The 69,038-nt window shown below is 51.5% G+C and overlaps 4 protein-coding genes and 1 long non-coding RNA gene across 14 annotated transcripts in view; 1 reads left to right on the top strand and 4 right to left on the bottom strand.

Moving 5' to 3' along the window:
• The window catches only part of CSF3 (colony stimulating factor 3), a 6,950-nt gene extending 6,017 nt beyond the window's left edge, over positions 1-933 (bottom strand). The window contains exons 1-2 of one of the 2 annotated variants that reach the window (XM_039516658.1): positions 856-933; positions 1-165 (exon numbers count right to left, since the gene is read on the bottom strand). The exon at positions 1-165 is cut by the window's left edge and continues 5 nt beyond it. In XM_039516658.1, coding sequence (XP_039372592.1) covers positions 1-165; positions 856-871 — 181 coding nt within the window. In that variant the 5' untranslated portion in view covers positions 872-933. Of the gene's footprint in view, positions 166-784 lie in introns of both variants that reach the window. The other variant, XM_039516659.1, reaches the window with a different exon arrangement.
• Positions 934-10,331: 9,398 nt separating this feature from the next.
• Positions 10,332-19,356, bottom strand: PSMD3 (proteasome 26S subunit, non-ATPase 3). The gene is given in 13 exon segments (XM_039516652.1): positions 10,332-10,681; positions 11,081-11,131; positions 11,928-12,083; positions 12,632-12,735; positions 12,993-13,112; positions 14,228-14,342; positions 14,804-14,907; positions 16,126-16,316; positions 16,531-16,667; positions 17,194-17,331; positions 17,821-18,011; positions 19,165-19,222; positions 19,225-19,356. Coding segments are annotated over 13 exon segments (1,560 nt in total). The 5' UTR covers positions 19,342-19,356; the 3' UTR covers positions 10,332-10,603.
• Positions 19,357-19,828: 472 nt separating this feature from the next.
• Positions 19,829-27,775, top strand: LOC120392130. Its single transcript, XR_005591603.1, has 3 exons — positions 19,829-19,911; positions 20,346-20,580; positions 27,546-27,775. It is a non-coding gene; the product is annotated as an uncharacterized LOC120392130 (long non-coding RNA).
• GSDMA (gasdermin A) lies at positions 22,074-32,587 on the bottom strand. Of its 5 annotated transcripts, none has more exons than XM_039516653.1 (11): positions 32,397-32,586; positions 32,035-32,081; positions 30,505-30,748; positions 30,079-30,268; positions 28,697-28,862; positions 28,497-28,590; positions 28,223-28,264; positions 26,212-26,357; positions 25,556-25,706; positions 24,794-24,867; positions 22,074-23,311 (listed from the first exon to the last, which is right to left on the bottom strand). In XM_039516653.1, exons 2-11 carry the CDS (start codon positions 32,053-32,055, stop codon positions 23,069-23,071), a joined length of 1,371 nt encoding a protein of 456 aa, XP_039372587.1. In that variant the 5' UTR covers positions 32,056-32,081; positions 32,397-32,586; the 3' UTR covers positions 22,074-23,068. The 5 variants fall into 5 exon arrangements, with proteins under 5 accessions (XP_039372587.1, XP_039372589.1, XP_039372588.1 ...); XM_039516655.1 differs by having other exon boundaries at positions 32,012-32,081; positions 32,397-32,585; XM_039516654.1 differs by lacking the exon at positions 28,223-28,264 and having other exon boundaries at positions 32,397-32,587.
• A 5,392-nt stretch (positions 32,588-37,979) lies between these two features.
• ORMDL3 (ORMDL sphingolipid biosynthesis regulator 3) lies at positions 37,980-56,097 on the bottom strand. Of its 5 annotated transcripts, none has more exons than XM_039516643.1 (4): positions 55,968-56,097; positions 45,030-45,235; positions 42,258-42,409; positions 37,980-40,673 (listed from the first exon to the last, which is right to left on the bottom strand). In XM_039516643.1, exons 2-4 carry the CDS (start codon positions 45,201-45,203, stop codon positions 40,538-40,540), a joined length of 462 nt encoding a protein of 153 aa, XP_039372577.1. In that variant the 5' UTR covers positions 45,204-45,235; positions 55,968-56,097; the 3' UTR covers positions 37,980-40,537. The 5 variants fall into 5 exon arrangements, with proteins under 5 accessions (XP_039372577.1, XP_039372580.1, XP_039372581.1 ...); XM_039516646.1 differs by lacking the exon at positions 55,968-56,097 and adding an exon at positions 46,567-46,622; XM_039516647.1 differs by lacking the exon at positions 55,968-56,097 and adding an exon at positions 46,477-46,595.
• Positions 56,098-69,038: the final 12,941 nt, after the last annotated feature.

Raw genomic sequence — 69,038 nt, 5'->3', positions numbered from 1 at the left:
GCTCCTGCACCTGGGCGACGTCCCCTTTGATTTTGCGGATGTATTCCAGGTCCTTCTGCAGGAATTGCTGGAAATCCTGATCCCCGGAGAACTCCGGCAGGGGAGCTGCGTGCAGCATGGTGCATCCCAGACACAGCACAGTGCTGACTAGCAATGGCAGAACAGCTGGGGACGAAGGAAGGAGAGAGAGGAGCAGAGTTAGTCAGGTAAGTGCAGAGAAATCCAGATGTGGCCCGAGACAGAGAGCAGGAGAAGCACTCTGTGCGTTCAGAGGAGATAAGAAGGTTAGTGCAGAAGCTCCAGCTAAGGTTGGGGGCTCCGTATGCTGGACACTGCACATACACATAGTGAGAGAGAGGCCGTGCCCAGGAGAACTTCCAGTGGAAACTCTTCTCATGTAAGCATCACCCCAAAGTGTGTTGGTTCTCTGTCCAAGGAGCTTAGTCTAAATAAACACAATCTATACATTTAAAGCTTTTATAGTTAAAATTAGAACGAGCCTTTGATTTAAATCCCTCTATCAGATGCTCATAATTTTTTGTAGCGAGGCAAACTCACCCATAACATGCACTAAGTAAACCCCACCTGTTTAAAACATAATCCAGCCTGTATAAAACACATGCCTCTTAAATGTTGTGTATTTGTCCTCACAGCTATTCTTTTCCTGGTTATACTATCAATAGACAAATATACCAGGAAGAAGGAAGAAAAAAAAAGATTTTTTTTTAAATCAAACCACCCAACCAGTAACTGTAGAAGGTGCTGCTCCCCAAATCACACTTACCAGCCCCCTCACCTAGAATAAATCCAAGCACTTAGGAAATCAGTGGCTGTCGAGTGAAGGTTCATACTTACTTTGGCAAGATCTCATTCTAAATGCGTGGAATCTTCTGAGTATCTCCTCCCCTTTTGAGTTTATGACGGTTACCGGGAATGTGAATAAGACAGACGCAAAAGCTGCACTAGTCCCTTTCAGTTCACGAATGTTGAGCCTCTCATCAATACAGGGCATTTATAGTCCTTGTCAGGGAAAATTCACTCTGATGAAATAATGAAGTGTGACAAATCGCTGGGCACATCAACAAATTCCTAGAATGTTCATTTTCACAGATTTGTATTTTCAGATTTTGCAAAATGTGGGGTTTTTAGTGGTCCCAATTGGTTCTACTTGGGACCCCAATCTTAGACTGCTGGACTTGTTCTCCAGCCCACTGGGGCATGATCAATAGAAACTCATTAATTCTCATTGCTCTTTAAACCCCAGAATGCCCCCAAAGTTAGCCACTCCACAAAAGATCAGCTGTTTTTTATTCCCCATCAGAGATTTAATTGTGAGCTAACAAGACATCTCAGTCCTGATCAAACTTTTTGTTATCCTTACAATATAAGCAGCTGCTTTGTTCTTGAGCAACTTGGGTAGAGTGTTTGTTAATTTAACCAAGTAATTAAGTCATTATGAAGAGAGAGAAATCACCTTGACATTCCTTTTACCTTGTAGCTGTGTTCACTTGCCCTCAAGTAGAACCACTAACGTTCCCTCATATGATATGTGCTTTGCCTAGAATTAACACAGCATGTGTCTGCTTGCTGAGAGATCCTGTGCCTTAGGTCGGCGGGGTCCACACCAGGGTATCTGGGCCCCAGACAGTCATGAATGATTGTGATCCTCACAGCACCACCTAGGGAGATAGGGAAGGATCATTAGTCACAAATGGGGAAACTGAGGCACAGCAAGGCTTTAGGCCACTTTGGAAAAGTGGCTAGTGATGGTAGATACCCAACTCAAGACCCTAAAATTCAGGAATTGTCCTATGAAGATCTTCATAGAATCTCAGGGTTGGAAGGGACCTCAGGAGGTATCTAGTCCAACCCTCTGCTCAAAGCAGGACCAATTCCCAACTAAATCATCCCAGCCAGGGCTTTGTCAAGCCAGGCCTTGAAAAACTCCTAAGGAAGGAGATTCCACCACCTCCCTAGGTAACCCATTCCAGTGCTTCACCACCCTCCTAGTGAAACAGTGTTTGCTAATATCCAACCTAAACCTCCCTCACTGCAACTTGAGACCATTGCTCCTTGTTCTGTCCTCTGCCACCACTGAGAACAGTCTACATCCATCCTCTTTGGAACCCCCCTTCAGGGAGTTGAAGGCTGCTATCTTGGTGTAAGGGATGTGACCGGGGTCACATGGAAAACACGTGGCTGGCTCAGGCCTGCCTTGTCTATCTAGATAGCAAGCTTGTTGGGGGCAGGGACTTGCTGTGGGTGAAAGTCAAGTCACTGGGAGTCTCCGCGGGCCAGGATTTCACTGTGTGTGTGCAGCACCTTGCTCTCAGCGCCGCTGGGATACAGACACCATGAGGAATCTGAACCAGGGTCCCACCCCTCTTCCCATTAGCGTTAGCTGGCTCAGGGTGGGGAATGGCCCGGGAGGAAAGATGTGGGTGCCCCACAGCCGTAGGAGCTCCAGCACCCTTGGCAAGGCCCTGACGGGAGCGATCCTGTGCCAGTCTCTGGGAGATGGCGATTGTTTCCTAGACTCAGGGGCTCTGACGCGGGTGCTGCTTCCTAACTCCTCAGGGTTCTTTTGTTGGCAGGCTGGTGGGGAAAACGCGATGCACGTTTCCAGCTTGGGCTGCCTGGCCCAGTGCCAGCTGAACCAACTCCCAGCGCAGGATAGGGGGATGATTGCTCAAAAATGGAACTGGAGAGGTGAATCCAAGCTGGGCAGGGGGCCCGGCTTTGACCCCAGGCCCTTGGCAAAGCAGCCGCAGCACTTAGTGGGATGGCCTGGAATATATTGTCCTGGCTCCTTGTAACCGCAAGCTCCATGTTCTACCTGCCTGGGAATGAGGAAATGGGATTCTGGGCAGGTGCCAAAGAAATAAAAAGTCCAACCCGCCTCACCAAATCCCAGCATGGGGATTTAAACCACCTGTCCCAGCATGACGTCTTGGAGAGGCAAAAGCTGGGGTGGGAGGGGGAACCAGATCCTCCTCATGCTGACCCTCCCCCCCCCACACACACACACTTCCCCTCTGGGGTCTTGGTCAAATCACTTCGCCTCGGGATAATCAGCTGGGCTTGGGGTGTTCCACGGTGCCTCAGATGCCGCCCTCACTGCCCCCACCTGGGCTCTCCGTAGAGCTCTGATCCCGGCGGGCGTCGGTCAGACAAAGGCAACGGCCTGTGCTGATTTACACCAGCTCATGGTTGCGAATGTAACTGTTACACCAGCTGAGTGTAAGCTGAGCCAGCCAGCCCCAGGCACGAATCAAGCCATCCACCTCAATGGGGTGTTAACTGAACCCGAAGGGCCACTGTGACACTTTCAGTAGCAGTCACTATTTCGCTGATGATTAATTTTTGCAACATTGTCTAACTCCTGCTTGTTGTGCTCTGAGCTGGAATTGCTGCTTTGGAAAAGGGCAAACTTAGGAACAGAGTGGGTCACACAGTGGGTCAGTATACGGGGGGTCAGTATACTCCTGGCTCTGTCAGCTCTTAACCACCAGAGCTGTCCTGAGATGGCCCCTTTAAGGGAACTGGCTGGAGCCCCACCTGCTTCCCAGATGGTGAGATGAAAGACCAACAAGCAGCTAACTTGGGGGAGAGCGTAAGGAGGTGGGAGGCATGGGGCTTGCTGCGCTGCCGGGGGAAGGAGTTGGCTGGGGTTCCCCCATGGCAGGCAGCGCAGGCCTGGGGAGGCGCAAGGCCACTGTTTGGATTTGTGGGTCTGGTGACAAATATATTTGTGGGTCCCCCTGGGGGCAATGGAGCATGGCGCGGGGGGGTCGGTCCCTGGAGCGAGGGGCCAGCCAAGGTTAATCCGGCCCTGGTGAGGAAGAAAGGAGAGAGGTAGTGACGTTTCCCAGGGAGTGTTGGTCACTGAAGGCCTGGGGCAGGGAGGGATCCCATGGACTGGTGTCACCTCCTTGGAAGTGGTGAAGATGGAAAGTGCTGTCTCAGGGGTGAACAGCTGGGCGTGGCCAGGAGTCAGCAGGCTTTTGTTTTCAAGAATTAGGGCTATTAAAAAGAAAAGAGTGAGTCACAAATAGGAAGTCACCGCAGTTTTCCATGGCCGGAACTGGGTGTAAGCCCCGAAACCCTGGGGATGGGTGCAAGAGGGCCCAGGAAGCGCTGTCATGGTTACCAAGAGTGGTGGAGTTTCCACCAGGCTTGGCCAATGTGCGTGGGAAACCGTGGCCTTTCGCAGCGCAGCTGCCACCTGTGAGCTCCATTTTAGCTGCTCCTGTCCTCACCCCGGCAGGAGGCGCTCCTGGATCTTGGCCCAAGGCTGAGTTGAGGTGGGACTTGCCCAGCACCATGGAGCGAGAGGAGCACTCTGCCCCCCCCCACCCGCGTGTGTGGGACTCTGTTTGAAAATGGACTCCCGTCCTGCCCCCGATGCCCACACGCCGGCTCTGCTGTGCCCGCTGTGCATAGACAGGGGAGACCCCGTCCTGTCCTCAGAGCAGCGACTCAGCCTCCTGAACGCGGCCCCACAGGGTCCTCTCTGCGGAAGTGGCTGGGTGCATCCTTTTCAGCCCATTCTCCATGGGCGTCACTCAGCCCAGTTTGAGCTGACCCCAGTGCCGGGGTGGCTGCGTCTCCTGGAGCGATCGGTCTCTGGCTGGAGAGCTCACTGCTCGGAGAGGCCCCTCCTGAGACCAGGCCAGGGTGGGCCTTTGGCCTTGAGACAGTCTCTGCTGTGAGGCACTGAGCGCCCCCCCCCCCCCAAGGGCCAGGGTCCAGCCAACGAGTAGGATTCCCAAGGGAGAAAACGTTTGTGTGTGTCCTGGAGGTGCAATTACCTAGAAACCCGCAGGCCAAGGTCTTCCTGGTTCCACTGCCTGGGCCTTCCTCTTGACGTGCCCTGGGGGGACCGAGGGCAGGATGTGACCCAGCCCGGTTTGGAAATTCTGGATGCTCTTAGATTTCCCAAGCGGGAGGAGCTGGGATGAGCTTGATGTGAAGAAACCACAGACATGTCCCGCGCGCTCGGACGGGTTGGTTCATTCTCCCAGCTCGTCACTGCAAACAAATCCAGATGTGCTAGCCCTGGGCTCTACCTCGACTCCTCTGGAAAGGGAGGAAGGCTGGTGCAGTGGTTAGGGCCCTGGGACACAGGAGACCTGGGTTGAGTTCACAGCTGCTTGTGCCCCCTGGGAGGAGCCACTTAGCCTCACTGTGCCTCAGTTCCCATCCATGCAATGGGGACATTAGCCCCACTCTGCCCCACGGAGGGTGTGAGGTTACAGCTGGTAAAGACTGACAGGCTGGGGCCCAGATAAATCCCATAGCGAGCTAGAAAGTGCTGCTTTAATAGCATGGCCAGGGCAGAGTCAACCCAGACCTCTGCCCCCGGCAGACAGGCACATACCAAACTGTCTGGCTTTACAGGAACTGTGTGAGAGCCCCGGTGCACTGCACAGGACCAAATCTCCCCTTCTGGTTACAGTATTTCACCTTCCCTCAGAAACTACCCAGCGTTGCTGTGTGCTGTTCAGCTGCAGTGCTCCACCCCAGAGCTGGCTGCATTTTAGTGGTGGGTGAGGTGAATCCTCTGAGTGTGTGTGACTTGTAAAGCATCTGAGGTCCCTTCAGGATGAAAGTCCCTGTTATCTGGCCAGCTAGGCTATACTGGTGCCCATCACCAGCGTATTTGGGCTCCTCATGTCAGATGCTGTGAGGCCCCTGGGATGTTTTTTCTGAGAGGACCCCTCCTGGGTGAAGCAACCTGCATTAAACCAGAATGGGAGGGATCCCTTCAGCACCCTGGGGGAAGATTCGGCCAGTTCAGAGAATCATAGACTGTCAGGGTTGGAAGGGACCTCAGGAGGTGTCCAGTCCAATCCCTGCTCAAAGCAGGGCCAGTCCCCCAAAAGCAGTTCCTCCCAGAGCCTGAGCGGGCGGGTCAGACCCAATCCTGGAGCCCCGCCGGGCCCGAGGGGCAGCTCTGGCTGGTCCCTGGGGCCTGGCTGCAGCGCTTGCCCCCTGGAGGCTGGAGCCAGCACCTGGATCTCGCTTTTCAGACTCGTCTCGGTTGGGGGGTGTCACCGATACTGAGGCCAGGAGCAGCCGTCTAGTCTGAGCTGCAGCAGAGCCCAGGCAGGAGCCCCCCCGTGGCCATTCCTGGGGCTCCGTGCATCTGTCCCCCGCCCCGGCAGGTGCGTCTTTTCTGGCCTCTCACCCAGGCAGTGGCCCTGGACACCCCCCCCCCCCCAGCACACACCCAACAGCTGGACTAAGAGCAGTGGGGCACAGCCCGGCACTGCCCTCCTGTGGCCATGGCCGGGATGACACCCACCAGGTCTTGCCCAACACACCTTCAGGCCTTTGCTGGGGCGAGGCTTTCAGCACCACCCTGGCCTGAGGCCACCTGAGGCACAGGCGGGACGAGGCCGAGTGGGTTTTGCAGCAGCCTCAGCAAAGCCGAGCGTCCTTCCAGGGGTGGGTTAGGAGGGTGCGGGGCTCATGCCCTGACCCAGGGGGAGAACAGCAGCATTGGCTGAGCATTCCTCCGGGATACCTGAGCCAGAGCTGCAGGGCTGGGGTGGCTGGGGGCTGCGGGGGCGGGAGTGAGGGGCTCGGCTAGCAGGCGGCTGCAGGGTGAAACTGAGCAGCACCAGGAGCGCGGCCGGTGGTGGCAGCTCAGGACTGGATGCTCAGGAGGGATTGTGTGTCAGGCGCAGGGGACACTGGCAGAGCTGGGGGAGCCCAGGGCTGGGCTAGCAGGGGGCTGCAGGCCACGAGCTGGGGGCACTGGCAGAGCTGGGGGAGCCCAGAGCTGGGCTAGCAGGGGGCTGCAGGCCAGGAGCAGGGGGCACTGGCAGAGCTGGGGGAGCCCAGGGCTGGGTCATTGGGCTGCAGGCCGGGGGCACTGGCAGAGATGCACCCGGGGGCGGGGGTGGCTTTGCAGGATGCGCCCTCCCACTTGCCCTGGGCCAGGCTCCAGCCAGCGCTGTCCCTCCCACCATTGTGGGACACCAATGCCTGGCCTGGCGCCTGGGGCTGCAGCGCCGGTAGCTTTACTGCTGGCTACGGCGGGTTGTGCCTGCTGCCTTCCTGGGCGGCCAACGGCCCCTCAGGCTCAGGCCCAGCGGGCAATGGCTGGGGGCTAATGGGGCTGATGAAGAGCCCAGCGTCTGTGCCCAGCGGGACTCTAAGGATCGTGCCTCTGGCTTGAACCCATTGCCCAGCTCGCCAGCGGCTGCAGTGGCGATCCGTCAGTGACGTGGCGCCCTCTGGTGGTGCAGTGTTGTCAAGGCACATGACCCACATCAGAGAGGGGCCCAGAGTGCCCCAGCAGCTAGCTGCCCTCCTCTCTCCTAGGCTCGAGGAATGGCTGTGCACACTAAGTGCATTAATGGCTGTGCACGCTAAGTGTGCACTAAGTGCATTAATGGCTGTGCACGCTAAGAGTGCACTGTGCATTATTTGCTGTGCACACTAAGAGTGCACTAAGTGCATTAATGGCTGTGCACACTAAGCGTGCACTAAGTGCATTATTGGCTGTGCACTAAGTGCATTATTGGCACAGTGGCATTGGCAGAGCGTTCCCTTGGCAGTTTCTGACGGAGGGGGCAGGACTGGAATAGCAGGGGGCTGTGGGTGGGGATTGGGCAGAGCCCCCATGTTGTGTATAAAGGGGACTCACTCCCAGACTGTCTATGGCTCCGAAACCAAACACGAATCATCCACGGAGCCACAACACAAGCCCCAGAGCGACTCCAGCTGCCCCGAGCCAGCACTGGTGGCTTCTGGGAGGAACTGGGATTAGTTCACTGAGCTGGGCTTCACTGACAGGTAGGCGCAGCGTCTTTCCTCGCAGCCCAGTCATTTCTTCCAGCCTTTCCCTGCGTCCCACCCCTGTGGCGACCTTCCTCTGTCTCTCCCAACTCAGTAGGGGGAAGTGGCGGCCTGTGGTTAGAGCAGCTTAGCCCCAAAGTTGGGGACCTGTGCTGCACGTGCACCAGGGGAACTGGACTCCAGTCTGGGACGATCCCTGGGCACTACCTCGATTGCCATGTTTAATAAAGGCCAGGGGTTCGTTCCTGTGCTCATCATCTCCCATTAGCTTCCATGGTTCAGGATCAGGGTTTGAGTGACTAGCACATCCCTTCCGGGTTTCGTTCTCCACTTAGGGGCCGTCACCCCTGGCTCCCTGCACATTGGTCCTGCCAGAGCAGTGATCCCCATGGATCATTTATGTGCGCCCACCTAGTGCCCAGCAGGGGAGAGAAGACGCGGCCCCACACCTGACGGGGACAGAGAACTCTGGGGCTGCAGGATGCAGGCATCGGTGTTCTCGGTCCCTGGCAGGTGCGGGGCCATGGCTTAAGCCAGAGAGAAGCCGCATCCCCGCGCCTGCCGGGGACAGAGAACTCTGGGGCTGCAGGCGCCGGTGTTCTCTGTCCTCGCGGCTTCTCTCTGGATTCATATGTTACAAAAACATCAGATTTAATATATTATTTAATGTACAAATACAAAATGAGCCTTGAAAAATTGTTGGCGCCCGCCACACTCTTCTGAAAACATGAATGTGCTACTGGCCACAAGAAGGTTAGGCACCACTGCGCCAGAGGGTAAATCACGAGAAGTGGTGCCAGGGGAACACAGGGGTGAGGTGGGTTATAGGAGCCCCTCGGGACCTGGTTTAGACTGGTGCAAACCGAGCTGTGGCTTGAAGTTAGTCCCGGGCTGTTGTGTGTATCCTGGCCCTGTTTCCGGCCAGGCCTTTAACGAAGTCCTGTCATCCCTCCAGCTGCACTGGCCTGGTGTTGCAGCACCCCCTGCTGGATACAGGCAGCAGCACCATTACTCTGGGCTAGCATGGAAGATTCCCAAGTTATTGGTATTGAAGTAATGACTACCGGCCTCAGTCTAACAGAGCCTAAAGCTGTGGGATAAAGAACCCTGATCACCAACTTCCCTCCTCTGGCCCAAGGAACTCGGCACAATAAGGCTAAAGCTCGTCTGTGCTGATACCAGAACTGTCACAGGGCTGGCCTGAGAGCGGAGCGAACTCCTCCACGTGTTAAGAACCATCACAAACCGCCCACCTCCTGCTCCGAGCACCTGGTGTGTTTGTCTTCTCCCACAACTCCAGGGCATCGATACGAAAACCCTGCCAAACCGAGCCATTCTCCGGCACGTGCTTCTCCTGGGGAGCGGAAGGGAGAACCACCGTGACAGATGTTAAGCAACGTGACTAATGCACAGCTGCAAGGCACTCATACCCTAGAGTGGGGAGCAGGTTAGAAGAACCGCCATGGAACAGCCCAACTCTGTGCAGCACAACACTAGTTTTGAAGGTTGCCTGCTGCTGCCTTGCAATATTTTCTTCTAGCAGAGACACGGCAGAGGGAGAGGATGTCTGAGAGCATCAGACCACAGCCATGTACGTGGAAAACAAGGGAAAAAGCAGGACCTCAGAGCACTTGCTGCTTTTAGAGGCACTGCATTCATACACAACAGAGGCCAGTGTATTACCTACAAATGGGGCAGAGGGCAGATGGCAAGGAGCAGTTTCAGGGAGACTTAGCAGGTTCATCTAGCTATGTAGGGCCTCGTACCCCCGGCTCTTGTCCCGCAGCACAAAGGTTGGCACTGCTTCACACACATGAGGAAAGCCCTAGCCCCCTTAGAGGCGGGAGAATTGCGGAAGGATCAGTGCTGCACGACATGGTGTGTGATGTGATATCTGTACGCCTGATGCCTAATTAGTGGTTGAGGTTCTCAGCCCTGTGCCATGCAGGTCAGATTAGATGGTCCTTGTGATCCCTTCTGGCCTCAAACTCTCTGAAGAAACCTGAGGGTTACACTCAATGGAGCTGACCAGAGTCCGTTTTTTTTTTTTACAAAAAGCCTGTTTCTCCACCACCACCCAAGCCCTGCAGGGAGCTGGTTACAGTAACGAGAGCAAGGGAGACCAGGAATCCCGACTGCCGCTCTCGGGGGGAAGGTCTGACCTTGTGAAAGATACCTCCCTTCTCACTGCATCTGCATCTGAAAGCTTCGGGATTTCTAAGCCGTTCCACCTCCCCCACCGTGAAACTTAAAGCCGCAAAACCACACACATGCGAGGTTTTTTTCCAACTTTTATTTTAAAAGTCATAATTGAAGCTTAACAAAGTCTTAACCCATTATTACTGTGAGAGCTGCGGCTCAGACATGGTCTGTGTAGCAGTAACCACCACCCACCCAGCAGCAGGTCACACACGACGCACCCAGAAGCGGCTAAGAGGTCTGGTGACAGAGCTCAGTAGGTTTAATTCATTAACCCCTTGTGTGCTTCCCACGCCAGGTGCGGCAATGACATCCACCACAAGCAGCCTTAAAAGAAGTTTTATTGGGAATTGGGAGGGTGGGTTTCCCTTAATATGCTGATCTCTTGGGTGATGGTTGTAGGGGAGCACTACCCTCTGCAATAGGCAGAGGGCGATATAGAACCTGGGCGTGTCTCCCCTCCCCACCCCAATACGTACATGCAGATAGTTTATAAAAGAAAGGCAGATTCTGGATTGTAGCCACCAGAGGATGGTTTCTATCAGACAGGATATTCCCTGTGGGAAAATAAAAATAGACTGCAGTCCCCAGAGGATCATGGGAAACCGTCATCGTCATCCTCTGCCATTTCCTTCGCGAATTCCAGGTCCTGCTGCTCACGCTCCCGGCGCTCCTGGAAGGCAAAGGCAGGGCACGTTCCTAACAGGCCGACTGCAGCAGTGGGACTGGGATGGCTCAGGGCACTGAGCTGCCCGGAGATGCTGCCAGTGTTCTCCGAGAGAGCGAGAGTGGGAAGTGACCGAGAGAGCGAGAGTGGGAAGTGATGGCCATTCATGTGAAATGAGTGATGAGGAGGCTCTGTCCAAACCACAGCTGGCGCCAAGGACTGACCAGGGCCCTAGCTAGAACTCCTGGCTCCCACCAGGGCAGGGATGGGGGTCTCAGCCCAGGCTAGACAAGGGTACACAGCACTGGTTGGGAGGCAAGTGTCACTCCCAGGGAGGGTTGCTAATGGGGTGCTCAACCCCCTCTCCCCACAGGCAGGAAGCCCAGAACCCAGGTGGGATCTCACCTCTGCTGACTCCAAGTCCTTGTTGTAAGACTTAGGTGGGAACCTCATGGCCTGGAAACACAAACAAAAGGGGATCAATGAGGGACCGCCAGGGCCACAGGGCCGAGGCAAAGAACCCACAGGCACCTCCCACGCTGGAGCAGACATTGCCAAGCATGCACGGCAGCCAGGGGTCATCAGCTCCAGCGAGTTCCAGCATGGCCAGGCAGGTTGCCTGACTGACATGCTGACAGGACAGCAACCTTCAGATGCACCTCCCAGGGCAGTGGAGCTCAGGACGTGCATCACAAAGGTAGCGCATGTTTCGAGGCCTTGGGAGCCTACCCAGGGAATCCGCTCTCGCTCCCAGCAGCTGGAGCTAGAGTGCTGAGAAATTTGCCAGAGATCAGGCCCCTTCAGCAGAGGCTTTCACAGCATTTTGGCATGAATGAGGCCTCCCAGCGCCCACGTGGGGAGCTTGCTCTTCTCCCATTTTACAGAGGCAGTTCAGTAGAGTGGCAAACAGAACCCAGGAGTCCTGTCTCCCAACCCCCAATGCAGTGCACTGTATTAGCAGGCAGAGCACAGAACGGGGTGTGTTTAGATGAGAGGAGAACATGGGGAGCTCATGGAGGGCAGGGGGACCATGCTTTGAACTGGTGCCCCAACAGGATTTGGGGGTGCAAAGGAGAGGAAGGAGAAGAGCCAACCCATCACCCCAGAGGGGCCTGGAACCTGGTGGGGGAGCTTCTGAAGGCCCGAGGCTTCTAAATCACCCCGCTGCACTCACACATCTCAGGAGAGTGGCCCCGGGACACCTGACCCAGCTCCCGCACAATGGGCAGAGCCTGCGCCGCAGCCCAGCTACCTTGACAGACATGTTGTGGATGTCGAGGCAGAAGGAGATCCTTTGATGGAAGGCCAGCTGGGGCTCCCGTGTGGAGTAGATGTCAATCATCTCTTTGGACTGCACGTAGCCTTTCTCGTGGTTAATGCTGGCTTCAATCACGCCGTCCCGGATAGCCTACAGCCCAGAGGCAACAGTCACGGCAAAGGGCCAACCTGGAAGGCCGGTGTTCGCGTGCGCAGAGTGCCCGTGGGTCAACAGCCAGGGATGGCAGTGTGAGCACCTTGCACTCGCCCCCACAGGACAGCGCATTGGTCTGTCTGTTCTCTCAAGCCCTGAGCCCACATCCCTTTTCCACTCACTGGGAACACCTCAAGTTTTAATTGGTGCAACATCCCTTGGTAACAATTGCTCAAGGAAATGACAGATGTAGCAAGATGGGTAGGGATAAGGCTACGCTTTGGGTCAGAGCATCCTGGCATGAAGGGGTTAATTGGGATGCAGGCACTTGGAGCTGCTGATGGCCCAGATCCCAGTAGTAAGAGGCTGGTGTCAGATCCTTCTGGAGGAGCAGAGAGCTGGTCCAGAAGGGCCTGAAAGCTACAGGACCAAGCACTCAGGAACCCGACGGTTAGCGCTGCGGTCCCTGAGCACCACAGGGAGAAGGGGCCAAGGGCTACATTTCCTACACTGATCCCTGAACCGTACTTCAGCCAATGACCCACCTTGGCAACAATGAACTCAGCATCCTCCGGGCTGTCCAGCTGCAGTTTCTGAGCAATGTCGGCCAGTGCGATGCGTGAATAGGACAAACTGATCATGCGAACACCTGGAGGTGAGAGAAGGAACAGGAGCTGGAGCGTGTCTTGGGGCCACAGATACACTGAGCGAGGCGGGTGTGATAGCGAGAGGCACAAGGAGACTCAAATGCACACTGCTCTCCTTGGCTGCATTAAACGATAGGAGCAAGCCACAGGGGCTAGTTAGCCCAAGACGTCTAATGCTGGAGCGTCAGCCACGACAACACCACACTGCATCGGGACAGGATGCCCAGGCCCCAACGACATGGCACTGGCAGCGTCTTACCTGTTTTAATCACATTGTGTCTCAGCCGGATGATCAGGGTGTAGGTCCCATCTGCCTGAAATTTGTCCGCAAACTGATCCAGGACCTGGTTGAACTTGGCTAGGTTACCCGTCCGAACAGCTGTGGGAACATATAGGAGACGGTTGAGAGAAAACAGAGAGAGAGAAAAAGAAGATCTGCTGAGGTCACACAGTGAGAGCAGGAACAGAACCCAGGAATCCTGTACACCAACCACTTAACAAACTCCTTCATGACATGTAAAGGTTACAGTAAGTGGAATTTTGAGGTTAGATCCATAAATGCCAGAAATAAAACAGGAGACAGTGCCCTTTATCGATGAAATGTTAAAAATATTTTGCTCCTTCGAAGAGCAGAACATTATATCAATTTACATCTAGTCTGACCTCCTGTGTAACAGAAGCCAGAGAACTTCCTCGAAATACTTCCTTTTAAACTCGAGCACGTCTTTAAAAAAAATCCAATCTTGATTGAAAAATTGCCAGTGATAGAGAATCCACCACAACCCTTGGTAAATCATTCCAATGGTTAATTACTCTCACTGTAAAAAGTAAATTTTACTCCCCCAGCCAAGGATCCAGTGAGATTAGAACCCAGGACCATGGGCACTGGAAGCAGGAGCAATGTCCCTTGGTCATCAAACCAGTTAACGGAGCACAAAGTTACTGAAAATTATCTTCCATTCTGAAAAAATGTGCACGTGTGGCTCTGGAATCAGAAGTTGACCACAGCAACACTAGCACACATTTTTTAAGTGCACTTTTATCTTTTGTGCCACTATTTTGCTAGTCTAAAAAAATCTAACCAGGAATGTGACCCTTGTTTGTGAAAATATGGTTATGTAAAAAAGAGTCTGAGTCTTATGTAATGAAACTGTCAATGTTCTCATTGTCCATACTAATGACTAACCTTTTTTATAATCAACCTACACTTTTGGTCTCTGATGTCTTGTGGCCATGAGTTCCACAGGTTCTGACCCGCATTTCCTTATAACTACATCTTTCAGTTTCATATAATTTCTCTTTGTTCTTGCAGTATGCGATAGCATAAATAAGAGTGTGCAATTTACCTGTTGCTCTCACTATTTGTCATTTTTCATGAAAATTGGAGAAGCCGTAGCTGGACCAAATGGTAGGGCACATAACAGAAAGTTAGGGGTTCCTGGATCATCCAACAACAGATCACGAAGCTCTGGGGAGCAGCCAGAGCATCCTTACCCTGTGTCAGGAGGAAGTAGGGCATCAGTGACCTCTTGAGGGAAGGCTGTCTGAACTGGAGTCTGTCCGGGATCTCACCCAGCAATAACTCCACCACGATGAGCAGCTTGTGGACCTTAGGCAGAAAGACAGACACGAGATTATAAGAACGAGGAGGACTTGTAGCATCTCAGAGACTAACAAATTTATTTGGGCATAAGCTTCCGTGGGCTAAAACCCACTTCATCGGATGCATGCAGTGGAAAATACAGTAGGAAGATGTATATACACAGAGAACATACCAACTCTAACGAGACTAATCAATTAAGGTGGGCTATTATCAGCAGGAGAAAAAAACCTTTTGTAGTGATAATCAGGATGGCCCATTTCAAACAGTTTGAATCTCTTAGAACTGCCCTAGACACCCGAAGGAAGCAAATTCTTCATTAGAACAGACCGGCCAAGAAGCTGGTGAGAGACCCGGATCCTACCCTGTCTCTGCTCCTCTCCATGGACCTGATTACGCATGAGGCCTGCACAAGTGCCTGACACGCATCCACCCAGAGGTGCCCCCTGGACGATCACGCACCCACTCACCGTCTGCTTGAAGCCAACCGCTGTGTGCTGTGGTGCCTTCCGCAGGGCATTCGTCATGGTCCTCCGTGCTTCGGAGTACTCCAGCTGAATGGCTTTGATGCGACCTGGAAGAGAGAGTTACAGAAACTGTTTCAGAGAGAAGTTGGTTTAACTGACAAAGCCCAGGCCAGGCACTGGGATCTTCACCCTACCTGGCACAAACTGCCAATCAAGCCAACTGCCCCATGCCTTGCTGGCTGTTTGGCTGCTTTAGTTTGGTGCAGTTTGAGACAGAGCACTTGAGGTCACATCAGCGACAAGCAGATCTGTGTTCAGCTGCCTCAGCTCCAAATGACTAGAGGAGCTCGTCTTTCAGAGATCACACGCTTATGTACTCTGTGTCGTGGGGACATTCTCAGCAAGGACAACAGGACGCGAGTGATCTTTACCTCACACCTTCCCTGCCCAGGGCAGCAATGCGACCACCTCTTTGCACATCCATAGCCCTTCCATCAGCTCTCAAAGCCTCTCACCCACCTCTGCTCATTAGCATGCTGATTACTACCAAGGCCTCGTGCACTCCCTGGCAAGACGGACATGGTCTGGAAATTGGGGCAGCTTAATTTAAATTTTAGAACAGAGATTCTGAATGCAATTAAACATGAACATTAACACGATCAGCACAGCGGCCCCTCCGTTCTCCATTCAGTTCAGTTTTACTTTCCCTGCCACTTCCACTTGCCGATGTTTGTACCGGTGACGCTGAGCGGCACTGAAAGAGTCCAGGGCAAAGCTGGAGGTTTTGGCAGCTGCAGAGGGGGCTGCTGGGGACGGTGGAATTGAGCACAATAGCAGTGAATAGTGCTGGCATTTCCGCCATTCCCTTTGTGTGCAGTTATCCCGCAGTTCAGCCCCCTCAGACCAATCATTTCGGACCTGTGGACAAGACTATAGCATTTTATCCTTGGTGCATGTTGTCCAGTGTTTTCTTCCCATTTACTAGGGCAGGATGTGTAGATTCCAGAATACAATTCTGTGGCAAGGGGTGGATCCCGTAGCAAATTCCGCTGCCAAAGAATTGTGACACACACATTGGGCTAAGTATTAGCCCATTTTACAGGTGAAGAAATGGAGGCAGCAATTATGCGGTTTTCCAGAGATCGTGGGGTCAGTGGCAGAACCAGGAGAAAACCCTCAGAATCCGGACCCTGGCCCTAACCATTTGATCACATTCCTTCCCTGGCCCCAGGAACAGAACCCAGGAGTCCTGATTCCAGTCTCCTGTTCCAGTCACTAGACAGCACGACAGTAAAGCAGCGTGCGGTGGCACTGCTGCCTCTCACCTGTGTAATAGAGGTACCTGGCCCACTCGTTGTTATTGGCCTGCTCAGGAAAAACTGATTTGGAGACGAGCTTTTCCGCCTGGTCATAGAGGTTATAGTGAAGGTAGTTCCTCAGCAGCAGGTTCAGGAGGGTGGCCTGACCATCTGCGTCATGACGGAGAGTTGCCGTCCTCAGACGGGCATGCAGGAAACTTCAAAAGAGGGTGGAGAGGAAAGAGTGTGTCAGAGGGGAGGGAGGAAGCTGCAAAAGGGGAGAGCACAAATGTCCCAGCAAGGTTTTGATCCTAGCAAACGGCTGCCATTAGGCACCAAGGGGCCCTTTCATTTCTGTATAGGCAGGCTCCGGGAGAATGCAGCACACAGGACTGCAACTGACCTATCGGACACAGCAGCAGCCAGTCCTACCTCCTGACCACATCAAGTTTATTCAGGAACTCGTAGCTGCGGGAGTGGTAGTAATAACACTTGGCCACTACCAGATCGAGGGCTCGGCGGTTCTGAGGACTGATCTTCTGCATCAGGTCATCAGACACTTTCTGGGCCTGGGGAAGGGAAGGAGAAAAGTCAAAACAGACAAGGCTACACAGAGAGAGAGAGAACGAAGACTCACTTGGGATGAAACACAGGAGGGGAAGCAGTCAGAAGCATTTTGGCTGTGAGAACTTCCATTAATCTAAATCCCCTATCCCTAAAGTATTGGTAGCTTCCAAGGGCTGCATCCCAGCCAATCCCTTTGGGGTGCAGTTAAAATAACTCCAGGGAAGCTCTCCTAGCAGAGCCGTAAAACGTGAGGTAACTAAATGAAGGCAGTGGTATTTTGTTTGCTGGCTAGCTACTAAGCCTCCACCTGTGCTAGGCTAGGATGGGACATGAAACTTCTCTGCTCTGAAGCTCTGCCACCATCTACCTGTACTCAGCTCATGGGAACAGGGAGGCAATGGGGAGGGCACCCAGGTTTGCCAGTTTATTTGTCTGACCCTACGGTCTCGTGGGCCATACACACCCAGTACTTGGGTTTCAGTAGCGGATCTCCCCAATGCAGCATGCAGGACAGTCCTGGGGTTTTACCTCTGGGTATCGTTTACTGTTCATCAGGTAGATGACCAGGAGCAGCTGGAGATAGGTTTCCACCTCTGGCAGGAGGGGGGCTGAGGCTGCCTTTCCTGTCCGGGGACGGAACTGCAGCTCTGCTTCTGTGTCCATAGGCTATAGAGAGAGACCGAGATGTGCTGGATCCACAGCTCTGAAGTCCTCTAGTAATTCACAGAGGAAACTCAACATGGATGTGCCATACCCATCACCAATGCCCGTTCCAATTTCCCTGCCCACCCAGCCTGCCTCAGTCTTGACTTGCAGGGACCACCTCTAGGAACAAAGGAGGTCAGTCTCCATGGCCCACTCAGTCTTTGCTCTCTCTCTGCTGAGGATGCCAACACAGGCCAGCAAATGCCACTGCGATTTTTCTTAGATACAGACACAAGCCAGATGAGGGCAGTGACTCGATCCAGTTCCCAAGTCACTTCCCAGGCACTCCTGAACAGTCAGGTTGTAATGTCTGAACACTCCCTTTGGTGTCTCTGCTCCCCCTCCCCTCCCTTACGACAACACGTTCTCTGCTACTAAAAGCCCCAGCATCTGCCAAAGCAGAGTCACCACCAACTTCAGCAGCCTCCTCTGCACCCACTGCAGACTCACCTCCTCCAGAAAGCCCAGCAGGAAGTCCCGCACGGTGCTATTGGAAGTGAAGAAGCCATTGATGGCTTTATGGAGCACATTGGGGTTGAGTCGGCGGGATGTGGAGGGCAGAGCCCGTAGGGCACGCAGGACATAACGAGGCTCCTTTCCAGACACGGCCTTCTCAAGCTGCTTCACATGCTCTTTGATGTCTGCATCGGCACAGGGAAATCCTGCTAGCACTTCACCTCTGGCAAGTGCTCTCACAAAGGAGGAAAATCCTGATACCTGATGATCATATTGGTGATACCGCTGATTCCTGTCTGAAGACTGATACATGCTTCTACCTGCTCATTTTAATATAATTCTAAGGAGAAAGCCTCAATACCTCAGGACATAAGCCACTCTCTAAGTGGGGGGTGGAGGGGAGGTTAGGAAGAAACTTTCCCTGGAGGCAGGTTATCCTACATCCGTCTACTACAGGTTTCTTGCATCTTCCTCTGCAGTCCCTGGTGCCAGCTACAGTGAGAGAAGGGATACTGGAGTATAACAACAGTACCTAGGAGCCCCAGTGTTCGACAAGGACCCCACTGTGCTAGGTACTGCCTTCATCCTAATCACAGAGCAATTATAACAACCTCACGCTTAGGTAGCAGCTTTCACACTGAAGTGTCCCACTGCACTTTACGAGAAACCTGACTAAGCTAAACACTGGGGTCACTTTCTGTGCCACTTGGGGTGGAGGGGACACAGACGATGCTGGCTGTGGCCGAGAGTTCAATTCACCCAGATTGACTATAGACCTTCTGTCACCTTAAGCGAGCCACTTGGGGTCTGATTTTCGGGAGTGCTGAACATCCACCACTCCAGCTGAAGCCAACAGGAGCGGACACTGCTCCCCCTCCCCGGCCCGTTCCCTCTGCCCCCGGGCCTGCTCCTCCCCCAGCCCGTTCCCCTCTGCCCCCTCTCGGGTCTACCCCTGCTGCCCCTCCCCCCGCCTCGGGTCTGCCCCCCCCGGGTCTGCCCCTCCCCCCCCTTCCCCTCTGCCCCCCCCCGGGTCTACCCCTCCCCCCCATTCCCCTCTGCCCCCCCCGGGTCTACCCCCCTCCCCGGGCCTGCTCCCCCTCCCCCAGCCCATTCCCCTCTGCCCCCCCTCGGGTCTACCCCTCCCCCGTTCCCCTCTGCCCCCTCCCCCGGCCCGTTCCCCTCTGCCCCCGGGTCTACCCCTCCCCTGGGGTCTACCCCCTCCCCAGCCCATTCCCCTCTGCCCCCGGGCCTGCTCCCCTCCCCAGCCCATTCCCCTCTGCCCTCTGCCCCCTCCCCGGCCCGTTCCCTCTGCCCCCTCAGGTCGGCCCCTCCCCTCACCCTCCAGCGTGACAGCGTCGAGCTCGCGCTGCGGCGGCTTCTCCCCGGCGGCGCCGCCGGCCCGTCCGCCGCCTCCTCCTGCATCTCCACGTCCGGGCCCCGGGCGGCGGCTCCTCGGGGCGGCTTGGCCTTGTCGGCGGCGGCGGGGCGGCGGCGGGACGCGCCCTCCTGCTTCATGGCGCGGGCGGGCGGGTGGGGGGCGCCGGGCCCGGGGCTCGCGCCGCTCGCGGTGACGGTGCAACAATCGCGGGAGGAGGAGGAGGAGGAGGAGGCGGCCCGCTCCGCCGCGAGGGGTGCTGGGAAGGGCCAGGCCCGGCCAGCCGAGCCCAGAGAGCGGGGGGTGAGGGAGGAGTCAGAGGGAGGCTGGAGAGCCGAGCGCCGAGCGGGATCGGGGACCGCCTCCCGCCGCTGGGACGTCACAGCTCGGGCCGCGCGCCTCGGCTCAGCCCCCTCACCCCTCCGCTGCCGCCTGGCGTCTCCGTAATCACTCGGGTACTTCCGGCTGCGCTCGGGTATCTCCGTAATCACTCGGGTACTTCCGGCTCCGCTCGGGTATCTCCCGCCTAATCGGTGATTTCCGGTGCGAGGACCGAGGAGCCTGGCGCATGCGCGCCGCGGCATTTCCTCGTTGGCGGAGGCGGGCTCGGGCGGGCCTAGCGAATTCGGGCGAGTCACAGAGACACGGGGTCTCCCGGGCCTTGCGTCCCCACAGCGCCCCCCTCTGACGCGAAACCTGCTCCCTGAGAGGTTAACCCCGCGTGCGCCCCGCCCCTCCCCCCTCAGGGACCCCCTCCCCTCAGAGACCCCCATTTCCCCCCCAGGCCTCCCCTTCACCCCAGGGACCCCCTTCACCTGGGGATACCCCCCTCAGTGACCCATAGAGACCCCCCATTCTCCTCAAGGCCTCCCTTCACCCCAGGGACCCCTCCTCATTCCCCCCAGGCCTCCCCTTCCCAGGGACCCCCCCCCTGGGGATACCTCAGACTCCCTTCACCTGGGGATACCCCCCTCAGGGACCCATAGAGACCCCCCATTCCCCTCAAGGCCTCCCCTTCACCCCAGGGACCCCATTCCCCAGGGAAGACCCCTTCACCTGGGGAGATCCCCCCCTCAGGGACCCCTTTCCTCCAGTGACTCCCTCTCCCACAGGAGGATTCACCCCAGTGACCCACTTTCCTCAGGGGAAACTCCGCAAGCTCCACGGCTGCTCCTGGTCTCCAAAAGGGTGAGGAACGCCTGGCCCCCCTCCCCTTTCACCTTCTGTTATCAGGGTTGTGCCCCAGCCTGACCACGGCCCCGTTGTGCTGGGCGCTGCACAAACACCCAGGAAGATGCAGCCCTTGCTCCAGCGAGTTTCCAGTCCGGGTCTCAAGAAGAGCTTGGTGCCTCCGCCCAAGGCAGCAGTGGCACCTAACAGTAAGGGCTCGTGGGTGGTACTCTCTGCAGGCGTTAGAGCCATGATTAGGGTATGTTTTTTCATCCGGGGGCAGAGCTTTGCGTGCGTCTCCGTTAAAAACATAAGAATGGCCAGACTGGGTCAGACCAAAGGTCCATTTAGCCCAATATCCTGTCTTCTGACAATGGTTAATGCCAGGTACCACAGAGGGAATGAACAGAACAGGGAATCATCAAGTGATCCATCCCCTGTCGCCCATTCCCAGTTTCTGGCAAAGGGAGGCTAGGGACACCATCCCTGCCCATCCTGGCTAATAGCCATTGATGGACCTATCCTCCATGAACTTATCTAGTTCTTTTTTGAACCCTGTTATAGTCTTGGCCTTCACAACATCCTAAAATTGGATGGAGTCCCAATTTTGCCTGGTCTGGGCTGGTGCTGGAGTGAGGGGATGCAGGGTAGTAAGTCTCCCCCATGCCAAAAGCAGCAATATCAGAATGTTACACTCCTTATGGTCTTGTGGAGCTTTGATCACAGCTTCTGCCCATGTGTCATGACATATTGTAAATATGGCCTGATCTATGTTAGAAAAGTTATGCCAGTATAACTGTGTGGTTAGAAGTGTGACTTTTTGTAAACCAGTATTTTTATACCAAAGTAAGTGCTTGTGTAGACAGTTATACCAGTATAAAGGTTCTCAAGAATGGTATAGCAAATTTCCCAAAGCAGAATAGGCTATACCAATATAAGCCCTTTAATACTGGTATAATGCCTACACTTAGGAAGGGTTTGCTCCTTTAACTTTATGGGTATAGTTAATGTGGTGAAGATTGGATTTTTAAAAAAGACATGCTCGTGTTTAAAAGGAAGTATTTTGGGGAAGTTCTCTGGCTTCTGTTACACAGGAGGTCAGACTAGATGTAAATTGATATAATGTTCTGCTCTTCGAAGGAGCAAAATATTTTTAACATTTCATCGATAAAGGGCACTGTCTCCTGTTTTATTTCTGGCATTTATGGATCTAACCTCTAAGTTACTTTTACATTCTATATCCTCCTCCTTTTTGTACTGCACTGGTGGTGGTTGGGTTTTGGGGGTTTTTTTATATGGCTGGGGTGGTTTTTTTGACTGCTTGTATACCAGGGAGCCCTGATCCTGACAGGAGCCTCTGGGCACTTCTACAATACAAATAAAAACAATCCCTTTCTGTAGGGTTATGGCAGATGTTTTTAAACAAAAGTATCTATTCACTGATAAGCTGAGCAATTCAAAATATTTTAATGTTACATTACTTCTGAATTCCAGGTACCTTAGACCTGTCTAATCACACATTGCACTCCTTCCGAGACCCCTGGCAATATTGTGAAGAAGAGGGCCTGAGGTCCCTGGGGGTTGAATTCAAGTCTGTTGTATAAAGCAACCCATTATATCCCACCACTTTAATTAGTTTACACCCAGCAAATTAATTATACAACAGACAAACAATCACAGAACCAGACAGAGACCACGCAAATAAACAATAGCAACTATAATGCAATTATATGAACTGTAATGACAAAACAATACAGAAGTGAGGATTTCACAACTACATCTATAAAGGGATAAGTGTTTTCCAACTATGTCTATTGATAAGTGAGTTCTTAGCAAACAGAAAACTATCAAACTAAATTTCCTTTTACATCTTCTAGGCTCTTCTCTTTATCTGGAGGTGATAGATCGGATCCCCTTTCTAACAGCCCCAGATTGCCTTATTTCAATATGACTGGCTTGAAATGTGTGATGACATGATGCTTTCCAGCTTATGGCTGCTCTCACTGCTTAGCCAAAGGCCTTAGCTTAAGAACAGGGCCTCAAACTGTCACAGTGAGAAAAGGCCCTTACACCGACAGACAGTGATTTTGATTCTTTTATACCTCTATGACTAGCAAAGTGATAAACATATACTTAATTTCTTAAAGTATAGGTGTTTACAGACAGGCCTGAATATCTATATCCTAACATTCCACTGTCCTGGCACTGCGGACCGCGCTGCGCCTGAAGCGTCCAGCAGCAGGTCCAGCTCCTAGAGAGAGGCACGCAAGCGGCTCTGCATGGCTCTTGCCCGCAGGCACCGCCCCCCACCCCAGCTCCCATTGGCCGGTTCTGCCAAAATATGGTAGACAAGCTCATGACATCCTGGGCCATGGGTTCTCGTGAGGGAACCTGTTTTAATTCTTGGTTCTGGTTTCTCACTTCCTTTGGCTGCCAGGCAACTTGCAACAATCCCCTTCTCCCATCCACTGATCTAGAAGCAGCATTGAGGAGATATGATGAGAGGTCAGACTAGATGATCATGATGGTCCTTTCTGGCCTTAAAGTCTATGAGTCTCATCCAGATCAAGTAAGGTTGTTACAGTGTGTGGGTGTGTATAAAATTTGAGAAAAACTCACTTCCCATAATCAACCTCAGGAAATATTTTTTCAATCTTTCTATTGACATCCCTTCAAATGTGAGGAAAGGTGTCATGTCTAGTCTGATCTAGACAGAAGATGTAACGCATACAAGGCTACATACAATGCACTGAGGGCTGAGAAAGCAGCCGGGTCTCCAGTCCCAGTGAAAGAAGGTCCATTTCTCTGCAGTGTTACTCCACCCAGCTCTATCATTGCCTTGGTTATGTTCAGTTCCTCCTCTTGCAGGGAGGAGAGCAGCTTGGCATCCAGGCTGAAAGCGTCTTTCAGGTTGAAATCTTGCTTCAAGATGCTCTTGACCTTTGCAACAACAAAGAAGCAAAATCAAAATATTAAATCTCTGGCTGCTACAGGAATAAGCCTCTGTCAGCAATCACCCGCAGAACTCAACCAGTGTCACTGCAGTGGATGAACAGATGATCTCTCTTTCAGTTTGCAAAGTGCTCTGAGATCCTTCAAGGTGAAAGGCGCTGTGTGTAAATGTGCATTATTAGAACTAAGATTCTTATTTTCTGTTAAGATCATGATAAACACTTATTGATTTCCAATTTTTCCTGGATTAGTTGTTCCCTAAAAGTGAGTATTTTGCCGTTAAAGCAGGAGCGTGACATACAAATGCAACCCACAGCTAGGTTCTCCCAGTAACTGCTGAGTGAGGTAAAACTGGGTGTAATGGGGTGGACTAGGCCCTGAGGCCCCCTGCTGGAGGCCTTGTGGCCCTGCCACACCCCGCCCCAGAAAGGGCAGTAGAGAGGTCCTCCAAGCTGCCCAGAGCAGCTCTGTGGGAAGCTGCCAATCAGGGCCCAGCAGGGCAGTATAAAAAGAGCTGCAGGGCCAGAGTGAGTTTAGTCCCTTGCTAGAGAAGGAGGAGAGTGGCTGGTGCTCAGGGCTGGCTGCTGGGACTCTGAGGACAAGGCCCTGAGGTAAGGATGAAGAATGTGCGGGAGCCATGGGAAAGTGGCCAAGGGAATTATAGAAGCAACACTGTTTATTTCAAGGGACCTTATGGATGGCTGCTATCTATAGGGTCCCTGGGCTGCAATCTGGAGTAGAGGGTGGGCCCGGGTCCCCCCCCACCAGCCACTGGGAAAGTAGCCTGGACTTTGAGGCACCCCAGAACGGGAACTGAACTGTAGTGGCCCAGCTGAAGAGCTGGGGCCAGAAAGGCCCTGGGAGGGCGAAGACACTGCCTCCCGTATTCCAGAGCAGGGACAGACAGAGACATTATAGAGGGCACTGAGAGAAGCCCTGTTAGACTTGTGCCCCAAAAAGGGTTTGCTTTGCTTTTATCTCACAGACAGACTGTGTATGACTTGGCCGATGACCCACCACAAATAGAGAGAGAGAGAGAGAGAGAGAAAGAACTCAGGCAAGGGGTGCAACCGCATAGCTAGAACATGCTGAATTCAAATTACAAACTGATTTCTGTTCGTCTCTTAAGGAGAATAAAAATTCCAACAATTGGTAGGGTTGCTTCTGTTCAGTTTTTTAGGCATATCCTGTATCTGCAATCTAGGTGCCACCCATGGCTTCTTGGGTTGATGCCATGTGGCCCTCAGTGTCAGAAAATTTGGGCCTCCATGTTTTAGTGGATCTCTCTGAAAGTGGTAGCTACGGTCCGGGCCTTGTTTGAAGCCTGTAATAACCCTTCCTCCTTACATCACTTCAAGCTGTGATGTTGCTGCTTATGCCCTGATCTAATCATAGCTTTGCGTTAAAACCACAAAAGGGAAGACTTCATTGAGCGCTGTGTGGTGCTGTATTTCACTGGCATTCTCTCACCAGCTCGAGCTGTTTGGATACAATCTGCTTCTGCACAGACTGTGCCAGCCGCAGTAACTGATCCTCAGTTAGCTCTGGAAAAGAAGAAATCATGTGAGAAAAGGGTTTCTTTCTGGGCGGTAAGAGGGCAAGTGCAGAGGGTGGACAAGCCCAGGTGGATAACCATCAGTTGTCTGCACTCCCTTCTGGGGATCTTAAAGCACTTTAATAATTTGACTAAATTAAGTTTTACTATCCTTGTGAGGGGGTGAGTGATTGAAATTACTATACCCATTATACAGATGGGGCAGCAGAGGCACAGACAAGGGAGGAAGTGGCTTGCGCAAAGTCACCGAACAAGCTGTGGCAAAACTGAATAGAACCAGAGAGTCCTGATTCCCCCATTCCTGTTACTTAGCCACCCTTCCTCAGGTTCTTACTGAGGTTTCAGGTCCTCTGTGTGCCATATTCTGGGGTCCCCAATGCATTGATTCCAAGTGGGTGCCTCAATATGAGGATTCTGCTAGGATGCCATAACGGGATGCAAACTCCATCACAATGCTATGTCTGGCAAATGGTACACTGTGTTAGCTGGCAATGGCTGCCAAAAGCAGGTCCAAATTCTCAGCAGACTCTGCACCCCGCCCTAGCCAAGAATCTAAGGAATGTCTGAACCACGCGAGTTCGCCTTCATCATTCATTCTGTTCTTCGTAGGCAGACTCGTTTCTTGTATTCTGGTGTGGTTGGGTGCCCCCATTAAAATACCCAGAACTTATTCTTACCACCAAGCGCGTGTAGAGTGTAGAGAACCGGCCCAACAAGGTAACGATGTATGCTTCCTTCAGAATCCTGTAAATTGTTTAGCAGGTCTTCCAGGTCTGGGTTCTCACTCTTTAGCTCACATTTATCAGCATCTTCAAAAGCCTCTTCTAGCTGCAGGTTCGGAAGGGAAAGCTTCAGGACTGAGAATTGGAAGCTACTGAGAGAAACTCCAATCCAGCGTGGTCATGTGATGTACTGAAGTATGCATCTGACTGCTGGGAGGAAAGGGGTGTTGGGTGACAACATTTTCCCTAACGTCAGCTATTTACTATAGCACAACTGGGGATTGGGGGAGTTGATATTCACATTTGCTGCTGTAAGATACAGGATACTGGATGAAATGGTCCACTGGCATATTCAGATGTAGGAATATCTGTGCTCCTTTGTAAATGATACTTATAGAAGTTAGATGGAAGAAGCCTACCGAATCATTCTGTCCATCTTCCTTCCAGAGCAAGGCTGGGGTTGTGCATTTAGTTTATCTACTTATATGGCGATGGGGGCCAGATCAGAAGGTGCTGGACTGACAGATGGTCAGAGGATAGGAAGGAACTCCGATTGATGGTGGTCGCGGGGAGGTCTCTAAATCCCTAATGACTGAAAAAAGTAGCTTTACCTTGAGTTTGAGTTCTTGCAAGAGGTCGCTGTTTATTATCACGGCCATGATTGATTTTAAGAACTTGGCACGCAGATCTGTGGATAACTCTGAGAGCTCTGCACATTCCTTTTCAACGTCGCTCTGCAGGCCTTCCTTTCCTCCATCTGAAAACAAGGGAGGAGAGTCAGAATGCAAGATTCCCTGCTTGCCCAGGGAGACCAGACAGCAAATGTTTATCAGGACGGGGAAGAGGTGGGAATAGGAGCCTCTATAAGACAAAAGACCCAAAAATTGGGACATCTGGTCACCCTATGCTTATCCCAGTTCAAAAGGGTCAGCTGGGACTCAAAATTTAGATGTGGAAAACTTAAATTTGGAAAGGCTTCTGTGAATATTCAGAGAATCACGTTAGGTAATTAATAGTATTTTGTACTCAGTTAATGCCGCCTATCCAAGGATCTGGATATGTTTTCTTATTAAAGTGAATATTTTTCCATGTCATAGAAATAACTTGTCCAAAGTCACATGATGAGTTAATAACAGAGACTAGAATAGAATACAAGTCATCTCATTCTAATTCCTTCACTGAAAAAAAGATTAGTCCACTAAATTATTTCCAAGCCATAGTTTAAGGGTAGCCTATATGAAATGCACAGCAGCATAAACCGTTGCTTTGTCAAGGAATTTTGTATGATTCAGGTTTACACCACTTTACATTAACAAGTACAGTGAGAGATGAAATTGTTACATAATGACATCAAATTTTTGTTTACAGACATTCTGACGCTGCTTTCTGATAAATGAGAAATACCCAAATCACATGAAAGTCAACATAAATTGTCACTGGCTTATGTATGCCACTTAAACTGTGTCAATTTTGATTTTCAAATCCTGCGTATGAGATCTCTGTATGATTGACAAGAATGTACCTTGTGAGCATGATTCCCCATTCCTTTGAACCTTGTGTCATCACTTACACCTGTGCAAAACGTATGTAAAACATTTCAGTGGGTATGAATAAGTTCTGAATTGGTAGCATTTTACATCCATTTTGCATAGGCATTTGTGACTGTAAAGGTGCAAAGTTGGGAAGCAGTAAGACCCTGAAACTCAGTATACAGTCCAGAAACAAATCTTTATAACCTATGTGGTGCAGACATCAAGCTCTGGAGTAATATTTTTCAAGCTGGCTTGTGGATATTTCCATAGTCTGTGGGGACCTTTCTGATAGTTTAGAGTGAAATGTTCAGAGAATCAAGCAGTGGGATGTCAAGAGGTGGGTCTGAGAGAGGATTTCTTTGTTATGAAGTGCTCTGCAGAGTGAAAAGTCTGGGAAATCTATGTCTCTCTAGGTGGCCTCCCTGAGCAATGACTCATATGGTCAGAACACCCTGAAAGGATTTGGCTACATTGTATCCTGATGTCAGGTGAGGATGTTATAAAGAGCTGCCTACTTGGAAAGTAATCAGATTCCGCTGTTAAAGCTGTGAAGGCAGAGAGGTGAAGAAAAAGTAACATAGAAGTTAGACCCTTGTAATTATGAATTGTTAACACCAACATGCATTTATCTTTACTCCACTAAAAGGACTGTCAGTATAAAGGGTGCCTATATTTGAGGAAAGCCATTATCCTTGTTGACAAATTTAATTTATTATGAACTGGACTAAAAGAATCACTCTGGAGCCTTGTTTACACTATGGAAATTTTCAAAAAAAATTCCCACTGTTGCTAAGATTGGTTCAGCTACATCCGTATTAGCAACATTGGGGGCTTGTCTACATGCAGATTGCACTGGTTTAACTTAAGAGAGTTTAAAAACAGATTAAACTGGTGCAATGATTTATAACTGGCTATATCAATTTAGTTTGCCCCTATAAACATACTGGTGCAAGGTAAACGGCTCGAAGCCAGGATTAAATTGATACGAGTGTCCATACACAAAGTTACACTATTTTAACTAAACTGATTTAAAAATATCACGCTTTAGAGAGAATTAACACAAATGAAGATGGCAAGATGTTCTGTTTACCGTCTGCAACAAATGTTTCATTGTCTGGATGATGGGAAATACCTGGGAAGATAGAAAAAGGGAAATGACCATTTATAACCTTTGAAGAGTTATTTGATGCCTCAGGTTTTTTTCTTCTTCAGATTTTGACCAGCAGTATTTAGGCCTGAAAATATCTTCCACTCCCACTTCCAAGTATCTGTAACATGCAAGTTACATCTTGGGAAGTTCATTTCTGGTGCATTGCTTTCCCCCTGCATAGTGGATGAGCTGGAGCTTTCTAGATGATGCTTACCCCATGATTCACTTTGAATAATTAGCGGCTTGATTCTGAATGCCAGGACACAGTCCTTAGGGATAACTATGACTCTCTTGCTGCCTCTGGTGCCCTGGTTCATGGAAAGAGGAGTTAGTGAGTTCTCACAGCACAGAGATGCGCTGAAAAGAGGCAGCTGTCCTCACCCCCCCTTTCCTGAATCTAGATAGAAATCAAACCTTTAATGAAAAATGGACATAGATCTCATTCAGAATGTTGCCTTCCATGGTGTTGGCCTTGTATAATGTGGTCTCCTCCGAAGCGTGTACAGCCTCGTTGATCACGTACACGTTCTCTCTGCGCTTCCTTAAATCCTTAATGAAGGAATGGTCCATCTTGATTTTCCTAAAAAAAGAAGTGGGCTCTGCATCACTCCTGAGTGTCTTTCTGTAGGTTAGACACTGGCTCCCCTTATACTTGGGTTTGCCACTTGGGGCAGAAATCAAGAGGAACGCTGGCTTAAGTGTCCACCAGGGAATTCCCCTGATCTAAGCAGAATCCCTGAGTTGCACAGAGCCATGGAAGCCTCTATTCCATCTCCTTTCATAGTACGGGTGAGAGGTGCGGCCAGGGGAAATGTGGTTTTGTGGCCCGATTACAGCTAGTCTCAGCAGCTGACATGGGCCCATGGTCAGCTACAGTAACTCCTCACTTAATGTTGTAGTTCTGTTCCTGAAAAATGCAACTTTAAGCGAAACAATGTTAAACAAATCCAATTACCCCATAAGAATTAATGTAAATGAGGGGGTTAGGTTCCAGGGAAATTTTTTTTCACCAGACAAAAGTCTCTCTCTCTCTCTAGAGAGAGAGAGTGTGTGTGTATATATATACAAACACACACACACACACAAAGTTTTAAACAAACAATTTAATACTGGTACACAGTGGTGATGATGATTGTGAAACTTGGCTGAGGTGGAGGAGTTAGAGGGTGGGATATTTCCCTTACTGCTAAATGATGAACTAGCAACTGGCTGAGCCCTCAAGGGTTAACTCAAGGCAGCAGGAATGGAGGGAGATATGTACATTTCCCTTAAGTACACTGCCTTGTTAATTAGATCAGCTTGCTGAGACCACAGCCCTGGTGTGTCCCCCCTGCTCTATGGAAGATGGGGTGTGCAGGGGGGAGGGGGACACCCTGACATTAGCCCCCCTCTTCCTTCCCTCCCCCCCCCCGGCACAGCAAGCAGGAGTCTCGGGGAACAGCTCCAAGGCAGAGGGCAGGAGCGGCACATGGCAGTGGGGGGAGGGACAGAGCTGAACTGCAGGCAGCTGTTGCACAGGGAACTTAGGGGAGTGGGGAGCTGATAGGGGGCTGCTGGTCCACCCTGGTTCCAAGCCCCCACCAGCTAGCTCCAATGGGCTGCTCTTCCTGCAAGCAGTAGTTAAAGCAGACAGCTGCCAAAAGACATTAGAAGGGAGCATTGCACAACTTTAAACGAGCATGTTCCCTAATAGATCAGCAACATAACAACATTAACCGGGCCAACTTTAAGTGAGGAATTACCGTACTGCATAAGTTAGAGATTTCCTTCCTTCTCCCCATTTCTGCCAGCCTCACCTTTCTTCTTGCAGAAACTCGAGGTCTGCTGGGCCAACCTCTGCTCTTTTCACCTTGATGGACTTCACTTGGTAGGTGCTGGCAGCTCCTGTCACTTCTGAACTCTGAAAGTGTTCAGACAGCTTAAAAGACACCTCTGCTCTGCAATCACTGGAATCCCCAACAGTGATTGACTGTGAATCCTGGACATCTGTGGGGAGCGGGGAGAGAGAAACCCTGCAAGAGTTAACATATTCTCTTTGTACAATTAATATGTAATTACGGCCCATAGCTCCTGTGCACACAGGAAGGATGTGGCCTGACAGAGCTCAGACACAAGCAGCATAATTCGCTGGCCAGTCACTGAAAGAAAACCCCCTCAAGCACAGGATGCTGCAAGCAGTGCTGCCACACTGGCCTGGTAAATAACGTGGGAAGACGCATTACCTAGATTTCTGCTGTCCTGTCCAGGTACCAGGATGTCACTGAGCCTAACTCCTGTTTTGTAGTAGCGGTGATGAGTCATCCAGAAGCTCTTCTTTGGTTTCCTTCGAACGAGGTAGAGGGGTCTGAAGTGATCTTGGTCGATAAGGCTGCTAACTGGGAGCAGATCTCCATCTGGAGCCAACTGCTTTACCAGGTCTTTGGTTGCCTTGTGAAACATCCTGGCTGCAGCCTGATGTTCCTTGAACTGAAGCAAAATGTACTTTTACCTTAGGAGGCAAAGACAAGTGAAGCAAACACATTTGAAATCTGAACTGGAGGTTGCAGCAAGGTGTCTTGCTCTTTGACAGCAAGTTTTACCTGCTCAGAGCTCTTAAAAACAAGAACCCTCAACATCCATATTTCTCAAAATACAGAGCTAGAGAAGTTTCTTGCTGCAAAGAGCTTATGATCCAAGGAGAGCAATAATTAGCTATTATGCCGGTACTTTTCATTAGTACCTCCAAGAGCACAAAGGCAGGTTGCTGTCACTGGCATTTCACAGGGAGGGAAACTGAAGCACCGAGTAGAAGTAACTTGCCCAAGGTAACAGAGTGAGTCAGTGGCAGAGCTGGGAATAGAACCTGGAAGCTTTCACTTCTGGCATCTTGCTCTAACCACTAGACCAGGGGTTGGCAACCTTTCAGAAGTGCTGTGCCGAGTCTTCATTTATTCACTCTCATTTAAGGTTTTGCGTGCCAGAAATACATTTTAACCTTCTTAGAAGGTCTCTTTCTATACGTCTATAATATATAACTAAACTATTGTTGTATGTAAAGTAAACAAGGTTTTTAAAATGTTTAAGAAGCTTCATTTAAAATTAAATTAAAATGCAGCCAGCCCAGTGGCCAGGACCTGGGCAGTGTGAGTGCCACTGAAAATCAGCTCACGTGCCGCCTTCGGCATGCGTGCCGTAGGTTGCCTACCCCTGCACTAGACCCAGACCTTCCAGAGCTAGCACTCCACAGCCCAGTGCCCTAGGGAAAGGCAGAGCAGTCAGAGATGTGGGCCAACAAAGACTGATGGAATTATTATATGCAGCATCCATTCATTACAAAGAGTTAACTTTTTTTTTTTTTTTCCAAAATGATTCAGTAGTTTCTTGTTGGTATGGTAGAGGGGAAGTTCACATAACTCCTCACACAGGTTTGGAGGCATCCTATTTAATTCTGTGCCAGTCCCCCCAGCGTGAACATACAGGACTGGATGGTGTTAGCTCAGGTCAGTAATAGGAAGTATGGAAGCTGAGAGCTGCCCTAGACCTGTTCCAGGTGCCCTATCCTCACAGCCAGGCGTTAAACAGCTGGCTGGGGCAGAAAGGAAACTAGTGCCCTTCAGGCAACATCCCGTCCCAGGTCTGTCTCACGAGATCACCTCTACCCACACGTTTCTCTGTACTTTGACCATCATCTGAAGTATTAGGATGTGGAGGACACAGTAATACGATAGCGATTTACAAAACTAAACTTGCCCAGACAGAAGAATGTTACGTGCTTTTTCTCTGTGCCGTGACATTTCCCCTCATGGCTAGGATTCAGCTCCTATGGAGAAGGAAGGAAGGGTTGGTCCTCCCCACATTTATACCTCGGGTTAAGACTGTCCACCCCTCCTGGAAAAAAAAAATCACTGTTCTTTTCTTCCAATGTTATACATAACTTGCCGGTGGTTCTTTTTAAAACCAAACACCCCTGTAGTATGGATTTGTTTAAAGAGCAGAAAGGCACTGATTAGAAATCAGAGCAGGAAGTGGCGCAGGGTCTTTTTTCTTGTGCTCCAGTGGAAAAAGGAATAGCCCTCCCGCATCGGTATTCCCCTAAGCTTCCACCATTATTACAGTCTCTTGATTAAACACTTACCACGCCGTCTGAAGACTGGAGGAAAGGAGGGTCTCAGAAGTAACTAACAGGCAGCCTCTGTGCCTGTCCCTTTCTTCCTGTAACTCACTCCCACAGCAACATTCCAACCCCTTCTCGTCATCTCAGCATGGCTTCTTATAGTTTCACTTCTTCAGCAGTTGAAATAAAACCCCCCCAATTCCTCTGTACTTCCTGTGATGTACAGGAAGTGTGTGCTTGTTTCCAAGTCTGCTTCCTAGCAGCTGGTCTTCTCATTGTTTTTTCCCATCTCAACATTTTGGCAAACTTTCTGTACTTGTGGCAAACTCCAGTTTGGCATTGCTTGTCCTGTGTCAGGCCCAGAGGTTGTACAGTGGACTTGGACAAAGTGCCTCCTCCAGAGTTCTACAATGCCACTTTAGGGTGTCATCTACAGCAACTGTAGTCCCCAGCAGCACGCACTGCTCAGGATGGAGCCTCAGGGGAGAAGCGGCATTGTGGATTGCATGTTTTAAACCCCATCAGTTACATATACAACATTATGTGCACACTTTATACTTTTGGAGGGACATCATATAAGAAAAGAACCTAGACAGATTAACTCATCCCCTCTGCAGACTGTTTGGGCAAAAACTGGACCCCCAACATGAAAATACCCCCAGGCTCAGATGGCAGAGGCCGTGTGAGGGGCGTTTACTTATGAAAAAAAAAATCTGGCCAGCTGGGCAGGGAGGTGAAAAGCCGGCTCAGGAACCAGCGTGCACACTTATGATTCTCCTTTCCGTGTTCTCCATTATCAAACTCTTAGACTCTGAACTGTTTGTACAGAACCCAGTTACTGCTGCTTTCCCACCACTCCCACACAGACTTGCCTCCAGCTGTAATGTCCAGCAGTCACAGCCTGTTCCACATGTGGCTCTGCATCCGTTCCTACCTCCAGCACAGCTCACAACAGAGTTTGGGCACTTCCTCCTTCACCACCCTTCCCCATCTGGCCAGTGTCTTGGGGAAAGGGACACGCCGTGGGGGCTGGTGGGAGGTGTAGTCCCCCACATCGACCCAGTTATGTCACCCAAAAACAACATCCAGCATCAGGCAGGGGATGAGGCAAATTCATGCGCTGGCTCCATGTATCACACTGTGAGAAGAACAAACAGACCAGAACCCGCAGGAGCCCAAACGACATAAGGCAGGAGGCCTGCTTAAGTGTTATGGCCCTAGCCCACAACTGAGAAAATATTCATGTCAATGAGCCAGGTGCCCGCCCTCCCCGCTACACACAACTAACCAGCCTGGCTGGGCACTGGGCAGAGCTTCCTGTCTTCCCCCACATGCTGCCAAAGGAGTCTGATCAGACACGTTCCTCTGAGTGGCAGCCGTGTTAGTCCATATCAGCAAAAAGAACGAGGAGGCCTTGTGGCACCTTAGGGACTAACAAATGTATTTGGGCATAAGCTTTCGTGGGCTACAGCCCACTGCATGCGTCCGATGAAGTGGGTTTTAGCCCACGAAAGCTTATGCCCAAATAAATGTGTTAGTCTCTAAAGTGCCACAAGTCCTCCTGTTCTTTTTGTTCCTCCGAGTGTAACTTCCCAGGCTGCCAACTCAGTTCTCCTAGGTTAAATAACTTCTCTCTTGCACCAGATATGAGCCAGAAGGCTCCATGCTCATGCAGGCATCATCCAAGTTGCCCTGCATTCCCATTGTGGATTCTCAAGAGATTTGCATCCACCCATTAACCCAACAGCCTGATGCATTGTAACCCGCCTCCCCCCGCCCCCACCTCATCGCAGCTTTGTACAGGTCAGAGATCTGCAGGGTGCATGCATTTCTGATTCGTTTCAAGGTGCTGACTTGTAACCTGCAAAGCACTCTAGGGCTTTGGACTGCTGCATCTTTTCTACATAGTATGTGCAGGGCCACGTTTTGTTTTGGAACTCTTGGGGAAGTTTTCTCAAAACCACCCTCTTCTGCTGCCACATGATACCACTGCAGCTGGGATCAGCTGGGACCCTTGAATTTGCCCTCCCTCCCCAGTTAAACTGGAGCGAGCTGGCAGCAGGATATTGATACTGACAGCCTGGATTTGCCAACACTCAGGCCCTGCTGCAACAGGCTTATTGCTGCTTCCAGGACTTTCCTGAGAGGGCAAGTTGAACACAGCCTGGGAGCAGAGGGTGGGGTCCAGCTTTATTGTGGGCTGGGGGTTGCTTTTGCAGACAGGGAGTTGAGCTGAGTGTCCGTAAGCATCTTCCCAATCTATAAATCAGCCGAAAACCAACCAACTCACCTACCGATTTTCAACCTGAAGATCAGCTGATAATCCCAACCAGGACTTTATACATTTCTGCCCCTTCTGTGTGGGCCTGGGGTGGTGACTGCCTCCAACTGCCTAGATTTTTATGGCCAAAAGGGCCCATTCTGACCATCTAATCGGACCTCCCGCATAGCACAGGCCAGAGAATCTCTCCCAGCGATTCCTGCCTCCAGCTCAACGATTGAACGAGGACATCTTTAAAGACACCCACTTTCCATTTGACAACTCCAAGTGATGGAGAATCCATCTGATCTTTCATGGATCTGTTCCAAGGACTAATTATCCTCTCTTAAAAATATGCATCTTATTTTCAATTTGCACTTTGCACACCTCAGCGTCCAGCTCTTGGATCTTGTTATGCCTTTATCTGCTAGGGGATAGGAAAAGGCAGATTAAGTTACCAGCATAAGTTTGCTAGCAGATACTCATTTGCCATTTACTATTTTTTCACTCTTGGCAGTACAGTTTGTGATTAAAATGAAATTGCTTCACATACATATCAAATGTAAAGAGCCCACACAGGTTGTTACATGAATACTGACCTTTATTAGTTTCTCTTAGAATACTGTACAAAGGAGTAATAAAAATAATATTCACACTTTGTCTTAGAAAGTTCCTCTAGATGAAACTTCTTTATATACCCAAAAAAGAGAAGGAACTGGAAAAAACAACGAAACTTCTATGTACAATGCAAGAATGTTCCATACAAAACTGATTTAGCTCACTGAAATTGATCCAAAGAGTGTATTATGTGCACACACTTAAAAATATATATCTATTTTATGCACGATGGTAAATCGAAGCAATATCTCTCACTGCTATTAAAGAAAATCATGATATGCAATACGAGTCTGCCTGTGTGCTACTGCCAACAGTGACCCAGCTGTTGTCCTCTCTTCGAGGACCAGTACCGTTCTTTTAATATTTAAATTATTTTTAAACTGCTGCTGCTGCTGCTTTAAAGAAATCCTCATTGACTAAAGAGCCTTAGATCTCAGGGGGAAGGGGAAAGGCGGCTCCAATCTCGCACTTGGACCATGCGGAAGGGCTGTATAATGTTGGGTTAAAGATCCAGCTGTTGGAATCCAATTGCAAGACTGGGGCCTTCACTCAGCAAGGCCAAGCTGTTCTGTATCTTCTCCCGGCGGGAAGATGCCCGTTCTGAGCTATATGGACAAGCACACAGTTCTCTCAATGGCTGATGAAAGAGGCTTCGCAGCAACAGCAGCAATAAGAGCAGGCAACGCGAAGGGCTTGAGTCAGGCCAGTGTCTGTGAACTGGTCTATTGTTATAGATTTTAAAACCCTTGGTTTCTTTATTGCTTCTCTGTATCTGCAACAGACAAAACTACAATGAAAAGCATTGGCTGTACTGAAATTCACACTGATTGCTATGCAGGGAGCCAGCACAAGGCCTGGGTGAAGATTTTCCCAAGGGCCTAAGTGAGTTAGGCACCTAAATCCCATTGAAATTCAAGGAGAGTCCAGGGTCTAATTCACTTAGGCGCTTTACACAAGGGTTGAATTTCACTCTGGGATCACGACCACTCTTGGCTGCAGCCATATTTAAATGCTCAAGACGCTCCAAATTCCTGCAAACTTCCCCAACCTGGGGTGCACGCAATCCCTCTTCTCAGGGATAAAAAAACAGCTTTGGGGAGGAGCTTCCTTGGTGTGTTTGCTGTTTTCTCCAACTCTCCACAGCCTGAGTGGCCCTTCATCATTTGTCTTGATTCAGAACTGCCATGTCTGGCCCATTTCACACCCACCCGTTTTATAAAAGTGGTTTCAATGCAACGTTTCAGGAGATCTACAGTGTGGTTTGTTCTGTAATGTTTGGACTAGCATTTCCTTGCTTTGTCTCCCAGATCACCTACAAGTGCCTAGCGAAGGGGGCTGTTCCCCCTCACTGCACACTCAGACTCCCCCTTCTGAGTGACATTTTAATGGACGCTACCCCTGCACACGGAGGGGGAACAGATCTTTGACACATAATTATGCATCGCTCTTTAAAAAAGTTAACCAAAATCCCTTTTAAACTGTTAAGTCCTAGGGCCTGATTCCCCTCTCACTTGAGCCAAGGCCCTGATTCAGCAAAACACTTAAGCATGTGCTTAAATTCCATTGACTTCTGTGTGTCGAAAGCACATGCTGAAGTGCTTCACGGAAAGTGTTTTCACTGAAATCCTCATAAAAGAGAAATCATTGGACTTGTCTATGAACATCACCTCTTTGTAAACCCATTGAGGAAAACGTACACTCCGGGTTTTAAACTGCCCCACTCGAGTTCATGATTTTATTTTTTTACATTTCATCGTTAAATTAACAGAATTGATTGGACGTGACCGGCGTCACTGAACCCAGCAACCTGCAAGTGCAGGTCCCGACCCCAGCTGATGTAGGTCTGCCAAGCTTCACCACTCCACAGTGCCCAAGGGTCTGGTGCCTAGCGTCGGCTTACATTTCTGCTACACAATTACTCCAGCTTTGCATAATTTACACACACGAGAGAGGGAGAGAAAAGGCAAAACCTACATGTATCCAGGAATAAAGGTTTTAAGCAAATAAAGAAAAAGAAGTGCTTTTTTATTTAGGGTGGGTTTTTGCAAAACATAAGGATAAAGTGATTCCTGCCCCACTTCTCTGGGTCGAGATTCCCACCCTTAAAAGTAATTTTGTCGTCTCTAGTTAGGTTCGTATTTGTCCCCAAAGCTAGATTAACACCACGCCACGTGTTCTGTCTCTTTCACAGGAGAAGGTTCAGCATCAGCACTGTAATTCTGTGGCCTGCCAGACCTGAATTTGTCCAGCAGTGTGCACCTTAGACTAGGCACATCATCCCAGCCGTCTGGGTGAAGGTACGATCACTGCAGAGTGGAAACCTGCAGTCTCCCCATTGCCATGTATCTACAATGTTCATTTCTGAATCCACTCAGACATTCTCATCAGAAAATAGCACTAGCCTGAAACTATTTTTTCCAGAAGTCACAGGCTAGTAGCTGAAAAGCAGTCCTGGGATATATGGTACAGTAACCAAAGCAACCATCCACTCCCAACCATGTCAGGGATGGGGGTGGGGAAAAAAAAAAAAGGAAGAGCCTTGTATTAAATAAATTAACCTACATTTGACAGGCTCCTTTTTTCAAGAACCCAAAGCAGGTTCCCTCCTCCTCCTCCAGCTAATTCTTCTCACCATCTTCCTCTTCACTAATACTTACAGTAGCATTTCCGTCTTTGAAGCGCTTAAGAGACAATGGCTAAATAAGCCTCACAACAGCCCTGTGAGGTAGGCTGATGATTTCTCCCCCTCTGCGGGGTACAAGTGATGAAACTGAGCCAGAGAGGTAAAGCAGTTCACCCAAAGGCAGGTGAGGAGTCAGGACAAGGGCTGAGATTCAGATTTGGGAATTCCTGTCCTGGACCATCAGATCAGGTCTAAACTCTGTCGATAGTACCCACTGTACCGCCTGCTCAGTTCCAAAGCTACATCTGGCTAATGCAGGAACTAAAATGTCTTATTTAAAACATTTACATTGTCAGAAAACTCAAGACACTCAAAACACTAACAAACAAAAATCACCTTCATGAACCTGCAAGGGTATCATGAAAAATATAAACAAAGGCTTATTTCAACCAGCATATTGACCCTCGAGAAAATCCTACGGTTTTGATGAGTGGACAGCTACCCCAGCCACTAGGAGCTAATTCTGCTGCTAACCTTTCACTCCAGCTGGCAATTTTGATGCGGGGAGTGGGGGAGGATATTGAGTGTTGCAACTATGCTTCATCCTCGGTTATCCAAACCTCCCTGTTATATTGAAAATGCCCCCCGCCCCCGTCTACTAATTACAAGCCTCTCATTTACCCCAAACGATGATTCTCAAAACTTTGTTCAACAATCTCCACACTGGGATTATTGCATTTCTATTGCAGATTATAATTAAATTAAAAATCCCACATTGTCCTCCAGACCAGCTCCTGACTCTGTGGATAACTAGCTCATCTGCTAACAGCCACTTAGTAGAAAAACACACACGCGCTTTACTAGGTAGGGTTCCCTCCCACACGCCAATGCAGGGTGCAGAAAACATGATCGCTCCACTGAGCAGCCTGAAATAAGCTCATGATGCATAAACAAAATCAGAACAAGAGTCAGAAACAGAAGGATGGTTAGCTCCCCTTGTGGTTTAACTGCCCCCTGCAACACCCCATTGCCCCTCACTTTCTTGGGATGCAAGTTCCACCCACTAACTGACATGTGCCGTACCCCACCTCTGGATCTAGCCACCAGTTCAGGGGCAGAACAGCAGGGCTTTGGATTTAAACAAGTACAACAAATCTGGATAATGAAGAAGGCAGCAAAGCAAGAGTTGCTTGTCTCCCTGCTGTGCCAAGCACCTTCACTGTCCAGACCCGGACAGGTGGGTAGCCTTGTGCAGCCATGGTCTGGGGATGTGACAGACTGCACATCTTGGATTTTCTATGCCACTGATAAGTTACATGCTTCAGTGACCGGTCAGACCCGTTGCCCTCTTGCTGGCCAGCCACATCTGCCGCCTGCTCCTGCCTTCACTCAGCAACACGGCACCACTACAATATTCCTATTCTACAGCTCCTTTAACCTCGCTTGTGGCCCACAGTATGCTGCCGACACGTCATCAGGCCCAACCAGAAGTCCGAGAAGGGTTTTCTGCCTGGGCTGTCACATGCTGAGATGTGCCCAGCACTGGTATTTGGCAAGTGCCACTGATCTAGATCTAGACATTGGAGTCCTGGGCAAAGGGGGTGGAAGAACGAGACCCATTTAAACCAAACACGGTCACCTCTCTGCCTGTACCAGCACCCCATTACCGTACCCGACGACGCTCCGTCCTTCACCTAGAGCAAACCTGTCCATCATCAGCCTTTCTCCCCACCCCCATCTCCACATCAAGTGACTCAGATACCTCTCATGGGCAGTGTTAACATTTTTAATCACACAACTAACAACCAGCAGCATCACACCTCTTAGCCCTATGTGGCAGTAGGATTAAGGGGTAACACTGCAGGGGTGCATGTGATGGGGGAGAATACCCCCCTCTTCCCCCCCCCAATCACACCCACTTTAAAATATAACCACTTCCACTTTAAACAAAGACAGACCTTGGTTATAGTTTAAATTAATAGAAACACCTTGGAATCCAATTCTGTCCCCCCGAATCACACAAACTGTACCTTGGAAAACGGGAAAGCTCCCCTGGAAATGCCAGGTCACTCCTTCCTGTTTTCTCATGAGAAAAAACGATTCCCTCCCCAATGGGAGGAGAGAGGTTGAAGAAAAAATCCACCTCCCAAAATTAAAGTGGCCAACTAGTTTTTCACACCTGGGAAATCTGGCCAGGCCCCCCTTTAATTTCCCCACGTAGCCCTTCGCGAGTGCCTCTAACCTCAAAAAGGGCCACTGTATTTTAAAGTGCATTTGCCATAGTAATGGCCACTCGCTCTTAAAGCTTTCTCCCCACCCCTGCTCTCTCCATTCAGCGTATTGGCCTCTGGATGGGAGTCTCCCCAGACACTGACCTATTTGTACCTCAACGTCTCAGACTATCTGCATCTACTCATGATACTGGAGCACAAGAAGTCCACCCCCCTCAGTCTCCTGGCTCCATGCTAAACTCTACTCAGGATTCTGCTACTCCAGAGTTTGCTTAGATTTATTGGGCACGAGGATCCTGCATGCGGTATACACGTCTATTGGATACTGCATTTAAAGAGCCGCTGTGAAATTATAGCCCGGCCGGGGGGGGAGGGAGGACTAAGACCACGGGGTTTCCCCTTCCACTTCAGCTCACTTCATCCAGGGGGCTCAGTACTTGTTGATCCCAAAGATCCGGACTCCGTGGAGCTGGGGCAGTTTGGGGATCAAGACGCTCATCAGGGAGATGGTGTTGATTATGAAGTGTATCCGGTCATATTTCGTGTAGAAACTGGTGAGGAAATACCTAGGGGAGAGAGAAGAGGAAGTTGAATCACAGCTACCCACAGCTTCCATCACCCCCCGGGGCAGTGACGATCTCTGACTGCATTTCCTGCTACAACCCCATACCACTCCCTTGGTGTATAAGTTACGCCCACTAGCCGACCCCACCTTGGAATCTAGCCACCAGCTCAGGGCAGACAGACAGGGCTTCAGATTAGCACAACACAGCGAAGCTGGGTGAGCCAAATAAAACCAAGGATCCGGTTTCTAGCAGCTAGTGAGCCCCAATTCCAAAGTGGATTTAGTCTCACACTGGGGGATCTCAGTCTCTCTCTCCTTCTGGCCATGAGCTCTGGTCCCAAAAGACTTTAACAACTGAGCATCTTTGCAGCAGCAGCTTGTGTGTGCTTTCGGCAACAGACACAGCACAGACTGGCCCTTCAGAAATATCTTCAGTCGATGGTGATGAAGCCTACCCTCCACCCCTTGCACTGGAAATGGCTAGAAAACAACATTTCCCAGCAGCGATTACCTCAGTCAGAACTGAAATGTGGGTGGCAGGGGAGCCAGGGGACGGAGGGGGGTGAAAAGCAAGATGTTCCCCTTGGGGATGTGATTTTACAGTCTGATCCAGACTCCAACACTTCACTGGGACTCTGCGGACTTTGGATGCTCTAAAGAATTTATCCATCACATTAAACACAAACTACTTGTCTTCGCTTTCAGAGCCCTTCGCGGCCCCTCCCACCCTACTTCTCTCTCATTCACTCCTGAGAGGTTGACACCTGCCTCCAGTAAAGCCAGGGTGCCAGCCTTCACGCCCTTCTGTTAGATTTGCAGACGAGCAGCTTCATGCTTCTCCCTTGCTGCCTCTTGTGCTGGGGATGAATTCCCCATAAAAATCCACAAAGCCCTCTCGTTGCCCTCTGCCAAATCCCTTCTGCCAGGAGGCCAAATCCAATGCTCCTGGTCTGGGGGCTGGATTCAGCGGGGGGGGTCAGTTAGTGAGTGTAACTTGACAACAGTCAGGCTGCTGGTGGGCTGAAACCACTGCCTGTCGTTCTGGCCCATAGAGCTTGCCTCAAACCATCCCTAGAGTATCCACTTCTTGTCTCTTGTCTTATACGTAGATTGTCCACTTTGGGGGTCAGAGAGAGTCTTTTTGTTCTGTATCTGTGCAGCACCCAGCACAATGGGGTTCTGGGTCTGTGACTGGGGCTCCTAGCTGCTACCATAATACACATAACTAATGTTAATATTAATGTTAATAAAGTTAATCACTGCCAGCCCTGGTGACTTGTGAGATAATGGACCTGCGAAGCACATCATCAGGGCTGCACTGGTCTCTTTCTGACAGTGCTTTTTCTGCGCACTGACCCAGGCTGAATAGCACCTTGACACAAGCTCAATGCAGATCCCCCAAGACATCCACGCCATGAGCGGTGGACAGCAGCACAGACACAAGTGGGCTATGGACACTGTGAATAAATCTGTTGTCGCAACATATGTGGACCTGCTTTTAGGCCACCGAGCGAGCATGGTTTCTGGAGGGCTTTGGCGCCGCTCGACAGGGCGCCGCTGCGACCAGCCCGCCCGAAGTACTCACAGCACGATGGGCGTGATGGTCAGGAACTTGCGCGATGCCGTGAACTGCACCCCATAGTCCATCTGCTCCCAGTGCGTGAGCAGCCGGGCTTTCCCCTGGTCCGGCGTCTCAAAGGGCGTTCCTTTCACCGTGTGCAGGAAGATGTACATACTCTGTAGCAAACACGAGCAGAAGGTAAAACTGGTGCAGCCCTCTGAGACCAGGTTGACCTTGGCCACCCACAACTCATCGCTAGGAAAGCTCTTACCCTCGCAAGCCGCAAGCCAGGCTGTGCCACCAGGGGGAGCTGTTGTCATCTGATGAGATTTTTTTTTTTTTTTGGCCTTGGCAATTAGGGTCCCAGAGGATATGAGCTGGTTACAGCCCAGCGAGGAAGCCCGGGCTCTTGAGCTCAAGCTGTAGCAGCTCCTGCTTTTACCTCTGGAGCTCCCTGGTGCCCTGGCCAAGATGGTGACGGTCACATTAGGAAATTCAGATCCCCGGCATCAGAGGAGAATACACATGGAGTGGAATCAAACTCCAGTAGGGTGACCAGACAGCAAATGTGACCAATCGGGACGGGGTGGGGGGTAATAGGAGCCTATATAAGAACAAAAACCCAAAATTGGGACATCTGGTCACCCTAAACTCCAATATCACATCTCTTCCTGATGCACAGACTTGGGCGTGAACGTGGCCATACAGTTGCACAGACAACACCAGGTGCTTCCTGCCCGTCGGCCAGGAGAAAGCCTTTGACATGGAACAGCCGCAGACTCGCTGCCCTCGGCCCTGCGTTCCATGCTGGGGGGTGGGTGCTGAGAGTGGCATCGCCCAGGCTCTATTCCCAGTACTAACCTCAACCGACATTACGTCCCTACGTGCCACAGTTCCCTCGGTTGTGAAACAGTGATAATCCTGACCCCCACGCCATGGGGGGAGGAGGGTAACGCCTCGCTATTTGCAATGAGCGTGGAGATTCTAAACCGTACGGCTCTAGAGGAGGGCAAAGGGTTAGCAATATTATTTATGGGGAGGCAGAGCTGTCCAGTGGACACAACACTGCACTGGGCACTCAGGAACCCTGGCTTCTATGTCCAGCTCTGACCTTGGGCAAGTCAGCCTCTCTGTGCCTCAGTTTCCCCATCTGTAAAATGGGGATAATGACACCAACCTCCTGTGTAAAGGACTGTGAGCTCTACTGGTGAGACGCACTAGATAAAAGCTGAGTATTATAGTAACTGGAACTTAAGCAAACTCCTGGAAAGGTTCCAGTGACACTCACTCCAGGTACACACAAGCAAGAAATCCTTGGATAAGCCAACGGCAAATCTGTTGGTATTGTTGCTTATGAACAAGTGCTGCTGGCCCTTTAAAAGCCTCCTGCTCCTAAGACTCACCGCTCTAAACTGGACAGAGGCCAAGGCAAGGAGATCTGATTGGCGCAAGAGCAGAGCGCACCAGTGCTGATCTCAGCCCTTTTGCTCTCAGCTCCAGCTGCTGATTGCTAGAGATCTGGATGGTTTTTATGAGATGGGGCGTCAGGAGCCCTGCGAGGGAATCAATTCCCGGTCTCTGATTAATCTCAAGCCGAGAATCACTTTAACCAAAGGGCACAAATAGACCAGCTGCTGCATCTGTGCCAACGTCTGGGTTTCTCTGATCTGGAAATCAGGGAGCAAGCTGCTGCATGGAGCCACGGTCTGATCTCAGGGGGAGACACGGACTAAAACAAGAGGGGAGTCAGGAGGGGGAGAATACATCATCAGTGAAAAGCACGGGGCGTTTTTCTCAGCCCCAGAGGAAAAGGTTCTGCTGAATGGCTGCGGTTCTGTCATGTCCCAGCAGAGGGCTGCAGTGCGTCCACTCACCTGCACCCCACACCCATCCCCTGAAAAAAATCCACACACCCCAGCCCACACCCATGAGGAAAACTGACTGTTTCATTTCTATGTCAGTGACACCCCATTCACATTATGCACTTGCTCCAGAGACAGTATCATTAGACTCAGACAAATGGCCAACAACCCCCACCCCTATCCCTCGGCTTTGCACCCTGGTCCTCTCATCTGGGCCCATCCCACGGTCAGCTCACAAGTCAGCAGCTGATTTTTTAAACCCTCCACCCCTGGGTGCAAAAACCCACCTTGCCCTTTCTGCCTCTCCCTTTGTTGCCCGTAACACCAGAGGATTCCTGGGCAGCAGAAAGTGAGCGTAACCAGCGGGCAGCAGGTCCCGTTCTGGGCCTGACCCTCAGAGGATGAGAGGCTGTCACAGCTCCTAGTCCTTGATCCTTTAGCTCAAATCGTAGAGACTCTCACTTCCAACCCGGGAAGTTGCTGGTTCAAGCCTCTGAGTCAGCCAAGAGGACAGTCGTCACTCAAGGCTCTCCCACCTTGCATTGCTCTGCCGTGTGTCCGGGGGCCAGACAGTAGTTTACACCCCACAGCCTATTCCCGCTCCTGCGGGGGCCTCTTCGGGTGGCTTTGGTGATGTGGACACTTGCCCCGATGGGAGCTGGTCTGAGACCCAAAATCAGTTCATGCAGGGGATACAACACCAAACGTTTGGTTGTTACCACCCGGGCTGGATTAGAACCCATGACCTCAAGGTGAAAGGGGGCTGAGCCTGGGATGTGGCTGCTCAGTCAGGCAGACTGCATCCCACACACTCGTGGGAACTCAGGACTTGGGTTTGATTTCACTGTAGGATCCCTCGGCAGTATCCCTTTAAGGGCTAACGAGCCCAGCTGGGGGTTCCCCCTGGGGCCAGTTAGCCGCGGCGCCCCCTTACCATGTTGTGGATGATGTTGGTGAGAGTCCAAACCACGGGGACACTGAAGAAGGGGATGCTGAGGAGGATCACATGCAGCAGGCCAATCCCCAGCACGTAGGAGAGCCAGATGCCCCGGCTGTTCATGACGCGGGTGTTGGGGTTCACCTCGCTGTGCGCCGTCCCCACGTTCATGCTGGCTCACGCGTCGGATAGGCAGTCCTGAACTGAACCGAGAGCAAGAGGCAGGTCAGCGCAGGGAGGCAGCAGACTCTGCCACTCCACTAAGCTGGAAGCTAACCAGAACCCTCCATGCAACGGCCCCATCCTTCCCTGTCCCTGCTACTCAGCCAAGACCAGCCCAGGATGGAGCACGGTCTTGCAGGTAAAGCAGCCGACAGGAAGTCAGGACTACCGGATTCTGCCCCAGACACTGCCACCCTCTCACCACAAAACCTTGGGCAAGTCACTTCACTGCCCCCTGCCTCAGTTACCCGAGTTGTAAAATAGAGACAATACTCTCGTGTGGGAGCTAAATCCACTCAAGTTTGAGATTCAGGTGGAAGGTGCCAGGGAAATGGGAAGCATCTCTACAATGGGGTATTTCTAACGCTGGTGGTATATTCTGGTGGAACCGGGGCACATGGATGATTTCAGTCCTGTGACTCTGCCTGTGAAAAGCCAAATGGTAATTTCACAGCATAACATGGACCAAATTTTCTTTCGCAGGACGCATTAAGGCCCTGGTCCTGCAAAATCTGGAGCATAGTTACCCACGTGCTTAAGGGTTTGCAGGATCCAGGCCATAACATGCCCTGAGAAACACTTCAGCCCTGATTCTGCAAAGTCTTAGGTGTGTGTAACCTTACACCTAAGATTAGCCCCACTGACTGCCCCAGAGTTCTGCGTGGCTGTAGGAGCCTCCACACGCTGACCCACATCACAGAACTGGGCTCTTGTTTCGCAAGCAGGGGACCACCCCCCCCACACACACCCCACGCCCCCCCCCCAATGATCTTTGGAGAGATCATGACAGCAACGGGAAAGAGAAATGAAGAGCTCCAGGAGAGAGATCCTTTGAGGTTAGAAAAGTCATGGTGAGGTAACGATGCAGGGAGGTCGCTTCACCAAGGGGTGCCCTACAGGAGAAGGCTCCCAGCCTGCCGTGGGGTAGAAACGTGCAGACCCCAGGAGCAGCATGGAAAGAAGCATTTTCAAAGCAATTCTGGTAAGGCCAGAAAGAGACTCACTGCTGGAAAGGAGAAGATTGTCAATGGCTGGACTGAGGTTGGATTTGGTGCCATACACAGCAATCCATGAAACCTCAGGGCCTAGGGCTGCTGCACTCATTCACCTGCACCATGAAACAGGTTCAGCAGCAAACCCCAGTCCCAGGATTCAATACAGAGCACGCTGACTGAACTGCCAGCTAATGGTGAAACACGCAAGGAGCGGGAGCTGGACAGACCTCTGTGGCCAAGGTTCGAACGCTGCCACCACCCTACAGGGATAAAAACCACCATCGCAAAGCGAACAGGAAATGAGGGGTTTCACCCACCCCTCAGCAGACCTCAGCCGGTACACTCCAAAGCTGGCTCCAATCGGAAGGCAGATTGTGATGTCATTCAGTCAGAGCGAGATCACAACTAAAAAAACCTCAGATTCCAGAGACAGCCAAAATGTGCACGGGATGGGCCCAGTCCTGCGAGCATATTGCTCCCAGGCCGTGGGATAACCCACGGTTCTGAGCAATGAAGTCACTGCTAAGCCAAGTCAGCAATATTTTCAGGCTCAGCTAGAGTGACCAGATGTCCCGATTTTATAGGGACAGTCCCGATATTTGGGTTTTTTTCTTATACAGATGCCTATTACTCCCAATCCTCTGGTTTCTTACACTTGCTGCCTGGTCACCCCAGCTCAGACCTTTGTGGGACTGAAGCAAGGAACCTCATCGCCATCTGTCTCCCAAAGGTGCCACACCTTCAACAGAGCAGCGGGTGTATTCTCCATCACTTGACGTCTTGCTAAGAGACTTGCGCCAGCTCCTCCTTCACCACTTCCCGGGCTCAATGCAGGAATCCCTGGGAGGGCGTTTTGGGGCTGTGAGATACAGGAGGTCAGAATAGAAATGTTCCTTCTGGCCTTGAAACCTGTATGTGCCTAACCGTTTGGCATATAAAACCCTGATCCTGCAAACACTTCGGCACGTGGGACTCGTCGCATGCGTTATGTTAAGGGTGTACGCAAGGCCAAGGTCAACGTTTGGAAATTTTTGCCCAGCCTTGGGCTCGTCCTAACATTAATTCCTACATATTTTGTCAGCCTTTATTCCAAAGCTGCTTTGTTGCTTTTTGGCCGATTTTTCAAAAAGTTGACTGATTTTTGCACTGGTCGGAGCACGCTACGTTTTCATGCAAAGTTTGAGTAGCTGCCGAAGTTCAGCTGCAGAAATAAAACGGCCTAGACGAGCCAGGTTCTCCCTTCCTGATAAGTTTCTAGTGCTGTTGCTGGTTTAGCGCCCATTGCTGAGAGACCGATTTGCTGCTGCTCTCCAGCTCTCACATGCCCGCGTTGTGTGGGAGGCGGGTTGCAGCCAGACCTATTGTTGTGTTCTCAACACAGCAGCCAGATCTTCCAAGTTTTCTTACATAGAATCCTGGGCCTGGGTTATTTTGCAGGCTGCAGCTCTCTCTTTTTTTATTGTCCTTGACAAGGGTTATTACACAGAACAAACAGAGCCCCTCCTGCAACCGCTGCTGGCCATGCTGTGTCCTTCAGGCTTCCTGTAGTCACCCATGGATGCTGCTCAGCATCGGCCATCCAGCGCAAGGCAGGGCTGCTATCCGACAGACGCACCAATTTCTCTGTCACTTAGAAACCTTGACACCACAGGCCGACGAGTGGTTCTGCTTGGAGAGGACTTTGGACCTGCTCTGCTGCCTGCAGACAGGACACCCCAAACCTGCTAATTGCTCAGCTTCTCGTCTCCACTTCCCTGGATCACAGAACATCCCCCATGAGAGGCCAGCCATCGATATTCTAGTGGGAGGCAGAGGCGTGGTCTGAACATGGGGCTAGGAGGCAGGAACTCATGAATCCCAATCACAGCTCAGATGCTAACCCCATCTTCACCCTTGGGCAGCTCAGGTAGGGCCCGATCTGCAGCCCATTGGAGTCAACGGGCAGACTCCTACAGACCTTAGAATCGAGCACTTAGGCCAAATGACATGCTGAGTATCAGCTGCTTCAGTATTCTGGGGGTCCAGCTTGAGGAGACTCTGGCTTGATTTTCAGAGAGGGCTGAAAATCCAACTCCACCCGCGATGAAAAAATCAGACCAGTTGCAAACTAAGGCGTCACTTTTGAAATCTGGTCCTCTCCCCTTTTTGTGCCTCAGTTTCCCATTTGTAAAATGTGGATTAGACTTGGTTGAAATCTACTTCATGTGGACACCATGGGGATCACGGCACACTGAGGATGTCAGCCATAGAGTAATATCAGAAAAATTTTGCAGGTTCCATTTCAAATTCTCTCTTCTCCAGCCTAAACTATCCCCCCGTCACCCCTTTCATCCAGGACACCCCTCTGTCCCTGGACCGATATTTACATCTCTGGTACAGAAGTCACCCCTAGACCCACTCTCTCTATAGCTTACAGGTCTCTGCATCTTATTTCCAAAGCTTACTTAAGCGCTACTAACCAATCAAAGCCAACGGCCCCTCCCCCCACAACACTGCTTATTAGCTTTACCGCTGGGACTCGTTCACCTGCGGGAAGAACAAAGCACATGAGGAAAGTGATGGAAACTTTGCTCCACCCCCCTCCCGCTTCTGAAGCAGATGGCTGCTAAGCTCCAATTTCTCAGCTGTGCGACTGTTTCTCAGGGGTGGGAAGACTTTAGTGTTTCACCAGGCTGAGTGTGAAGGTTGGGATTGTTGCAGTGGAGAGCATGCACCCAAGAGGGAGACGAGTCCAGGGAGTTGTAGGAGCTAAACCGATCTCAGTGACAGACAAGTCTGTGGAGCCGTCCACCTGCTCTGTTCCAGTCCAGCTTTGAGACACGTTCCAATCCTAACCTCCAGCCTCCGCAGCTCCCCCAGGCCTGGGCACCCAGCACACCCAGCTGCGCCAATGCTCCTCAATCCCGACCCGCAGCCCCCTGCTATCCCAGCACATGCTCTGCGATGCCACTCAACCTCAACCCCTCGACTACCCCAGCCCTGCCCCCTGCCGATGCCAGCTCTGGCCTGCCACACACACATCTCTGCCAACACCCTTCAGACTCAAGCTGCAGCCAGAGAATGGGACCCAGGTCTCCTGACTCCATCCCACACTCTATCAACAGGGCTACACTGCCTCTCCTTCACCTCAGACCCACACTAGATATGAACCCAGCTCACAGAGGCTAGTGCACGAATTCTCAACACCCAACCCTGTCACACAAAAAAACCCGCTGACAGCCTGACTCAGCGGTAGGCACGTTGGGCTGACTAGCGCCTTGTGGGGCTCGGCTCAGGATGCGCGGTAACGGGCCGCCGTGCTGGGAGGCCTAGCGCTGAATGGGCCACCGAGACTCAACTAGCCTCTTATTCGTTTGGAACGTCCCTCAGGCTGGGCCGGGGGGGGCGGGGGAAGGAAGCTGTCTGTTCTGCGGCTAGAGATCTGAGTCTGCAGGGGTGTCAGGCCAGCGTCTGAACTGGCAGCATCGCCCCAGTTCAACAGGGAAGCAACCAAACAGCATCGTCGTTTTCTCCTTGTCCTGTCAGCCACCGAACCTGCGGGGGCCTTGCAGACCCAGGGAACCAGAAGGACACAGCCAGCTCTCTGGCTTCATACACTCAACGCCCAGCACTCAAGGGACGGGACAGAGATTGGGAGCCAGGCAGATTCCTGTCCTGTGGCCGCTCAGCTGAGAATGATGCTGACTCGTGTCTCTTGTGACGGGGGAGCAATTCAATTCTCAGTTTTGTGCTGGGCCAGAGCAAACTGACAAATGTCGCCACTGATGTCACTTGTCCCTCAGAGTCACCGACAGGAAGTGTCACAACAAAGTGAATCACTGCATGGCTGAGCGAGCAGGGCACTGGAGCGGGAGCTAGGACGTCTGGAGTCTGCTGCCAGATCTGCTACCGACCTGCTGTGGGATCCCCAGCAAGTCACTTCCTCTCTCTCTACCTCTGCGCTCCTGTGCCCCTCCCACCTCCCTTTGTATGTCTAGTCAGACTGCAAATTCTTCACGGCAGGGACCATCCCTCTCTTCATGTTAATACAGCATCCGGTGCAACAGGGCTCCAATCTCACTGGGGGGGGGAAGGGAGCACCCTGTGCAAAGGGGCCCCCCAAACTCAACTGAGGCATCTAGCTGCTACCACAATATAAATAATAACGTAAGAGAGGCTGAAATCTCCACCAAAGTGGAAGAAGTCACAATTTCCTGGGAAAATGAATATTTTAAACCCTTCTCCACAGGAACATTATTTGCTCCTTTGCTCACCAAAGGACCGTCAGAGGCAGGATTACGCTGCGAAGATTTCAGGGATGATGGAGACGCTGCTATACTGAAAGGAAGCCAACATCTGAAGGAGCCAAGTGATGTGTTGAGAAATTGCCATTAACCTATCTCTGGAACCCAGGTTCTGATCCTGATTTAAGTCACAGATGGAACGAACTTGGCAGATCTCAGTCGCATCTCCTCCGGGGAACCCTGCACGGCAGGCTGGCCTGCGGGCGCATCTCCTCCAGGGAACTCTGCATGACGCACAGATCACATGCGGAAGAGGCAGCAGTAACATCTGGAGTGCCATACAGAGTCTGAGCTATTGTCTGGGGTCCCCACATCCTAGAAAGCGCTGGGATCATGAACTCTCCTCCTCACCACACAGGATCAGATGCAGCTCTGGCCCAAAGCAAACATTCAGCTGGAAGGAGAGAGAAGTTTGTGCTGGCAAAGAGCAGAGCTCGTCCCAGAGGGCAGAGAAGTGACTCCCAGGAAGAACATAAGAACGGTCACACTGGGTCAGACCATGGTCCATCTAGCCCAGGATCCTGTCTTTGACAGTAGTCAGTACCAGGGCTTCAGGAGTGTGTACAGAACAGGGCAGTTGGAGTGATCCACCCTTGTCCTCCCCTCTCAGCTTCTGGCAGTCAGAGGTTTAGAGGGGCCCTGACTATGGGGTTGCATCCCTGACCATTTTGGCTAGTAGCTATTGATGGACCTATCCTCCATGAACTTACCTAATTCTATTTTGAATCCAGTTATATTTCTGACCTTCACAACATCCCATGGCAATTGCCCTGTGAATAAGTACTTCCTTGTTTGTATTCATCCTCCACCTGTCAATTTCAGCGGGTGGCCCCTGGTTTTTGTATGATGGGAAAGCATAAGTAACACTTCTCGATTCACTTTTTCCACATCATTCATGATTGTATAGACCTCTATCATATTGCCCCTTAGCTGTCTCTTTTCCAAGCTGAACAGCCCCTAAGTTTTTAATCTCTCCATGTATGGAAGCTGTTCCATATCCTTGAATATCTGTGTTGCTCTTCTCTGAACCTTTTCTAGGTCCACCATATCCTTTTTGAGATGGGGTACCCAGAACTGCTCACATTACTCAGGGTGTGTGTGGGTGCACCACTGATTTGTATAGTGATATGATATTTTCTGTCTTCTTATCTATCCCTTTCCTAACCCATTATTATTCTGCTTTCTGCTTTTGTAGCCTCTCTAACTTCCCATAACATTTCACAATCACTGTCCCCACCCTGGTCAGGTGTTCAGCAGTGTATTCCTACTGCTCTACTCTTTTTATTCAAGCACTGAATTTCTGCCTATGGAGATTCCATGGTACATTTCGTTTCATGTAAGAACCTTATTTGACTCTAGGTTTTCTTTAGCATATAATGCCACTCCCCCACCCACAACCTACACTGTCATTCCTATATATTTTACACCGTGGTATTACCGTGTCCCATCATTATCCACATTCCACCAAGCTTCCCTGATGCCTATTATATCAATATCCTCAGTTAATGCCAGGCACTCTAGCTCACCCATCAGAATATTGAGATTTCTAGCATTTGTATATAAGCCCTTTACATTTCGCCCACATTCAGCTGCTTGTCTTCCTGCCTTATACTGAAATGGCCCTCTAAATGAGAGCCAAATTAAACCCTGCGACTCTGGCTGAAGCCAGCAGGAGTTGCACCATCCCATGCCAGGGCCACGCAGGGTCAAGGACTCCAAAGGGAGGGGCCTTTGGAACCAACACAGATGACAAACAACCAACACATTACGCAAGACAGTATCTGGGAGAGTGGGCTGTTAATGGGCCAACGAGGCAGTGAGCCATTCGCTGGGCGGATGGGCTTGATGCCTTCAATATGCGTGGGCTGGCCAATGGGGAGCGAGCAAGCAAGCGCCCCACCCTCCTTAATGGGGATGGACGTGGTCTCCTCAAACCTGCTCTTCTCCATAGCACCTCAGCTGAAGGGCAGCCCTTCCAAACACACCTGCCAGCCACAGGATCGGCTGGAAGGTGTGGACCGTCCTACCACATTGTGTGAGGTGTACAGCGCCTGTTTGCTGCAGTGTTATATGGGAACGGGCTATGCTCCACCACTTGCCAAGAGAAGTACCAGCACCTCCACCCCCTGCCAGATGGACTCTCTAGCTCTGGAGAAATGTAACAAGTCCTTTTACACCATCATGTTCATTTTCAAAGCACTTAATATTACCTGATTAGTGCCAGCATAAATCTAATTTAGGTGATGGGATGATACTGAAAACCCCAAGAGATCATTTGGGCTGCATCATCCACGTCTTAGCACCTGGCATTGTCTTTTTACGCCCACTTTACAAAGGTAGGAATGACTAGGGGAGGGGTGAGGCCGTGGGGAAGTCAGGTGTGGGGTGTGCTGTGAAGTGCTTTCTAGACAGGGTGGAGTAGAACACAGTCAATGCCAACCCCAGCCACCCTGGGGAAACCCAGAATGAGTCCTGTGAAGTCAATGGGATCATCTGAGGTTTACACCAGCATCAGTGAGATGAGGCTCTGGCCTTACATCCACAAGAGCTCAGGGAATGCTATGTTGCAAAAAGCCAGAGGGTTTGAATGGTGATGTTTTGTACACGACCCACGAGTACCACAACATTGGCTGAAGCTGAGTGTGTGCAGACTGTCAGTCTGTTCCACTGGGTAGCAGGACCAGGGTCTACAGGTTTTTGGAGGAGGGACTGGAACGATAATTACCGATCACACCCCAGATGCACAGAGCTCTCTACACATTTACAGAAATAGATGCTATCTAATCAACCCCTACCTGATAGCAGCCCACAGCACCAGCAGCCTCGTTCTGTAGATGATGCCAAGGTTCTCCAGAGAGGGGAAGTCACTTGCTCCTACCCACACAGCAATCAACAGCAGAGCTCAGCTAAGGACTCAGGGGGTTCCCGGCTTCCAGTCCCAGGCTCACACTAGTTCTGCTTCTGCCAGTGTCTCCCACCTCCGCCCTCTTTAGCTTGTTAACTAGAGCAAAGGGCCTGGATTGAAATATACAAGCGGGATCAAATCTGGATCCGTAATTTGCAGCTTCCAAGTGCCATTTCCAGAACACATCATCCAAACAATCTGAGCATTGGGGGAATATCCGATCTCTAGTTCTGACTATGGGGTGATGTGGGGAGAAGGGGGTGGCAGCCATCTGTGGTTGCTGTCATTTGAATATGGTTTGCTGTTATCAAAGCAAACACGGCACATACAAGCTTTCAATGGGAGTTCCCATACAACTAGTATTGCACAGATTATCCAGTTTTATTCCCTGAGCCACCTGCAGGATTTTCATGCGGACCCAGAGTCACTTTTGGGACCTGGGACTTATCATCACTTTTCAATGATCTTCTCTCTTTGGAACAACAGGGGCTCCCACAGCATACAGCACAATTGCCAGTTGCTTGGGTTTCCCTGTGGAAATAGCAATATGGCTGCACAATAGTGGTATTTATCTGTACGGTGGTAGCACCTAGGATTCCCAGGCATGGACAAGGACCCGGATCCTGTGGTGCTAGGGGCTGTACAAGCACAGAATAAAACTGCTCCCTGCCCCAAAAAGCTGGTAATCTAAGTAAAGTGAAGATTGCAGGATGTCCTGGAGATGGGTGTGCCCCGAGGCCTCATCAGCACTGCTTGGGATGCAGGAGGAAGGGGAAATACACACCCAACCCAGCAGTGAACCCGCCATATGAGACTCATGCCCCAGCTTCTCTCAGACTACAGACTCCTTAAGAAAAGGTCCCAGCCACACAGCTCCGCTGGGGATTCCCCACATGCACGGAGATCCCCACTGCTTCTTGCCAGCTAGTATTGAGTGCTGCATTGTCTATGAACTGCAGAAGGCCTCTGCTCTCCCCCGCTAACTCCAGCTTCACCCCCCACCTCTGTTTGCACAGCAGAATTTGTTCCAGGCTGCACTTTCCCCATATGCCTCCCGCTATTAACCTCTTCTCAGAAACTTAGGGACCTGTTGCTTCCTAGCTGCACCAGCTCACTCCACTACGCTGTATTATAGGAAACTGCTGCAGGAGCAGCCGCCTGGCTCTAGTCACAATTTGATTTTGTCCGACAGCTCAGCTTTGTGAGAGTCAGCGAGGGGAGGACAAAGAGGGGATGGGACACTGAGTCTTTTACCTCGAGGTCATGAGTTCAAATCCAGCTCAGGCTCGCAGAGCCGTTGGGCCTTTGGACAAAGACCGAGAAGATCACAATGGAGATGGCAGCCTCAGTGTAGAACCAAAAGATGCTGTCAGACTTAGGGATCAAAGGGCCTCTATGGGTAATTGTTGGGAGATGTGGCTGGGGAGATGTGGGAGAGTTCCCCACACTGTATCTGCTCTGTAGATAGCCAAGACTCTAGGGCTGCCAAGCCAGCAAGTCACCTCTCCCTGAAGACCTCACTTCTCCCCCCCGCCACCCCTCCAAAAGCCTGGGATGCTGCCGCTGAACGCCGGGAATGCGCTCACATCTCCAGGAGCCCCTCTCTCTGCTGAAATCCCAGGGGCGCTGAGGGTTGGCTTGTTGTTTTCCAGGCTCCCCAAGAGCAATCGTTCCCCTGGGGATCCCTCTTGTGCTGCTTGCCTGCGATTAAAGGCAGCCTGGAAGCTCCCTCCCAGTCCTACCCCCCAGGTCCCGGTCACCCCAAAAACTCAGCTCGACAGAAACAATACCCTCTGGAGTGCTAAGAGAAGGTCCAGGGGCCTAACTCCAGATGCACACAAAACACCGTAGCCAAAGGTTGCCACCTCCCAGCCCCACTCCCCACAAGGTGGAAGCAGGTGCCGCTCCCAGCTGGCTTCCCAATGTCTCATGGCCCTAGACAGCAGATTCCCCCCATTCCGCCTCCATCGTCCAGAGTCCAGCACCCCCACACTCCCTTAGCCCCTTGCCCCTCCCATCACGGGGGCTTTCCCCAAGCCTTGCACCCCCCCCCAACTCTGCCCCTCACCAGGTCTCTGCTCCCCTCAATGCCTGCCCCCCAGGTCCCCGCACCCCTTTCCCCCGGCCCCCCCAGAACCCCCTTAGCCCCACCCCCTCTCTCTGCTCCCCTCAATACCTGCACCCCTGGTTCCCCCAGCCGCCTCCTTGGCCCCGCCCCTCTCACTGCTCCCCTCAAAGCCGGCACCCCTGGTCCTCCAGGTCCCTGCACCCCTGCCCCCAGCCCCCTCCTTGGCACCGCCCCTCTCTCTGCTCCCCTCAATGCCTGCCCCCAGGTCCCTCCAGTTCCCCTTTCCCCGGCCCCCAGAACCCTCTTGGCCCCGCCCCCTCTCTCTGCTCCCCTCCAGGTCCCTGCCCCCTCTCACTGCTCCCCTCAATGCCTGCACCCCCGGCCCCCCCAGCCGCTCTCCTTGGCCCCCCTATCTCGGCCCCCAGCCCCAGGCCTGCCACACCGCCCAGCCCCCGTGCTCACCGCGCTGCGCAGCCGGCTCTCGGGCCGCCGCCCCGGGCTCGGCGACAGGGGCCTCTCCCCGCAGCCCCGCTCCGCTCCCCGCCGCCGCGGACAACACAGCAGCAGCAGCAGCAGCAGCTGGCAGCTCCGCCCTCCCCGGCAGCCCCCGCGGCCGCGGGGCGCGCTGGGAAATGTAGTTCCCCTGGGGCGCTCGGGACTCCCACATGTCCCATGGCCCCTGAGGCCCGCCGCCGCCGTACATTCCCTGTCAGCTCAAGGCAGATGGTTTTTTGTGCTTGTTCATTTTACTATATTTCTGTGCATTGGTTCTCATGCTCTGAGTTGCTACGGTTTGCAGCACCTGTGATTCTCTCGTGAAGTGTCAGCAGCCCGGGCTTGTCCTGGACTCAGTGATGGTTCGCTGACCATCGGCCGCGTGCCCGACACTGCACGGTACACACAGGTACGGCATTAGGCTGGCAAAGACTACAGTCCTGATCCTACACAGGCTTCACTTTCCGACCATGAATAGTGCCACTGAAATCAGTGCAGCAGTAAAGTTAAGGGTTGGAATAAGTGCTTGCAGAATTGGGGCTATATGTGTGTGCTTAAACTTTATGTGTGAGTAAATGCACTGAATTCAATGGGGCTAAGCGCATGCTTCACTCTTTGCAAGGGACAGTGGCAAAACAGTCCCTGCCCTGAAAAGCTTACATGTTCTGTGAGCTCAGCCCCTTCAGACTCTCATATCTTACTCCCATGAGCTAGCCTGGAGCTTGCAATGGAAACAACATGGGTGGATTCTGTTCCCAGATGAAGCCCGACTGAAATCAAATGGGGCTTTGTGTGGGCATGAGGATCCAATCGCAGGAACAGGGGGCCCTGAGAAATCAGATAAGTAAAATTATTCACATGTGTAAGTGTTTGCATGGCCAGCTTCTATCTGTCCTGTGTTTCAGCAAGAAGTATGCATTGCAAAGAAGCAGACACTGTGATATAAGTGTGTGATTTTGTGCTGAATAGAGAGGTGAGATGGGCCTTATGAATAGTGAAGTGGACTGAGCCTCAGGAAATCTGGGTCAGTTCTTGCCTATGTTAGTGATCTGGGGGCAAGTCTCTGTCCTCTGTTTCCCACTTATCTGTGTAGACTGGAAACTCTTTGGGGCAAGCACTGTCTCACTCTCCTTTTTTCTCCACTCTCCTCCAAAAGGCTCTCCTGCTCCCATTCACTTCAGTCCTGATTCTCTCCCCCATGTTATAATAATTATTATGATAGCACCTCAAGGCCCCAGCTGAGATGAGGGCCCCATTGTGATAAGTACTGTATATATACATAATGAGAGACACAGAACTTACAGTCTAACTCAGCACACCAGGGCCCTGATCTTAGCTGAGGATGCTAGGCATCTCCTGTAATATTAGTACTAAGTATGATTTTGCATCATCAATAACGAATTGTGGTAGCTGCCTAATAATCATTTGTCCTCTATTTTTTTTCATATGCTCACTCTTCATTTCCTTGGCATGTAAGTTGTGAGGGCTGCAAAGCATTCTCAGAGATGAGCTGACTCATGCCTTTCTGAGCCGTAAGTTGCAGGACTCACATGGGACATTGCCCCTCTCCACAAACGAGAGAGCTCCCAGGCAGCTGCTTGTGTTGTTTGTATGAAGAGCCATCCCTGCCTTTCGGGCTGCTGGGCCCAGCATGCAACACACTTTAGCAAAGGCAGGCACTCACTAAACAGTTCTCCTTTTTTCTCCACTTTCCTCCAAAAGGCTCTCCTGCTCCCATACACTTCAGTCCTTGTATTCTCCCCCAGATTATAATTATTATTATGGTAGCACCTCGAGGCCCCAGCTGAGATGAGGGCCCCATTGTGCTAGATGCTGCACATATATATAATGAGAGACAAAGAACTTACAGTCTAACTAGACAAGACAGACAAAGGAAGGACAGTTACCTACTTAGTAAAGAGGGGGAAATTGAGGGCTGGAGAGATGAGATCACTTTGCCCATGTCACTCAAGGAGTCTGTGGTAGAACTGAATCCAGCTTGCCTGAGTCTTAGCCCAGGATACCAGCCTTTCCAAAACGTCCAAGTTTCTTGCTTCCAGATAGTGGCAGAAATATACAACAGGGAGGAAGGAAATTTGGCCTGAGGACACTGGGCCAAACTCTGGGTCTTATGAAAAGTCCCTCGTGGGTTCTTTCATGTCTGCACAGAGCAGAGTCTGGATTTTTAAGGTTGTTTCAAAAGACACCCTGACCCCACCCAATGCTTAGCTTGTGTGTCCCAGGCAGTTTTCTAGCTGTCTCTCTCTGATAAGACCTTAAAAACTGGAGCCCTGTCCTCTCTGCTTGGGTATTAAAGAACCCATTGCCCTTCTTTTAAGAGTGGGGAGTTGGTCTTGAAGTGTTTGGCCAAAATTCCCCTCCCCTTCCCACACTTGTGTTGTGTGTTAGTTGGCTGTTGGCCTCCAGGGCCGGCTCCAGACCCCAGTGCGCCAAGCGCGCGCTTGGGGCGCCATTTTGCCGGCAGGGCGGCAGGCGGCTCCGGCGGACCTTCCGCAGTCATGCCTGTGGGAGGTCCACCGGAGCCGCAGGACCAGCGCACCCTCCTCAGGCACGTCTGCAAGAGGTCCCCCTGAGCCGCAGGACCGGCAACAGGCAGCGCGCCCCCTGCGGCATGCCTCCCTGCTTGGGGCGGCCAAATTCCTAGAGCCGCCCCTGTTGGCCTCCATCCCAGAAGTGGCTGCACTTCAATAGTGCCATGTACATACTGTCTGTAGAGCACTTTGGGACTCCTGTGGGATGAGAGGTGCTATAATAACATACAATAATGAACATCAACTATTAATAGCAATAATAATCACATGTAATGTAGCATACTGTGTGGGATGTAAGTATAATACTATAGGGGTAGGCATAACATGTTCAGAGCCAGCTGCAAACTGAGGCTCTGATCCAGCAAACACTTAAGCATGTGCCTCATTTTCAAACCCAGGAGCAGTCCTGTTGACTTCCAGGGAACTACTCACTTGCAAAAAGTGAAGCAGGTGCTTAAGTGCTTTACAGGATCAGGGTCTGAGAGTGTGTCTGTGAATAACCATTAGCTAACCAGTGGCACTCATTGTGTTACTGTAACCCACACACCTCCTGAGTGTGGCGTTCTGTCCCATCTAGTGGCACTGAGACTACTTAAAAAGAGAGGTAAAATGAGTCCAGCCTTAGCCAGTTGGCTTTTAGCTCATGCAGTAGAGGTTCATGCACTAAGCTCCAGAAGTCCCAGGTTCAATCCTGCCCACTGATGACCAGGGTCTGTCGGTGTTACACTACCAATGTCTAATAATCCTATAATAGTTGTACATATCATGACATCTTGGGACCAAGCTCAGGATCCTGTCTCCATCTCTGAATTCTTTGGCTTGTGCATGGCAAGGGAGTCCTGCATTAGTCTGCTAAATAATCAAAGCTAAGAAGTACCTTGCCGTTACAGCCCCTCTGTATGCATGGCCCATTTGCATGCTGGCTATATGTGCTTTGTGCAGCTTGTGAGCTTTTCCCACCAAGCAGCAGCAGAGGGGGCCGTTCTGTTATTTGGAAACCAGCTCCCAGGATGAGCTGCTTCTCTGTCAGACATTTGGACTCATTGGTCCCTCCCTGGCACGGGCTAGTTTACTATAGTATCTGCCTTAACTGACCAGGATCAGAGAGGGAGGTACGGAAAGCTGAAGACATCAGTGCCCATATTAATTGATCTGTGACTTGATCAATCACTGCTCCAGCAGAAAGTGGGGAAAAGCAAATGTAACTCACTGCTCAGAATGTCTTACACATTCCCCTGTGTGTCTGATCCACAGGGATGTAAATCTTCTACAGTCGACAGCTGCAGAACCTACCTCTTTGGCTCAGGCTGTTCCAGCTCCTGCATTTAGCACTGATATGCCTTGGTTCAGTTCCTGATGGTAGCCAGCTCAACCACTTGAGGTCCCTGCAGTGGTGGAGAGAAAATCCCTTCCTATACTCACATGTGGGGCTTGGTGGAGTATGGTGCATGTGACCAGAGTCACTGGAGCTCAGCAGTTCTTCCCCAAGGTAGCTGCCTATCTCTTCCTCCGACCCTCCAGAGCGATGTTCAAAGGCGTGGGAACTGGGAGCTCAACTGCCAGATGTGCCTTGGAAAATTGTGTCCTAAATCCACATTTAGGCATTCTAATAAAGTGGCCTGATTTTCAAAAGTGCAGCGTGCCCAGCAGCTCCCACTGAAACTCATACTCTACATTTCTTGGGGGGGGGGGTGTAATTGTCTTACCATGGCGTCCCCCTAATTACTGCTCAGGCGGGCTCTGATGGGCTAGAGGAGTTAACGCTAGTGCACGTGTATTGCCATTTTAACCACTACCCCAGAGTTTGGAAAAACATTCAGACCCTCCCACCTGCTTTGCCTTGAGAACTAACCCAGCAGAGCAGCTCAGAGCCCGGGCTGCTGTTACCAGTCACTTCCTTTCCTTTTTTATAAGCACAGGCTGCCATCTGATGAATGTAGGTGAAGGTGCAGCTCCTGAAAGTGCAGGACTCCAAGCTCTGTATGGCTGGCGAGAGACCCATGGATGCTGTGCTAAGGTCTTGCACATGGTGCTGCAGATTCACGTCAGGTCCTGACCCACAGCACCCCCTGCTGTTTTGATTGGGAGCTTCCTCAGGACTCTCCCAATGCACCTCCATGCTGACAGGCCATCCCATCTGATAGGCCAGTCCTGGGCCTCACACACACAGCTCTGCTGCACAGCAGCCTGGGCTCAGGTCCTGGGTTCCCCCCAATCCCGACTCGCAGCCCCACCACTAGTCCAGCCCTGGGCTCCTGCACGCTGTACTGTCAATACCCCTCAAGCCCAACTTGCTGAATTTCATTTCAGCCCAGATTTTCATTTGATTTTTTCCCCCACTCTGATTGTGCAATAATTAGCCAGAGAAACCTTGTTTTCTTTGACTGGAATTCGAGCAGCAAGCGTAAGAACACGGCGATCTTTCCACTGGTGCTCTGAATAGAAGTAACTGAGGTTTTCCTGTGGTGTTACCAGCAATCAACGCCTCTCTGCCATGTTATAGCCCTCGAACTGCTGAGTGTGAGCGCCCAGCCAGGCTCTCAGGAGCACATGCAAGGTGTCTGGCTCTTCATCTTTTCTCTCCGAGCTGTCAGCTGGAGTCATACTAGCAACCTGAGCCAAAATAGCGTGGCTGTTGGTGGGGAGCAAGGTTTAATTTAGGGTTATGTGTGAGAAGAGTGTGTTTGTGCGAGTTAGTGTCTGAGTATGGGAGTAAATTACATTGTGTGTGTGTGAGACAGAGTCAGTTTAATAGGTGTGTGAGTGAATGTGTGTGTGTGAAAGGTACATCTACTACACTGCAGCAGGAGGGCTAATTCCCAGCTTGGGTAGACATCCCCACACCAGCTATGCTTGAGCAAGCAGTGTGGCCGCCACAGTCCAGGCTCGTCATCCGAGTACCTAGGGGGTCAGTGAGTAAATACGTTTGTGAATGTATGCGTGTGCGAGAATTGTGTGTGTGAGTGTGCATGCAAATGAGTGTGTTTGTGTGGCAGCACAGCTCTTTCCACCACATTAATTACACTTGACGTGACTGTTTTGATCTGGGAGATTTATTGTACCAACTGCCTAATTAACCCGCCTGCGTGATTAATCCGTAATATCATCCATTACATCGCGATTTAGTGCTGCCTGGGCTAGTGTTTTCTGTAATATGAATAACTCTCCACTGAGAGCTGGACTGAGACCCCCCAAACCATCACAACTACTTCACTGAAGTGCCATGCAATGGAAATACTATTCTGGTTACTGCTGATGTGGGATGGATTTAAGCTGGTGACCCAGAGGTGGCTGCATTTTTACGGCACGCTGGATGTACAGAATAGAAATCTCCATGACAGCCTCTAGCACTACAGAGATATTATGTTGGCACCTCATGCAGCTGCCCTCATTGGGCAAACCCAGAGCTATTGACCTCCCTGGTTATTATTAATTGTATTACAGTAGCAGTTAGAGGCTCCAATTGAAATCAGGGTCCAATTATGCTAGGCCCTGTATTATTCATAATGAGAAACAGTCCTTGCCATGAAGAGTTTACAACATGAATAGACAAAGGGCAGGAAGGGAAACTGAGGCCCAAAGCTTGCCCAAGGTCACACAGCAGGTCAGTTGCAGAGCTGGAATAGAATACAGCTCCCCTGATCCCTAGGGCAGTACCATACCCACTAGACCTGGGCACTCCTGGGTCGCCCCTACTTTAAATCTCTCTCCTGCATTCTTTCTCCTTCTTGTAATGTTGCTAAACAAGGACCCTCAACTGTCTCTGGCTTGGGTGGCTTCCATGATGCTAGGGCGCTGGTTCTCCTGGAGTTGTAGCGCCTAGTTTTCTTCTATTAAGCAAAATTCAGGAACAAATGAAAAGACTGGGAGGGAGAGAGAGCTCAGTGGTTTGCAGCTTGGCCTGCTAAACCCAGGGTTGAGTTCAATCCTTGAGGGGGCCATTTAGGGATCAGGGCAAAATAATCTGTCAGGGACAGCACTTGGTCTTCCTGTGAAGGCAGAGGACTAGACGCAATGACCTTTCAAGGTCCCTTCCAATTCTATGAGATCTGGGATTGGTTTTGCTGGCTTGCAGGGGCACTGGAACAATTTTTACAGCAGGAGGGCTGAGAGCCACTGAACCAAACTGTAAACGCTGTATTTAATGGAAACCACTTCAAGCCAAGGAGTGCTGCAGTATCCCCAGCACCCCTAGTTCCAGCCTCTCTTCTTGATTGTGAAATAATTGGTCCGAGTCTCTGATAAATGCTCCTTGAAGGGACTTTGGGCAAAATCCTCAGCTGGTGTAAACTAGCCTTGTTCCCACAGTGCTTGACACCCGCCCAAGGGAGCTGGCTCTCAAGTCACTGGAATCCCTGCCGGACTTGGAGAGCGGCTGCATTCTCAGGGTTCGCCAATGGATGGCAATACGCCCTCTGGGCTCAGCTCTAAGGAGGCTGCTCGGAATTGCCGGAGCGTGCATTACTCAGGATTGCCTAGTTTATCAAAGCCTGGGCCTGCGTGGCAGTGCAGAGAGGTGACCTCCCTGAGGCAGAGATTTCCTCACAGCAGCAGCTTGTTTATGGCCTTGGCAATGTACGTGCACGGCAGAGGATGCCTCCCGTGCACGTCGTTTTAAAGGAGGCAGCAGATGGGCAAACTTGGTCTGTCGGACGCGCTGTCAAGAGTTGCAGGCTGAACACACTGGTGGAGCTGGCTAAGGCTGCAGCTCAGGGGCGCTGGAACAATGTTTATAGTGTGGCAGGGGGGTGCTGAGAGCCATTGACTCAAACCATAAACCCATGAGATAATGGAGACCCCTTCACGCCAGGGGGTGTGGCAGCACCGCTAATTCCAGCAGCTACCTCCAGGTGGGACTCGCCAGCTGAGAGCTGGGGATCTTCCCAGTCCACCCCCTTGATTGCCGCAGCACAGCCAGGGGAGAGGCAGTAAGGAGCAATGAAACAAATTACGTCGACATAAGCTGTAGTGTAGACGTAGCCACGTCACCGTCCCTCCGGCAGGGAACTTGTGCCCCGCCCTCAGCCTGCTGCTCTTTGTCTCTGTCTGACACAGCCCTCGCCGTCTGCGAAGTATTTACCCTCACACGCCCCTGGGAGGCAAGGCAGGGCTACTGTCCCATGGTACAGAGGGGAACTGACACCAGACAGACTGACCCAAGGTCACACAGGGCGTCTGGAGCAGAGCAGGGAACTCCAGGCACGTCTCTGGTGTCACAAGCCTGCACCCTGACCCCACAACCATCCTCTCTCTCTTTCAGTGCGGATTGCTCAGACCCTCAGCTGGGGCGGTCGAGCAGCGCACGCAGATTTACTGAGCTGAGGATCTGGCTCATTTACGTTCCCTGCTGACATTTTGGACTCCGTTTTTTTTTTAATTCCTGCCCTTGCCATGTGCACCCAGGGGCGTGATCCTGGCCTTACGGGAGTGGAGCTGGAGGGATAGATAACCATTCCTGCTGGGAGGGACCATTGTGTCACTGTTTACTCAAGCTCCACCCAATAGACACAATTACCAAGCACCATTCTTCTGAGTCCAGCTGTAGGTCATAAAATGGGAGTTTGCTGGTCCAGGAGGTCAGAGACACACTACAGTTCGATTGAGAAAAAGGGGCTGGACAATTTTACTTCCAATAACAACATTGTTATATATGAAGCTTGGTCCAGTTTCATGCTTCGGGGCATCAGCTGGTCACCGCAGGGGGCAAGAAGGAATCTTTTCCCCATGTGCAGGTTTGCATGATTGGCCAGATGCATGATGAGTTTTTCCTTCCTTTGAAGTGTCAGGCTTAGTCACGTGCAAAGGCAGGACTTGGGACCGGGTGGACCTCTGTTCTGACCTAGCCTAGCCTTGATGCTCCTCTGACACTGGTGTTACCCCGAAACGCCATACACGCAATGGAGTTATTCCTGAGTTACACCAGCATGAGAGAGCAGACTCAGGCCCGCTGTTCATGTGTCTTTTTCGGTATAGCCTCTACGATATTGTCTGAAGCTCCTGCCCCAACCTTTGTTGCTTTGCAAACTCTCCTGTTCCTGCCAGGCTACATCCCCTGCAGTGGCTAATCTGCTTTATGTGCTTATTTCACTTGCTGAGAGTCCCACACAGACCTAATCCCCCAATTTTTTGTTCAGGGGAGCAGGCTGGAAACCCCAGGAGGTTAGACCACGATCTTCCCTCAGGAAGCTCTGTAGGTAGAACTGGGGACTAGGACTCCTGGGTTCTATTGCTGACTTTGAGAGAAGGCCTGAGAATCAGGACTCCTGGGTTCAAGTTCTAACTCTGGGAGGGGAGTGGGCTGTTATGGTTACAGCAGGGGACTGGGAGTCAGGCTTCCTGAGTTCTAGTTCCACCTATGAGGAGAGGTGTGGGGGCTAGTGGTTAGACTAGGAGGCTGGGTGTCAGGAGTCCTGGGTTCTAGCCCTGATTTGGGGTAGCGAGTGTGGTTAGAGCCATGGGAAAGAGGGAGCCAGAGCTCCTGGATTCTGTTCCTGGCTTGGGTAGGGAATGTGAGGTTAGCGCAGAGGGCCTAGGCACTGGATTCTGCTTTGAGCTGGTAGAAATCTTCTCAGAGACATTCCAAGAGCTTGAAATGTTGCAATTGTTTCTGCTTTTTATCGCAAATCAGCAGAAAGGCTCCGATTTTGTGTGAAAGACCTACACCTTTCCCTGCTCAATTATGTATTGGCTTGGAGTATCTCTGCTCTAAAAGCAAGAACAGCGCATGAATGAAAACAGAGCTGGTGCTAGAACAAAGGGGATGGCGCAGTGGAGGAGGATGTGTTTGCAGCAGAGCTGGGGGAGCAGGGGAAGGCACTAGCTTGCTCAACGACAGGGATGCCTGATTGGTCTTTCGTGGGGGAGGGAGAGAGGGAGCTCCCAGTGGAGTTTGCCCTGTTGTGTAGGAGACACATGTACATACGCAGAATCTATTTTTATCCCTTCTCCTGCCTGAGCGAGCAGAATCCCTCTGCACTGTGACATCTAATTTAGCAGCTTCCCCGCATCCCGCTGGCTCTGCACGTGAGTGGGAAACTCAATGCAGCAGCTATTTTTAAATCCCATAAATATTAATCCCCTTCAGTCATTTATCAGGCAGCCAGTCTCAGCTGCCTGTGCGTGAAAGCACCAAGAGTCTCTCTCTCTCTGTGTATATGTATGCAGGGCAATCTGCTAGCACTTGCCATGAGAGGAAACAGCACCTGCCTCCAGATGTACCCCACACCTGCAATGCATGCCAGGGATCCACCGGCGTTGGGGCAGTGGCTGGGGTTTAGGGAAAGGCAGGAGAGGTTTTTTAATCTCCTGAGGGGTGGGGGAGAAGGGCCCTCATTTTCCCCCCACTTTAGCCATCCCCCCCTCTTCTTCCATCACGTCAAGGGCATGGGCGGCTCCAGGCACCAGCACGCCAAGCGCGTGCCTGGGGCGGCAAGCCACGGGGGGCGCTCTGCCGGTCGCCCCAAGCATGGCAGGCAGGCTGCCTTTGGCGGCATGCCTGCGGAGGGTCCGCTGGTCCCGCGGCTTTGGTGGACCTCCCACAGGCGTGCCGCCGAATCCGCGGGACCGGGGACCTCCCGCAGGCAAGCTGCCGAAGGCAGCCTGCCTGCCGTGCTTGGGGCGGCAAAATACCTAGAGCTGCCCTGGTCAAGGGGTTGGGTGGAGATGGAGGTGAAGATGGGATATGGGGGTTGTTCTATCACGAAGAGGTACCATAACAGCACCCCCATAGTGGAAGCAAAGAGCACGGATTCTGAGCCGGACGCACAGCTGATTAAATTGGCACTGCCACATGGACTTCTGTGCAGCCGGGTTGTTTTACACCAGCTAAGGAGGAGGCCCTGGGTAAAGACATCTGGATTTATTGCAAAGACTTTGAGCCTCGCTGTGTTGGGGCAATAGGGAGGGGTCGTGGGCTCTTGGGAGATGGGAAAATAGATTCTACACATCGATTAGTTTCCTTTGTTTGTTACATTTTGCTCTGTTTTCTTCTCCTTATATAGTGCATTGAAAACCTCCCTGCCCCAAGGTCTCACTGAGGCTGGGAGCTTTGTCAGATTCCTTGCAGGATTAGACGTTTCTATGGAGAATAAGAACATCCACAGTGAAATACAAGAAGTGTATAAGAAAAATAAACCCTCCTGCTTCAGGGCATCAGCCCAACCACTAACTGCATGGGGTCAGGAAAGAACTTCACCCCTGGCCAGGGTCGTCCATAAATGTCTGCTAGAGGGAAACTGCTGAAGCATCTAGCTCAGGTGGCTGTTGGCAACCAGAGATGGTCTGGATAAGGCACTGGAGCAGGAGCTATTTATTCTTTGTGTGGTGGTAGGTTCAGGAGCCCAGTCGTGGCCCAGAACCCGGCTGGGCTGGGTGCTGGGCAAACACAGAACAAACAGACCGTTCCTGCCCCAGCTCACTGATGAGCCAAAGCCCTTTGGAGTCCCCAGGGAGGCTTCCTGCGGACTCCAGTGAGCGGCGGCTGCCTCCCCATGTGACTCTACAAGTATTCAGCCGGCTGGCTTGGCCCCAAAGGGCCTCGGCGCCTTCCCAGCATGCTGTGCATCGTTGGCTGGTTGGACTCAGCCAAGTGGAATGAGGTCAGTGGTTCATGCTGGGGGCAGCAGCTTTTTGGAAGTGCAGGGTGAGACCCGAGTGTCCCAGGTCTTCCCAGGGCGGTGCCCCTGCTCTGCTAATGAGCGTCTCAGGTACATCCAGGCTACTAGTCCTAACACTGCATCAGCATCAGGGGATTAGAGACGAGGACCTCGTGCCACCTCCCAATTCTACAGGCCAGATCGTCCACTGGGGTAAACCGGGGCATCCCTAGCGCTTCAGTGGAGTTATCCTGCGTTACGCCAGCTGAGAGCCTTGCCCTATGCTCCTTCTCCCCCATCCGCACTCAGAAGCATTCCCTTCCTTGCTTGCGTTCCTTCCCAAGCGGCCACACTTCCCCATCTCCCCACCCCCACCTCCTCCCCAGAGGTTGCCACTTCTGCTGCTGCGTGCAGTCTGGGTCAATAGGCTGCTATATTTAGCAGCGGCGCTTCAGTGAGAAGTCTCGTCGTCAGCTATTTTTAACCCGCTGCGGCCCCGTTTCTGTGCAGAGCGAGGATCCTCGCTGCTGGGAAAGTCTGTGCTGGGATTGTACCGCACTGCAGGCTCGCACCGGGGGCTGATTTATCTTCTGGCAGCTGCCGGGGGCTTCGTGGAGCCCGTAACGAGGCTGCCAAGTGGCCATCGAGGGAAATAAATAACCGTAATGAACTGTGACTAGGGGAGTGAAAGGCCTCGGCACTAGCAGGGCTGTGTTGATGTACAGCAATAGCCAGGCTGGCTCCATGGCGTCAGAGAGCCAGTGCTCCCTGCTGCCATGCAGGACACCTGGGTTCCATGTATTGTTTCTCCCTGTGCAGGGGTAGCAGTGCGACAGAGTCCCCACTGAGAGGGCAGGAAGACAGCCGGTCTTACTTGGCAGCTCCCCCCGGGGGGCAAGGCAGGAGCAGTGCTCCTGGGATGTAAAGGGAGCCCCATCTCTCCTTGGAGAAGGGGCGGGAGAGAGAGGACAAACGCTTTGTTCAGGGCCAGGCAGGGCTCCGGTCCGGATCCATTGCCCTCAGTTTAAGGAGGGTTGGCCAGCACACAGCTATCGCCCCTGCCCTGCAGCCTCCTGAATCGCTGCTGTCTGCCCAGTGCAGAGCAGAGGGATTCCCCACTGGGCAGACGTCACCCTGGCAGAGGAATCAGGGCAGCGCTGAACTCTGACCCCCACCTCCAGCCCGCCCAGAGGCTCCCCAAAGCCTCCCCCTTTGCCAGGCTTAGCACTCTGCACTCGATTGCATTGGAGAGCGGCATTAACTCTGCCTCGCCAGCTCGCCTGCGCTGGGGTCCAGGCCATTGCGCCTTGGGTCTCATTTGGTGCAGCTGCTGCTGTCCTTAGCGGATCTAATTTTGGCTCCTGCTGCCCAGGGGGAACAGGGCTGGGGGCTGGGGGCCAGTTCTCAGGATGGTTCACTCCTTGCAGGCTGGTGATTAACTTCTCGGTCAGTAACAATAGGGCTGAGGAGGACAAAGGGGAGATGTATGCAACACGTGGCCTGCAGCCATACCAGCCCTCGCACGCTAAGCTGGGCCACGCTTGGATGGGGCCCTGTGAGGAAATCCCAGCCATCTGCAGGAAGACATGGCAGGGGTCCGGCTCTGGATGCTCCTCCCGCTGAGCCCAGTGGGTGCTGTGCTGCGTATGGTGCCACCTCTCCAGTATGGTGTTAAATTGCCATCCTGACTACCTGCCCTCGGGGACGGTCCCCACAAACCAGGGAGGGGTATGTGTGGCTCTGCTGCTCTGGCCTGATTCCAGATGGGGTCACTGACATTTTCTTCTGTGGTTTCACTTGGGTATGGGATTCTTCTTCACTTCCTGTTCTAAACAGCAGCCGTATGGTGGTAGTTGCTGCATTCTGCCCAGAAGTGGCTGCATTCCAGTGGC

The sequence above is a fragment of the Mauremys reevesii genome, linkage group 27, assembly GCF_016161935.1.
Source record: "Mauremys reevesii isolate NIE-2019 linkage group 27, ASM1616193v1, whole genome shotgun sequence".
In the NCBI taxonomy this organism is placed as follows: domain Eukaryota; kingdom Metazoa; phylum Chordata; order Testudines; family Geoemydidae; genus Mauremys; species Mauremys reevesii.
This window is presented reverse-complemented; position numbering and strand designations above follow the sequence as displayed.

Excerpts from the sequence above, each read along its gene's own strand:
- GSDMA (XM_039516653.1), bottom strand. The coding sequence starts at position 32,055 with ATGTCACGGCACAGAGAAAAA. Across the intron at positions 30,749-32,034 it reads TGTCACGGCACAGAGAAAAA|TTCAAGGAACATCAGGCTGC; the intron begins GCACGTAACATT and ends ATTTTGCTTCAG. Across the intron at positions 30,269-30,504 it reads ACAGGACAGCAGAAATCTAG|ATGTCCAGGATTCACAGTCA; the intron begins GTAATGCGTCTT and ends CGCTCCCCACAG.
- ORMDL3 (XM_039516643.1), bottom strand. The coding sequence starts at position 45,203 with ATGAACGTGGGGACGGCGCACAGCGAGGTGAACCCCAACACCCGCGTC. Across the intron at positions 42,410-45,029 it reads CCAACATCATCCACAACATG|AGTATGTACATCTTCCTGCA; the intron begins GTAAGGGGGCGC and ends TGTTTGCTACAG. Across the intron at positions 40,674-42,257 it reads ACCATCACGCCCATCGTGCT|GTATTTCCTCACCAGTTTCT; the intron begins GTGAGTACTTCG and ends TCTCTCCCCTAG.